The 72,089-nt window shown below is 40.4% G+C and overlaps 3 protein-coding genes across 4 annotated transcripts; all 3 read right to left on the bottom strand.

Moving 5' to 3' along the window:
- Positions 1-16,961: 16,961 nt before the first annotated feature.
- On the bottom strand, positions 16,962-39,487 carry LOC103705624 (putative F-box/LRR-repeat protein 9). 2 transcript variants are annotated; one of them, XR_005507192.3, is made up of 3 exons: positions 38,847-39,480; positions 17,360-18,067; positions 16,962-17,267 (listed from the first exon to the last, which is right to left on the bottom strand). XR_005507192.3 is itself a non-coding variant. In XM_039116689.3 (2 exons), exons 1-2 carry the CDS (start codon positions 39,233-39,235, stop codon positions 17,458-17,460), a joined length of 999 nt encoding a protein of 332 aa, XP_038972617.2. In that variant the 5' UTR covers positions 39,236-39,487; the 3' UTR covers positions 16,962-17,457. The 2 variants fall into 2 exon arrangements, 1 of the variants encoding a protein (XP_038972617.2); XM_039116689.3 differs by having other exon boundaries at positions 16,962-18,067; positions 38,847-39,487.
- A 2,251-nt stretch (positions 39,488-41,738) lies between these two features.
- On the bottom strand, positions 41,739-42,196 carry LOC149752987 (non-specific lipid-transfer protein 1-like). Its single transcript, XM_089924925.1, has 2 exons — positions 41,851-42,196; positions 41,739-41,748 (listed from the first exon to the last, which is right to left on the bottom strand). The coding sequence occupies exons 1-2, from the start codon at positions 42,189-42,191 to the stop codon at positions 41,739-41,741; spliced, it is 351 nt and encodes a 116-aa protein (XP_089781051.1). The 5' UTR covers positions 42,192-42,196.
- Positions 42,197-68,376: 26,180 nt separating this feature from the next.
- On the bottom strand, positions 68,377-71,660 carry LOC103705668 (pentatricopeptide repeat-containing protein At1g53600, mitochondrial). The gene is given in 3 exon segments (XM_039116690.3): positions 68,377-69,269; positions 69,272-71,281; positions 71,549-71,660. Coding segments are annotated over 3 exon segments (2,106 nt in total). The 5' UTR covers positions 71,592-71,660; the 3' UTR covers positions 68,377-69,216.
- Between the last annotated feature and the right edge of the window lie 429 nt (positions 71,661-72,089).

The raw sequence follows: 72,089 nt of genomic DNA, 5'->3' as shown, positions 1-72,089 counted from the left end.
GTTAGCTAAACCACATGAAATTTTAAATTAGCGTGCGAGAAAATCACTCGATGTGGAGATGACTAGGCAGAGTCCTCCAAACTTGGACAAAACCTCATAAAATGGTATTCACTGATTCGTATCTTTTTGGTCAATTCATCCGTATCAAACTAATGTCAACTCCATCAAGAATCATAAAATTAACAATATAAACGGAGTTTGTAATACTAGATGAAGATTTGTTATGCAAGTGTTTCATGAGCAACATGATTTAAGACCAATATGCAAGTCGATGCGAGACAGGCAAGCTAGAACAATAGGATCAGACAACAAGAAAGAGGAGAAATATAGTCAGGTCAATGTGGGTTTACTGTCTCTGAAGCACAGGACTTAAGTTAACGTTAGCAGTAATTAATAAAGAATCAAACATCAGATGTAAGAAAACAAGTATGTGACTGAAGGAATGAATGACTAATTGAAATATCAAGTATGTGCTTGAAGATAAAGCACAACCTATAGCGAATACAACTAAAACTACAATATCTCAAAATGATATGATTATATGTGTGGCATAGGTCAATTTAGGAGAAATAACAAATTGTATAATTCTCGCTTGTGTGTGTTTTTTCCTTTTTGCGTGTAAAGACTCTTTTTACAAAATAATTGCATATAAAGACCCCTCTTTTTAAAGGTTTGCAATTTATGATATTTCTTAACCTAGGAATTCCCTCAATTGAATCCCAAATTCACTTTGTATTAACTATAATGAAATATGTCTTGCACTTCTTTTTTTCTTCTTTCACTCATCCCCTTGGAGCTTCCGCACAAGTGAAATTAACTGCTCTTTAATATTGTATCTTCAGATTTGAGGTACAATCGAGATCTCAAGTTCATCAATAGTGGTGGTGCGGGGTCTCAACTTGACCATAATTATGTTAAGAAGCTTGTGTGGCTCACCAATTAGAAGCTCCAAAGAACAAAGTGATGGGAGAACTGAGAAGATATACATTAAATATGTCATTATGGTTGATAGCAAGTTATTTAGAGATTTGTTTGAGAATTTATGGAATAAGAGAGGTTGTCATCTGCAAATATATAGAAGATAAAATTAATCTATAAAAAGAGGGATCACACACACACACACACACACATACATCCTCTTTTTACACCAGTTCTATCTCACTTTTCAGAAGAATGGGGAGACAACTCGAGTAATAAGCTGAAGCATGAACGAACTGATGTAACCAAAGCAAATGACTCAGCACTGACAACAGATTCTTTTCTTTGCAGAACCTTGGCCTGCCATGAAGCAGACAATGAGGAATGGTCCATCTTGATGTTCCCAAGTTGACAAACACACCATGCAGTGAAAGATGAAAAAAACAAAGGTAAAAGGTGAGCAAAGCATGTCCCCTTAAGTCTCAAACCATAGTTCATGTCACGTTCATTTGCCACCGCTAGCCTCCATTATTCTCGTTAGGAGTGTGTTTGTTTGAGGCATTCAACTGATTAGTGGCCCAATCTCAGTTCTCATATACAGAGAGGCATCTTCTATAATGCAGTACCACTCAAATCTAAACTTGAGTGCATTCAAGACACGTGCGGTCCGGCTGTAAAAGATGTCGATCGGCCTCAAATGAATTCACCTGCCATTTCCTTAGAAAAGAGAATGGAAGTAACTATTGTGTTTTGAGTGAATGCAAGAGCGTGGAAGGTACTAAGAAAACAAAATTAACAAGGGTATGTATACTGTATTCTGTGATGTTACATAGATAATATATCATTGTTCCCACTCACAAAAAGATGCAAATTTGCCAGCCATAGTGTGGAAATAAATTAAGGTCGCAGATACAAACTTCTAGGACAACAGATTCGATCGACTGCAAAAAACCAAGTTAGAAAATCCTTTGGCATGGTTGAGAAGATTTGCGAAGATGGACCAAGTAAGCAGAGAAGTGAAGATGCTGATAAGACCTATCTCAATCACAAACAGAAGAGATCCAGGGGTTGCATGACAACAAGTTTATTATGGACAATGAAAAGATAGCACCATTCTTTCCTCAAGACAGGAAAGCAGCCGACCACAGGAGCCAACATAGAAGCAACTGCTTGTCATGGAATATATCAGTTCACCTCCAACAACAAAAATACAACAGAACTCACTAGTTCATTGCACTGGTTGTATGGAAACCAGTTCAATTCTTTTTTATTCTATTCTCTCTCCACTATGCGGAAGAATGGCTTTTTATTCATCCTGTGTATTATATGCTGCAGTGATATGACCAAAGATTGGCTGAACCAACCCACCCCATGATTGCAGTGAAGACTGCTAAAAGGAAGTATGTGGAAGGCAAAAGATCGATTTAGAACTGGTTGCACATCTGTTTGAGATATCAACATGCTGGAAGGAGGCATACTGGGCTTGGGTCAGGGGCGGCCCAATACATCTGGGGGCCCAAGGCGAATTCAGTAAATGAGGCCTCTTTTTTTTTAAATAATAATTTTTTTAATAAATATAAAATACTTAAAAAAATGTTATGGAAATAAATTGCTGTCAAGTACACTATTTCAACAAAGATGCATGAATCTAATAAAGGTCGACAAAAAGCCTCTTCAGTTTAATATAATTCTTGAATGAAAATATTAAAAAAAAATACTTAAAAAAAAAAGGGCCATGGTACTGTTCTTGGCAATACTGTTTACCATGTGAAGCGAGAGCAGAATAGGAAAAAGGCCATCCCATGGCGCTTCACGGTCAAAAAATTTGTCCAAGAGAAAGTAGGGTCATTATGGAAAATTCACTCCATCTAATTAATAAAAGTCCCATCCCACCATCTTCCCTTCAAGTGAGTACCCAAGCAGCCCCTGCAACATCACGGAACAGCAGCCATTCAACCCCCCCTCCCTCCTTCTCTTTCTCTACCCTCCTTTTCTTTTGCTAAAGACCATCTCTCCTTCAAGTGAGCACCGAAGCTGCAACTGCAACATCACGGCACAGCAGCCATTCAACCCCCTCCCTCCTTTTCTCTCTCTACCACCCAAGAGGGGAGAAGAAACCGAGAGGAGAAAATTAAAAGAATCTCCACCCTCCAAGAAGTCCATCTCCAATCCCCCTATCTTTCTTCCTGATGGCCCAGCTGGATCAGGAGTAATGTGAGGGAAGGAAAACCAAGACCAAAACCAAAAAAGAGAAGGGATGAAAGATAAGAGTGGCTTCAGGTGTGTATGAAGCCAACCAAATCCCTCCTCTCTCTCTCTCTCTCTCTCTCCACCCAAAACAAAACTACTGTCCCCAACTTCCCCGATTGCCCTCTGCAGGCCAGGAAACCCTCCACCTCCCTTCCATCAAGGGGGAAGACTCGTAGCCAGCTTCTGCTCCCGGAGGCCTTCCATTGGCCCGGGGCCTTAGGCGACCGCCTCAGTCGCCTAGGGCTCGGGCCGGCCCTGGCTTGGGTTATGCCTAACCAACCACAAAAACAATGTGCTCTATGGACTAGATAACTTTGTTCTTTTTCAACATTTGACAAATTCTTCAGGACGTATCCATCAAAATATTGCAAATCACTAAGAAATGTATATAAAAAATAAAATAGTCTTAAGGGCTCATGGTTCCAAAATAATGTATAAGAACAAGTCAGCTCATTGAGTGCAAAGTCAACTGAATACCGTGAAAGATAGAAAAGGAATAAAAAGGAAAAATCCTAGTAGCCAATAGTCAGAAAACATCCATGTTTTGAAGTTGTGATCTATTTTTGCAGTACATCGTGAGGAGAAGATGTGCTTCAGAGTCCAGTAGATCTAGAGTTCATTACGTCCCCATGCTAGGATACAGGAGGCTTGAAGGTTATGGCTACAGTTTTAACTTTTAATTCATAGATTGAAAATTTCATGTTTTTAGTTGTCCCTTCAAAAAAAATATTTGTTTTTTTTAATTGTTTTTAACTGTTTCTGATGTCTTGCAATAATGAATTAAAAGTTGGTTGTTGAGGTGGGTGGGATTGGAAGAGTGGTTGCAGTTGTTTGAGGGGGATGCACAGAAAGAAAAGAAAATGATATTTCATACCATAAATACAAGACAGAGCCCCACCTGTCCCACTAGTATTCAAAGGCAGCCACATTGTTCAGTGGTTGAGGAAACAACAACAAAAAAAAAATTCCAGACTTTCAAATGCAACTGACTGCAGAGTTTCTAAGTCGAGGGCCTTGAAAGATGGCCTCAAAAGCTTAAGGACAACTCTGAGAAAACCACTATCCAACTGCCTATTTAGTAGAGCATGTAATCCACCATTAAAATTCCACTTTATGATCTTTAAGATTGTTTCAGATTTGTGCTAATTCCATTACTGAAGCTGGAATTAGCCAAACAATTTTATTTGGGGAAATTTGAACAACTTTAAGATTTCTTAAGTCATTCTGGAAATTTTTAATTCATTATGTTCGATTTTTCAGATATTACAAATCAGAATATGAATTTCTAAACAAATCATTAAAATTTAAGAAAACTGATATTTTTGGATATTATATTAATCATAATCGAAAACAGTCATTTCCAGAAAGTTTAATTGATTACGTTCAATATCCAAATATCAATGAAAAAATATTCAAAATCCTGTCTAAAAGAGTGATAGTTATTGAAATCATCATTCAAATATATGCATGTAGAACTTGTATTTAAAAATAATTCCAAATCCCAGATTTTCCTAATATACTGATCAGAATTTAAATTTCTCAAAAGCAAATATTTCTGGAAATTATTTACCAAATGTTAATAGAATTTTTAATTGAAAAATAGACATAAAATATTCTGAACATCGAGATCCCAAAACTTCCAAATATCACGATTGTGCATATTCTTATGCTGTATGCTAAGGTACATAGTATGCAAGCAATCTTCCCATATAAATATCGGAGAGATCCCTCCACAGCTAATCATACTTCATTTGTTATAATCAGTAAGTTAGATATTTATTTATTTAACTTCATTATGTTTAGATTTCAAATTACTGAAGTAGTTATTTGGTCCGTTGTAGATTAAATGATATGAAGCTCTGTGTAATGGAGGATTGATTTCTGTTTCCAATAAGTACATCACTATATTTCTTTCTTCTCATTAATACGATGTTGGTTATGAACAACTACATGTCACACCATAGACTACAATCCTTTTCATGTTGCATGTGCTATCTATGTAGTCTTTGAAGCAATCTATTAGTCATTTTTGAGCACTTACAACATAGATTGGTATTTCTTACTATAGATCATGCACTATATACTACGATAGGTTGTATACTGAATCGTAGAACTTCCACATTTATCTTCATACTTTAGTTGTATTGCCGTAGGTTGACATGGAAGTTTATTATATTGCTTTCTATGAAATATGAGGTACATTGTTGTTTATAACATGAAAGCACTATATAGGTCTGAAAACTAACTTCTAATAGTTTTTTTTATACATGTCTTAGCCTGAATTTCTAATGTATATGAGTACCTAAAGGGTTCATATCTATATATTTTGAGCATTCCATTTTCCAAAATATATTTGTGACATTTCTTGCAAATTATCACCCAACATCTTATTGAATTTACATATGAAACCTCCCCCTATCACTATTTATGAATTGATTTAGAAAACTATCCTCCTCATTTGCATCAAACACCTTGGACAAAGTTTACTTGATTAATGGAAGGTCATTTTCTCAAGTAATAAGTTGAGAGATAAGTGTTAAAGAGTTTTATTTTCAAAAGAACACCTTCTCTTCTTATTCATTTCCTCTTCTTATCTATATGGAGGAAGTCTGAAACTTTGTCCATAAAGTTTCTTTTATGAAGAGTTGCTTCTTATCAATTCTATATATACAATGCACTCCAGCAGATTTGGATAACTTTTCATTCTCTTTATTATCACAACCATACTCTCTCTCTCTTACAACCATACTCTTCTTATCTTACCACCATACTCTCTCTCTAACAAATTAACAAGTGGGAGTATTGGTGTACTATACTTTGGGGTGTAGCCTAAAGTATAGCAAGTTTGTGGGCTTTATATCCCAAGGATAATTTGCACAAAATCCACCTGCATAGTGGCGAAATAATTATTTTAAGAAAGTACCTTAAGTGGTAAGCCTAGCCCAATTATTATTTTTATTTTTGCAGTTTTTTTTTGAATTTTGGTAAGTGAAGTTCCCCAATAGTTTAAAGATAATTATCTTTATCTACAATGGCTATCCCTGTGACAGTAACACAGCTATTCACTTAAAAAAGAATAAGAGATTCACAAGTAAATCTAAACATATTTCAAGAAAATATCATTATATTAAAAAACTAGTAAAAAAGGATAACATCATGTTAGAATATCAATTGACTGATGAGATGCTAGCTGACCCTCCTACTAAAGCCATATCATAAAAGAAGATACAGAAAACCTTAAGAAAAATGGAATGATTACCAGTTCAGTGGGATTACCATAGTTGTAACCTACTCATACTAGTGATATTAGTTGAATATCTCAAGTTAAGAGTTCAAAGAAAACTTAACGATAGGTGTATCCAATTGGATATGTAACAAAGTTACATTTCCTAAATACATTAAACCTTGGAAATTTGAGATTTTGGAGCAAAATCCATTTCTGTGGTAATGTACTTTCTCTTTTGTATAAATTGGAGAGAGACTTTTAAGTCTTTAATAAGCTTATAGACATATATATGTTGGAGTGAACGAAAGCACTCTTAATAAGCTTGCCTATGTAATTTTGGAAGTCAAAGTCACTTCTTATGGACTTAACTAGTAAAATCTTAGAGCACTTATAAATACAGGATAAAGTGCATTACCTTTAAAAGCACGTCCTTTAAACACTAAGACTTAAATATGATATGAATATAATCTTTCGAACAACTCTATTAATAAGATTAAGGTTAAATCCTCTTGTCCTTCGAGCTTGATAAGATATATTCAAACTATAAGTTAATGGTTCTCTATCTATAGATTTGCATTATTCTAACACTTATCAATTTATTATTATTAATATTTTGTTTATTTTGAAAATAGTGAGGGATTGTAAAATTTTATTTTGAAAATAACACCTTCTCTTCTTATCCATTGCAAGTAGTATTCTTTTGAAACTTTGACAGTTTGGTTACTTGAACAACAGATGCTTCATTCACTTCTTGTCCATTAGGAGGAAGTTTGAAACTTTGATTAGTATGTTTGCTTTATGAAGAGTCACTTCTTATCAATTCTATATATACAATGCACTCCAGCATATTTGGATAACTTTCCCTCTCTTCCTTATTATAATTGTCATACTCCAAATTTGATAAAGATCCCGCGCCGCTATTAATGCTGAAGAACTGGGAACCAATGGACGAAAAAAAATTGGATACACCCCTCTACCATATCTATACTAGGATATAGTATGGCCATATTATCGATGGGTACCACCCACAATAACATGAAGCCAACAATCATAATTTGTATACAAATCCACCTTAAATAAAATATAACAAAATGATGCAAATCTATCATCCATTAAATAAATAAATGAGTGATAGTTCAGAGCGATTAAATTCAAATTTAAATACCAAAACCTATGACCTCAAAATTTAGAAAGTCATCAACTATAAATTTCACAGCCAACTAAAGAACTAAAATTCTGTTACAAAATTGCCAAGCTTGTAAGCGTGAACTCAAAGCCTGGATCGTTTTTCATTCCTAGTAACCCTATTCATTTGGGAAAAAAAAGTAAAATAAAGAGATGTAAGCTATACAACTTAGTAAGTAAAACTTACACTATCTTACTAAATCAAGCATAAATTTTTCTACGAACAATGCATCATTTAAGAAAAATAATAATTATTTTTTAAATAAAGCATTTCGTAGTATAGTATAATAAAACAAATCACAAAGCTAATTATGCATGCATAAATCATCAATATTTTCTAAACATAGTTCCAAATGTATAGCATAAATAAAATAATAAATCATTTGCCATGTAACCATACCGTATATAAAATTATTTTTCTTAGACTAAATGCTAAGATCACTATTATACCCGTGACGGGGCTATAATCGATAAAATACCAACTATTATTATCCATTGGCAGGATCGTATACTAGCTGCTATTACCCATTGGCAAGGTTGTATGTCAACTACTATTATCCACTGGCGGAATTGTATACCAACTACTACTACTTAGCTGGTAGTGTCATATGGAACTAACTTTGGATATCGATCTATCTCATTTTCAGGGGCCATCTATAGCTATCTGAGAGCCTTTGGCATATTTTATAAATTATATTTTCTAAAGTCATATTTCATTGAATCATAGTTTCTTAAATCGTAATTTCTCAAAACATATACTCTTAAATTATATATAAATAAATTGCTTGAAAAGCATTAAATTACATTATTGAGTTCATAATTCATAAATCACTAACAATAAAAATAATAGTCATGGAATCATTATTTCATGATAAATTATGAGTTTCATAATCTCGTATCCTCGATCCTTAATTTTAAGAAAATATAATATCATTAATATTTAATATTATTTTCTTATTTTCATATAAATCACAAGCATTAAAAATATATAAAAATTTGAAAACTAATAAGGAGTGTCATGATTACTTACATCTTCTGACTTAGTCCTTCAAACTTCATTAGGTGAATCTGCTAATCCTTCATTCTGATGGCATTCTCCGGCCTCGATCCAGGGAATGGTTAGTTTGAAGGAAGAAAGAGGGTGAAAGAGGGAGAAAGAAAGGAGGGATAATGCTCATGGTGGAGGGTCACGATGGGAAAGGGCTTCCTATTTATAGAGGAGACATAGGGTTCTAGCAGCCCTAGGTCTCCTATTTCTTCTCAAAGTCGCTGGCTTTGGATGAAAAAGTAGACTTCTATCAGGAGTTTGCTACTGATCATTCATGTACAATGCACGCACGGATCTAATAGTTGGACCAGGATTTAGGTCAGGCTGGTCAAGTGGACTGAGTCCTGACCAGACCGTCACATTCTGCCCCCAAAAGAGTTTTATCCTCGAAAACTTAGCATACCTTTATTCTCAAATAAATGGGGGTACTTAGTCTTCATCTAATACTCCACTATTCTTTCACTATGCAACTCTAATCTAAGTCAGCTCTTCTATACTTGTCCTATGCCTAAAGCTATGAATCAAAAGCCTCCCAGAATAGTACAATTTTGAAGCTACACTTTCAATTGCCTATCCCTATCCCTATCTTTCTAGCCTTGGAATTTGGAGATTTTTTTCTAGATCGTTAAGGGAGGCAATCTTAGAAGAGTTACAAATCAGAGATCTGTTTCATTGTGCTATATTGCCTATCACATATGGTTAGCTAGAAACAAAATACTCTATGAGAATGCCAATGAAAGTCCTCCATTTATTGTTTTGAGAGCTTCACACCATACCTTGGACTTCATGCGGGCTAAGTCATTGAAGGGATTATTAGTGTTAGGGAAATCTAGGATTCTACTCCTGCAAATTTTGCATCCTATATGTATCACTTTACTTTGAAACCCCTACCCCCTATTTTTCTCAAAATTAGGTTTGATGGTAGCATGAAGAACAATGGTCTAGTTGGTGAAGCATGTTTTGTCGTTCGAGACATTAGGTCAACTTTCATTGCAGCAAATGGTTTTTCCCTCTTTAATACAACGGTCCCATTGTTTGAATTAAAGGATGCAAGGGAGGGTCTAGTGTATGCCATTATAGTCTTATAAGCAAATCGTATTATATTGGAAGGGGACTCTAGAACAATCATCTCTAGGATCACTGCAGAAAATTAGGATCAAGGGCCTAATCACCCATCGATCTGAAATTTGGAATACCTTCTTTATTTTCTCAGGTTATCTTTGAGATATTTTGATAGCTGATGTAAGTGATTATATTTTATTCGAGGATTATATTTTATTCGAGGGCTTTGCAAAACAGCCGAGCTAACAAAAAAACTTGTATTTATTACCATCCATTGGTTCTAGGCCAAGTTCGGCCTTATGGGTTTTGGGTTGATAACCACATGTGCAAGTGTTTGCTTGGTTTGGCCGGCCAAGCCATGCATGTGCATGAGCATGCCATAGCACATCATACATTTGTGCAATGCAAATGCACGTGTGGCCAAGTTAGGCCTTATAAGATAGTCGTTTAGGCCATTATGGGCCTCTCCAAGGATTACCTAGACCAAGCATGTATAAAAGCCCTAGATCCAGGGTTTCGGAGATCTCAGACACAACACAGATCAAGCCTTCATGCAAGTTCTATTGCCTTCCTCTCTTTTGAGAGTTCTGCTGCTTTTCTCCTCTTACAACTTTTTCCTTTATTTTCTTTCCTTCTCCTGCCCTCCATTTCTAGGCAATGCAAATGCACACATGGCTAATAATTTTTTTGCCACACACCCATCTTGACTTAATTTGTATTTCGAATATAGTTTCATTCCTTAAATTTAACTTTAAATTTTAATTGGGCTAACTCAAGCACCATACATGAGCGTAACAAAGACTTAGTACACATGTTATTAGGCCTTTATGAGGCACCCATGCGGGAAGGCCCTTTATGACCTATATAAGACAATTATTGTGGGCATTATGGACATCTCCAGAGTTATTTGGCCGAGTTTATATAAAGGACTCATATCCAGGGTCACAAATATAACAAAATCAAGCTTCTATGCAAGTTTTGCTGCTTTTCTTCTCTCTTTTTTTTTTTGCTTTTCTTCTCTTTCAAGTGTTCTGCTAATACCACTAGATACTACACAACAAATTTAGAACAAAACACAATCATGCTACCATGGGGTACCACCTATGATAATACTAGGCCAACTACAAAAACTTGTATAAAAATCCATCTCATATAAGTTATCACAAAGAAAAGGTCCAGACTCTCTCATTAATAAAATAAGGAAATAAGTTACTGGTATAGAGCTTCTGAATCCAAAATTCAAATATTCAAAATTCCATAATTTCAAAAATTCACAAATCGTCAACTATAAGTTTATAATATCATGAATCAACTAATAAGCTATAAATATGCTACAAAAGCCTCCAAGCTTGCTAGCATGAACCCTCAAGCTTGATTACAATATTATAATCAATAGTATGTCACCTATTATAACCCTTTAGTAAGATCATATGCAAACTACTATAACCCGTTGGCAAGGCTATATGCCAACTACTATAACCTACTAATGCGAGTGATATGAAAACTATTATAATTCGCTGGCAGGGGCCACATGGTAATAACTATAACACACTGATGAGGGTCATCTGCCAACTATTATAACCTACTAGCGAGAGTCGTATATTAACTACTACAACCTACTAGAAGGGCCATATGGAACTAGCTCTAGATGTCAATTTGGCCCCCTTCTAGAGGCCATACATAGCTATTTAAGAGCCTTTAAAACATCTATATTTTTCTTAAAACATATAGAAATTAGTAGGTTGAAAGGCATTAAATGACATTATAGAGTTCATAGTTCATAAATGAGTCATTTTCAATAAAGTATTCATAAAACTATTTTTTATGATAAAACATAATTTTTGTAATGTCATATGCTCGATCCTTCATTTAAGAAAAATATATAATCATCAATGTCAAACATCATTTATAGTTTTTACAAAATCATTAGTGTAGAAAATAAATGGTAGTTCGAACACTAGTAAGGAGTGTAAGGATTGTTTACGCTTTTTTGTCTTGAAACCCCCAATTTCAATTAAGCAAGACGATTGAACTTATTCAAAGCTATTCAAAACCCAACTAATTCATATTTAACAACTTTAATAGTGGCAGAATTTCTAAAGAAAGAAAAAGGACATGGTTAGCCAGGTGACGGTGTCAAATCTAAGAAACTCAATTGATGGATCATGAAGGAGAAACTCAATCATAGCAAAGATTGTACAACAAAAATCATCATTCATAGGTTTTAGGTGTGCTCAACAAAGACCAAGGTGGAGGAAGGACAAGGCTGGATAACATCCAACAACTAGCGTTGGTCTGATCTAGGTAATTCAACTAGTCAAACTACCAACCAAGAGTCGGAATAGAGAATAAACAACTTAACAGAAATTGGTGATGATAGAGTCTAGAAGTGCCTAGCAAGGGTTAGGTGGAGGCTAACATGCTGCATGCCCATTAAGATGGTTCAGGACCTCTTTACCAAGGGGTCCACAAAGGAGGCTAAGAGCCTTCACAAGGGTCATTGAAACTTGGAGAGAGAGGAAGCGAAGAGAGAGAAGGAGAGAGAGAGAAGGGAAAGCCCTACATGACTCCATTAGAATAAGGGTGGAGGAGGCCTATAGCTGGAGGGTGGCACTGGACGAAAAGCCATGGTCTACAGTGAATGCGTGCAACGACAAACAACGGGTGAGAAAACAAAGAAAATAGGGATAGAAAAAATAGAGCTAGAAGTAGGATATTTTGGCTTGCATTGATTTGGGCTCTAGCCCACTTGCTGGGCTCCAATATCCGATTGTGCAATGTGCGATGGTGGCATCGACAAGCAGAATGAGACAAAAGAAGCAAAACAGGGGCGAAATAAGAGAGGGGGTTGTTAGCGAATCCGACAATCTCCCATGTAGATTTTGGTCGGTGATCGGGGTCTAGTCAAGAGTAGTTAGAGAGAGAGAGAGAGAGAGAGAGAGAGAATTCATCGATACCTCATCTCAAGTGAGGCCACAACTATGATTTCAATGAAAATAGGGATGGGGGCTCACAACTTCTTTCCTCTATTTCCTTTCCTTCTCCTACTCTCTAGTTTTGAGCAATGAAGCCAGTCATTGGGTTAGACTTTCACATTATCATGCTAGTAGAGGTTTCGAGCTAAGCTAGGTTTGTTATACCTTGGGGATGATTTCGCTAGATACTGTACAAGAGATTGCATTCATTCTTAGGATAGTGTTCCTATACTCCTCATTCTAGACAGGCCTTTCTATTTTTATTGCATAATTTAGTATCAAAATTATTCATTTGCATGATATTTTTCACATTGTTTCAATTTACAAATATCAGCAAGCTTTTTTTCATAATTTTTAGAATAGTTTCGTACACAAATGAGGATAGGTATTGGACGAACTTGACAATTGCTTGAAACTTAGTTATGATATTCAGCTTGAGATCTACATTTGCATGATATGTCTCAACTCTTAGCCACCCTAGTCTCTTTTTGGAGCATCCTAACTTTTGTAACAATCTTGCATGGCCCGTTAACAATAGCCACCAGTTTTTAAACAAAGGAGAGCAAGAAGATACCACTGCTACTGGAGAGGATATGGCCGGCAAAGTGATCCTCATAGGAGGAGGCGTTGGCTCGATAATGTGGTGCTTCCTAACCCACAACAAGTGGAACTCAACTTTGGAAAGCACCGTGGCAGCCATACTAATGATTTGCCTGCTATTCCACGCTGACTAGTAGATCAATAGCGGTTCATCGATGAGGTGTGGAGAATTGAACTCAACATGAAGGACTCATGTTGCAAGAGTGGCATTGATAGGATAGTGAGGGAGGTAATGGAAAGGCAGAGTATTGAAGAATTAAGGAGGTCATCCAGTGAGATGGTAGAGAAGAGACTTGAACTCACCGTTAATCTCTGCCATGATGTTCGAGGACTGGGGTACCAACATGCAATGAAGGCCCTCAACTACAAGTGCCCCAGGCTAGGTCCTTGATGCTAGGCTACTTCCTTGATGAGTGCAAGGTCGCTTGATTTCACCTCGACCACATGTCCCTCGATAGCAGGCTCAAATAACTCATCAAGAATTGCCTTAATTAGGTCAATGTTGGCCTCACCATCATTTTCAGAGGCTATCCAAGCTCGACATTTATGGACACAGTAAGGTCATGGAGATAGAGATCAAGAAGTTGGCTGACATGCTCCGATTCACCCTTGTAGATGTGAGGATCTCCATTAGGAAAGACATCATCAACATGCAAGGACAGGTGGGTAGAGGTGGTAAAGAGAGAGAAACAATACATAGTCTATTCTATATGTTTTGCACCATCACTATCATATCATCCATGTTGGAGATAGACGGCTGTCACTCATCTCAAAAATGGAGTGTCGAACACGACATTGTAAGGATGAACAACAATCGTTAGCCTTTGAGGTAGATGACATGGTGGCTAACCAGGGTTGTACAAGCCTCTATGGTGCAACACATCCACCTCAAAGCATCCCAACATGGGGCCATTGAAGACCCACAAAAAGTCTATTTGTAATTTTAATAGAATTTTTTTCAGATGGATTTGTAAATAGTGATAAGAGAAGATTCAACAGGTAACTTCAATAAAATATTGAGTGCAATATGCAAAAAAATTCTATATTTGGTCCATGTTACTTTCTTCTAACATAACATTAATAATAACAATACATCATCCAAATCTTTAATTTTTGCTAAAATTTCTTGATGTGCGTTGCACATGCCTGACATGCTTCAATATTTAAGATCAACAAGATCAGTAAGAAAGTTTACTTTCACTTCGAATCAATGCTTTAACAATTGGGTCAAGTCTACGAGTATTTGGTTTGTCATTTACTAAAACAACCAGAGCCAAATGGCCTACAATAAAAACCATTCAAACCATTTAAATCTCTTTACCATGCTTTTGTTTAGTCCATTATTATGATTTCTTGCTGTTTAAGTGAGTTTGTTAAGGTTTTGATCTTTAAACCCTAGTGCAAGGTACCATAATCCATAGGCTCAAGCCCAAGTAGAATTAGGTTCATGCATGTTTCGCTTCAAGAACTTTTAAAAGACTCCAAAAACAAGGCACATGGAATTAATGCCTTGACCAGAATAATGGTTTCTCGAAACATCCAGTAAATTATACTGAAAATCTCATAATAATATTTACATTGACTTAGATTCAATAATATCAAATTCGTGTCAAACTAATAGATATCTTGGTTTTCATTTCCTAAAATACCTAGAACCAAATGGCTTACAACAAAAACCATCCAAACTAATAAAATCACATTACTGCGTTTGACTGTGAACCATCCAACACAAACATATAGAGGAAGAAATATGTCCAAACCACCACATTAATGTTCCCAACTTAGATTTGGCATCAACCTAGTTTTCAAAATAATGCTTAATTCATCAACCCATGTACACCAATGTTTCTAATCTTCCATGCCACAAACCTAAACTTGCTCCCATGATGGAAGAATATATGGTTTAGATGGTTGTTTGATGGAAGGATGAAGAGGGATACTAAAATTTTAGGATAGGAAGTAATTGATGAGTCAACTTACTGCTAACGATCAATGGTAGAACCAGAATCGGTGACTTAGCCTTCACATCACTTTGGTCCTAATCATTAGAATGGATCATTGCTTTGGACTAAACATTAGTAAAAGTCAGTATGGCTAGCAATTTATCTAGCATTATTAAATAGCAAAATATTTAGGATCTCATCTTTTTTTCTCAAATACAATAGTACTTCGATCAAACAAGAAAATGTGAGAGATGGCAACATTTTATCAAATATCATAAGGACCAAGATAGTAACTCAAAAATAATTAGTATTTCAGAATATGATTTGCATAATTATCATCTAAAAATTAGTTTAAAATGACGAACAATTTAATAAGAACACCTCAGTAGATATTCTAAAACCATATCAGCATATATATTGAAGCATATTGGTTTATATCAGCTAAGATAAAATGAACCTTAGCCAAAGAACAATGGAGAATTGAGATATTTTTTGGATTGTAAGTGCCCGGTACTAATGCAAATTGAGATCTTGACCATCTCAATTGAGATGAAAATGATTTACCAACCTCATGGAGAAAACCAATTTTATGCAGCCAATTGCCACCAGCCTCAAATGCTTCGATGGGAATACCACTTGCTAGTCCCACTCCACATCAAGGAGAGATTAAAAAGAATAAAAAAATTTATAACAGAGCAACGAATGACATCCAAGTAATGAGGGCATATTTGGCATAGTTGTTATCTTCGTGTTTTTGTTTCACCACAACTAGTGGAATAGCAAATGGAGATTAATGTTAAAGCTAGTATGTGCACAAAATTGCAGCTATTCCTTGTCATTATTATAACTAATTGTAATCAATAAATCTTGCCAGCCCAAAGCTTTAAAAATTTTACAAACAATTTAGAAACAAAAAGGTTTCATCATACATATTGTTTAGTTTATTTTCTTCTTAGCTTGTTTGAAAATAATAATAGAAAAACAAAAGCAATGCTAAACAAGCTCTTAAATAGTCAAAATCAAACAACACAAAATAGAAGCATAATGGAAACACTAATGGCCTTCTATGAAGCAAATGAAACATATGTAGGTGCAACATCCTTTATAATTTATTAAATCAAAAACTTGAGATATTTAAACAAAAGTTTCACCTACCAAAATATAAACCACGCAAACTAACTAATACACGCTTTTAGAAAAACTGCATGATTTCCAAACAAATTTATGTTTATCGATGCAAGAATCATTACAAATACAGAATTTGCAATTAATATTACAACAAATTTGTATTTATCTGCAGCTGTTCACTTGCAATCAATGTTTTCCTTCAAGACAGAAAGGAGAGCAATGAAAGTCAAAGTATACCATAAGTGCCATTTCAGATTTTAGTAAGAATGCGTAAACTTCTTTCAGATGCAAACATAAATCAGTAGTCATACCATTCAAAACTACAAAAGTACTGCACAAGGGTGTTCATGCCTGAAGACAAATAAAATAACAAGTAGAGTGCATTGAGGTTTTCAATCATCTAATATTAGTCATAGGTTTGGATGCCAATACCGAATTATCTATAAGAGGTTCCTTCAATTTTTTTCCCCATAATTTCTGAGTCTGATGCATAGTTTTGCTCTATCTATTTTGACAATAATGCAACTCATGAAATTTTAATCGGAACTTTTCATAACATTTCCATATCATCTACCCTAAAGATCATAAGGCCTAACATAAAAAAAGCATCCCAATGCACGAGGCTCTTTGTATAGTTTGGAAGGATCATATATATGCAACCTTACCCGTCCACATGGAGAGGCTATTTTCATGGTTCAAATCCATGACATACAGATCACAATGGAGCAACTTAACTGTTGCATCAAATTACAAAACTACAAGTTCACGGACATGTAGTCCCCAAGTTATGCCAGTATTTAAGACAATAGGTTAACTACTAGTACCTTCACCACAAATACATGAAAGGGCTTTGCCAGAAAACAAAAGCACATTTTAAAGAGCCCATAATGGTATGAGTAACCAGATTTCCATCTCTTCTTATGTAGCAACACCTGCATAGACCAGTAAATGAACAAAATAAACGACCCTCCAACCATATCTGTATCCCCCTTCCCTGTTCCCATGAAAAGCAGCATTGTCATACCTTAACAACAGCATGTCAACTTCCCTCACATACCAAGCCCACTTTGCCCATGAATGTGCACGTTAAAGTGCAAGGTTAGATCCAGCAAAAGTCTTATTTCAGAGTAGAAAACCTGGATGGTCATCATCGGAACTGCTGATGTGATAGTAATGATAGTAATCATCGAACACATCATCATAAACCAAATCAATCTCAGAATTCCCAGAGGGGTAATCATCAACAGAGTCTTCAACTCCATCAATATCAGCACAGAACTCATAGTCATCCGTAGGGTCACTTGGAAGCCTGAGGTTTTTGATCCTGGCACACTTTGCTCGCAGACTTCCATCCATGTTAATGTGGAAACACTGGCGTATGTCAAGGGACTCAAGGTGGGGACAGTTATCAAGGATGGCCTGCAGTCCATCATTAGTAAGCCTGTTTGCAAAGAGTTGAAGGTGGTGCAGCTCATGCATGTTCTTGGCTATTGCCAGTGCCTCGCTATCATCAAACTCCATGAGAGGAAGGCTGAACCACCTCTTATTCAGTCGCAAACGTTTCAGCTGTGACCATGCTTCACCAAAAGATTCGAATAGTGTTTCAGAGAATTGTGAACATTGTGATATCTCCAGCTCCTCTAGCTGGGGAAATCTCTTGGCCATCTCAATCAACCCTTCATCCGAGATGGCATAGCATGATATCAGACGAAGGCATTTCAAATGACTGGTTCTGGGGAAAGTACAAAAGGTCAAGTTAGAAAAGACTGGCAATATGGATGGTTTTCCAGATAGTAATTGGATCCACCATCATACTAGTACCATTGGTATTCCAAAATTATAAGAGAAAGAGTTATTGACAAATTACAATGTTAGAAACCAATAGCATATAACAGGTAATAATCCACATAAAACTCTGCTGAGCAGACCAAAGAAAGCAAAAAGGCTTCTAAGTTAAAGAAAAAGGAGTTAAAACAATATATGATACACCCTTTTCCTCAATCTCACCAGTTTTGGACAGAATGAAGTCCTACCAATACGAGACAAAAGACAAAGAACAATTAAACAAAAGAGGCTCGATACAGCCTGAACACATTGGGTGTGGTGAGGGAGGGTAGTGAGAGTGTGTGCGTGTGCGTGCGTGCATGAGAGAGAGAGAGGGGAGGGGGCACCTGCCCTAGCTCTGAGAACCCAATTGTTCCTGAAGAATTTTCAGCTAACTTATCAACTCACTCAAATACCACCCCATCCTAGCCAGCTGACACCTACCTCATGTTTTGTTAGCTTCCTGTGAGGGTCACTCATCTGTAGAGGGAAGCCAATCATTGTGCTGATTTGACTCTTCAACAAAGAAGTAAGACTTGAACCTAGGGAGACCTATCATGGATGTCCACCCTCCACTAAGCATTCGATTGCATAGCTTGCCTCCCTCACGATATTTTCCTCCCACAGTTTGTCATCTTTACATAAAATAGGCATAGAGTAGATTATCCCACATCTTACCCCTGGTGAATTCCTCCATTATGTGATTTTAAGTTAATGTACTATGTTGTTTCAAACATCAACTCATACAAGCAATCAGTGTCACAACAGTAATTAAAATCCCTTCAAAGTACGATCAATTTCTCTCCCTAGGAAGAGGTATATCTTAAGGACAATGTTACCTAGATGAGACACAGTGTTGTGTCAAGTGTCCAGTTGTTCCAAAGAGTGACAGAATCGTTTGAAAAATTGGATACATGGACAAGTTGATCTTACATAGATACATTTACAAATATGTACAAATATATGTCTATAATGAATAACTTATTTAACCAAACTGTTTTGTAGCTTTATAGAATTTATAAAACTTTACTACTTATGATGTTAGTCTTGAAAACTACCATGTGTAGACACCAAAAGTTGCATTACAATCATGATGATATAATGGTTTATTGATTTTATGTGACAAGGAACGCCATGAAGTGTCCGACTGTCTAAGTGTTCGGACAGGATAAAAAAAACCCAAATTTCGACATGTCCAGGTAACATTGGTTAAGGATCTTAATGGCCATAGATGCAAGGTGCACCTGATACAAACAATAACAACCAGTATGTTGCAGTGTGAATAGATTATAACCATCAAGAAGGCAATTGCATCCTTACCAAGTTCTAAAACCTCCGTTTTGGTTTTGGTCCTCTAGGTAGAGTTCCGGTTTCGGCTTCAAAGCTTGGGTCACAAAAGTAAGAATAATCAAAAATTAAAAATTAAAAATAGAAAAGTTATTTCACATCATTTTCTTATGTTTTAGGTTATTGAGGATCATAATTTGTGTATTTTGATAGAGTTTCACATCAAAGATAAATTTGTTTAAAGCTTAATGCATACATATAACATACTTTTCTCCAATTTTTATAACTCCCCTATACTTTTTTATTTTTCTAATTTCCCATATCTGCCCTAACTTTTTACACTTAACTAAAATTTTCCCTAAGCATATATCATTCCATTTCATTTCAATAAACCATCTATGTAGAAGAAAATAACTGTCCTAAGCATTTGCAATTCTATTCATTGAACACCTCATCTAAGCAAAAATTCATCTGAACATATTTCAGTGCAATCCATTTTAATAATCCATCTAAGCAAGAATTGATCCATTTAAAAACACTTCTTTTAATTCATTTAAGCACACTTCTTTCTATTTTGTTGAATAACCTATCTAAGCAAGAAAAGATCCATCTAGACAAAAACCTTTATTATTTTTCAATTTTTTTAATATATCACTTTACAAAGAAAAAACTCAATTAAAAAAACTGAATAACTATGAGAAAATATAACTCTTTCAAATTAGTAAGTGCACACATAAAGATTGCAACTTGCCAACTATAATAACAAAGCTTAGCCAAAAATAACATAAATTAGATCATTAGAGCCTAATAACATAAATTAGATCATTAGAGCTTATATAAATGGGATATTCAATAATATTAACAAATTTTAGAAATTCATAAAAAAGAATCTAGTAAACATATACTTGTTGAACAAGGAAAAAGATCAGTTTCAGTCAATTTTGGCCAAACTACCACAACTCAGCCTAATCTAACCAAACATGGTGGAAACTGATTGAAGCCAACGTCAACTTTTGATTGGCCTCTACCTACTGAAACCATTCCGTTTCGACCGAAACATCAAAAAATGATCCTTACAGACTTCAGTTACATTCTTGCTAGTTTTACCTGAATGTTAGCATCTAAAATTTATTCTTGCTCGTTTTACTAAGATGTTAGCATCAGAATCAAAATCCTTGACACATGAGAGTAACCTATTGCTAGTTACTTAATGTTACCATCATAGTTCCTATTGAAACATCAAACCTTGATCCTTAGAAACTTAGGCCCTATTTGGCATTGCTTTTGGAGGGCTAAAAAGCACAATTTAGAGGGCCAGAAACTACTTTGGGCGACTTTGAGGTGTTCAGTAAAACTGTTAAAACAGCTTTCTAGCTTCTCTAAAAATTTGTAAATGGTCTATTAGGAAAAAGCTCCAATTTGAAGCTTTTGGACAAAAGCTCTACTGGTGATGGGTTAGGTAGCTATTTTTTCTTTAGGGCTCACCCAAGAAACCCAGGTTCAAGTCCCAATATTTTTTTCTAAAGATTAATTTATAATACTATTTATTGCCTTAATCATTTAAGTTGGTATCTTTTCATTGTCATAATCATGCAATTAACGATTTTAAGTTTCAACATTATGATGATGAGGATCTACTCCTGATTGTCTAGAGAATGATAAATATTAGGAATAAAGGAGTACGAAACAAATTCAAAAAATTCATGTTGCTATTAGAATCAAGAACTATCCAATTTGCTATTATGATATCCTTTGTTACATGATAATCATCCATAAAAAATAATTATGTTATTTATTATATTATTTAGACTAAAATAAAAAATAATATATAAATTAGCAATACTTTATAATAACAGTTCTTGATACTACAAATAGTGTCTTTTATTATCATTTTCTATCCTTTATTATCACTTATTGATATTAAAAGCATTTTCTCAATTTGGTTACCAAATAAATGCTAAAGTTCCACAGAACTTCAGAAATTAGTCATCAAACACCAAACAGCTTTTTATTAAGAACTCTCCTAGCAAAAGCTCTATTGTCTAAAGCTTTATAGACAAAACCTCTACCACCTATAGGAATGCCAAATGGGGCTTCGAGCTACATTCTTGCTAGTTTTACTTGAATGTTAGCATTAGAATCAAAAGGCTTGACATATGAGAGTAACCTGTTCATGACCAAGGTATGCTAAACCGGTACCGAAAGCCGTATCGGTCAGCGACAGGACCGGTTCAGCGTGTTTGGTACCGTTTTGATATCGGCCCGTACCGAGAAAGCCCAGCCGGAGCCGGAGAAGGAGAAGAGAAACAGCAAGCGAGCGGGGGAGGGAGGGAGGAGAGGCCGCGGACTCCTACGGAGGGTTGCGGACTCCCACGGAGGGCCGCGGGGGCGCGGCAGAGGCCGAGGCCGAGGCCGCGTCCCCTGTTTCTTTTGAAACAAGGGACGTGGCCGCCGAAACAGGGGACGCGGCCGCAGAAAAAAATTTGAAAATTTTTAAGTCGCTTGCCGACTTCACTTAAAAATTCCAAAATTAAAAAAATTAAGAATTTTTAAGTGAAGTCGGCAAGTGACTTAAAAATCTCCAAATTTTTTTCAGCAGCCCTCCACAAGCGTCCGCGGCGGCTGCTTCTCCCTCCCTCCCCCACTCACTCGTTGTTTCTCTTTTTCTTCCCCGGCTCCGGCGTGAACCAGTTTTCACAGCGGAACCGTACCGATAAGCCACCAAGCTGGTTCAATACAGGCTGAACTGGCCGATACGGGCCAGTTCAGCATACTATGTTCGTGACAATAGTTTTGTTCTCTGTGTCTAAGTAGGAGCACGTAGAAGCATATCAAGATTACTTTAGATTGACCCTAATAACATCTAATTAGGAGATACAAATGGATTTCGCGGACTTCAAAAGTGCCACATTTTCGAGTCCCCAATCGAAACTTCTAACCAGCATTTTGTGCCTATCTATTACACTAAGCATCTCAATCGGAGAGGTAATTATCATACTAGTACATGTATACTTCATTCTAGAATTAAAGATCCCCTGTAGGGGTCTCTACTAATGCTATAGACCAATTGGATTATCTTCATATATTAAATGAGTACAGAGTACATAAACATTGATTTCCTTAATCTTTTCTTTTTGAAGCTTTACAAGTCAAAGAAGTGACAAAGCAAGTAAATCATGGACTCATAATAGCTCCTCAAAGAAGACAATGGATTATATCATGCAAATTATGGTGAATGGTTCGATGAAATAACCAGAGAGTTGCTTTCATAGTTTTCATTTTACAAAGTTCTCAAAAGGAAAAAAACAGCAGTACTACAAATATAAAACAACTTTTGCAGCCATGAAAGAGATGTGATAGAAGTTATAGAAATTCAAACAGAAAGAAAGTACCTCCTTAGTTGTTAATGCTCTAGGTCTCCGAAAAATCCTCCTTTCCCTAATTTATGAAGGGTTAAACTTTGTTTTCTAAATTCTCGATCTAAAGAGGGAAGAGAACTCACCAATTTGGTGACAATTAATTTTTGCATAGAAGAGAAGGATAGCAATTAATGCTTTAAATCCCAAAAGACAACCTAAAATACCCACCTAACAAATGTTGCAAGTAGGCTTGAGGCAGAAGCTTGCCCCATGGTTATCTTTTTAGGTGATTTGGGAAGTCTCCCAAAGATAGCAGCCAACACTCCTCTCTCACCCATGATCTCCTATTTTTATTCCCCACAATTTGGTTAGGAGGCAGTCCAATAGAATTAGCTGTCCTTCCTACAAAAGAGGTCTTTCTATTTAAGACTCTAGCTTAGTTGATAAACTAGCAAGTACAATGAAGGGCTTGCATGGCTGTAACAACCCAAGACCTCCCCAACAAAAAAAAAAAAATCCAAGACCTCATCCAAAAGAGCTAACTAAGGAGTTATTTGGGTTCCTTGGTCATGTATAAGCACCCATAATCTATAGAGTGTATAGCCGATGTGGGACTAAACACACGCCAGCACAGGTTCTCACATACTTCCCCCAATTTAAACCATGTTGTCCTTGCTAGGCTAAGGGTCCATATTCATTCAAATCCAATCACAAGTATCAAAAATCCAATTATAAACACTAAGATGAGCTCGTGGTCAACCCAAATGAGCCTGTGTTGAAATATCTTCTACTCCACAAGAGCTATGGGCTGGATTCTTTCTGATACCATTTGTAACAACTTAGGACCTCTCCTAAAAAGGCTAGCTAAGAAAGTATTATTTTGGTTCCTTGGCCCTGTATAAGTCCCCAAGATCTAGCAAGTGATGTGAGAATAAACATACGCCCGTGTAGGTCCTCACAACAAAATAATGGAAAAGAAGGCAAGGAGGGGTCATACACAAGAATAGAGGGGAGCCATACATGAGAGTTAGAGGAGGCCATGCCTCGCCACACATAGGATTACACTAAAGTTTCTAGATCCAAGCGGGTCTTTGGCCCCTAGCCTTTACCTAGCTCTACCCCTATTTCCAGGTGAAATATTCTCTTGAGCACTGATTGTCAAAACTTATAAAAGATGTACAAGTGACATGTTTCATACATGGTCTAACCAACAAAATTATAATCAAAGTGTGTGCCTCATCAAAACAATAGGTCTAAGAAAATTTGTGCGTAACTTTCATATGTGATAAATAAGTTCATAATGCTACTACTCTTCTTATATGTCGAAGCATGAAGGACAGTAGAGTGATCTTTTATTTCTTTTTCCTTTCATCCCTATAACTTTGTGCCTTCTTCCTGATTTAGTAAAGTCACATAAAAAACCGAGCATCTATCCCACTTGCAACATTTTACTGACTTCTTGAATAACATTAAAGAACTTCAAAATGGTTTCTACCCAAAAGAAAAAGAAAGAGGAAAAAGGAAAAAGGGAACTTCAAAACAAACAGAATGCAATGACAACTAAATATATTCAAGTGGTCATATTGATTCATTCATTCACCTTCTTTGGCATACGCAACTTTGAACATTGACTATTTAATTCTCTCTCTCTCTCTCTCTCTCTGAGAATTTAAATTCTTCAGTAGAATGATCCATTGGCTCCATAACCTAAGGCAGCTTGCTAATAAGAATATCATTCTTCATCTACCTTCCAAAAGTGTTTACCTCAACCAAATTCCCTCTCTGCCTTTTCTTACAAAATCCCTCTTACCACCCTCTAATCTCTTGCCTTAAATCATCCAACTTTATAGGCTACTTGCAACATCATTTACTATTCTAGAATGTTATTAAAATGGTGCTTGAATCAATTAATTTTATGAACTAGAAAGTGCCTAACTAACCTGCATCTCATTGTATTGGGATATTTTGCATCTAGGAGAAACCTATAATGTCAACTTAGGTCTTTTAAGTTCAACTTTGCACTAGATGATTGGAAGTAGAAGATAATGTAGACTTAAACACTCCAAATATAGAATCGCTAAATGGTTCAACTACAAAAAACAATATATGTAATAACCCAACCTATGATTAGGAAATGTGTAAATATATACATGAATGTGTGACACTTAAATATTGATCATCCTACTAAGTATTGCTTGGTATCATTTTATATGAGATGCTTTGAAGACCAAAATATCGACTTTTCTTACCGAACCTTTGGTTCTAAGTACTGTCTCGGTAATAATAAAATTTATGAAATCTTAAGATTTGAGAAATACCTTACATTTAAAAGATGATACTTTGATGAATGCCAAAAATCTACAATCTAAACTGAAGTAGGGAAATCAACATTTTATTCTTCAAGAATTTGAATGTTTCAATATTTTTATTGAATTCAAATAGGACATACTTCTTTATTTATATGTGCACATTTACTTAAATGATATTCAAGTAAATAAGTAGATCTCTTGCAATGTGCCCATCTGCCTTTTGCTACTCCGTCCGTTAAGTCACTAGCTTAACCCACCTGACCTATCAACTGATTTAGCTAAATGACCTACTTAGGGGATCTGACCTAATATAGGAGTCGGCCTAGTGAGCTCCACCTTCTAGACCACATTTCTCCATCTATACATAGGGGCATGGGTTAAGATAAGGGGAGGAAAGGAAAAGGTGAATATAATGATGATGATAATGATGATGTACGAAGCTTGGATAAAGAGTCATGGTTTCATCTACAGTAACTTTCTCCATGCCACTGGATCTAAGTATTCATATCAGTAGCATTTCTTTTGAACTGTAAGGTAGGCCTTGGCGTAATGACAAAGTTGATCCAATATGACCCAAGCCTCACGGGTTCAAAACATGGAAACAACCATCCCGCTTGCAGGGTTAAGGTTGCATACCCCTAACCCCCCTCAGACCACACAACAGCAGGCGCCTCATGCATTGGGATGCACTTTAGTGTTTCTTTTGAACCTCATAACCAGTTTTGAGCTCATGCATGGTTTTGAAATTCCAAACTGAATGGTCCTTTTTAAAATTATGATTTTTCTTGTATTATGTCTTTAAACTCTTAAATCAATCCCAAGACTACATATTTTTGATACTAAACCATAGTCTTTTCCAAAATCATGGATCCCTTGTAAGTCAGTCTCCATGCTTTTAGACATTATGATTTTAAGTTTTGTTTACCATTTCTAACTCACTTCCAAGTTTGTGTTTCAAATTCCAAACCTATTGTCCTCTTGAAAATTGATAATTTACTTGCAAATGATTCTTCCATGTGCTTCGGGACTATGGTCCAACTGTGTTTACAAAACATCTCATTATAAAATTCTAAATATTAGTTTCCAAGTTTACAATAATTGAATTTTCAACTCATTAATTGGCTTCAATTTTAAAGTCAAGGAAAAAGTTATCTATTCCGATTTGAAAAATCTAGACTTAAGTTATGTTTTTCAAATTATTTTTAGTTTCTATGTGAAAATTTCAGAATTATGTGAGTTTTGAACCATGATTTGAGCTCCTACAATCCTCTATATGATAACATGGTCTTCACCAAAATAATCTTGAAATGAAATGCTAATGCTTATTGGAGCTTTTAACATTTTCTTTGAAATTAGTGTATTTTGTTCAATCTGAAAATAATGATATAATTCTAAACTACAATTGGACCCCTAGGCAAGTGGTATATGAGAAAGCCTTGCCCGAATTTCCATGAAAAACCTGTGTCTGGCTAGTAATTGTGGCCTCATCTACAATGCTAATGAGGATCTACATGAACAATGATGTATGAGTTGCCTAACTTGATATAGATGAGGAACCTTTGACTGGGTGGTATTTGCCAACCCTTGACCAAGTGGTATGAGTGGACATCAAGGATACCATTGCTTCATTTGCACTAGCAATGAGGATAATGAGTGGCCTCACCCACATAATAGGTGAGGATATTGGTGGCCATGCTTGCGTTTGCAATGAGGAAATGAGAAGCCTCAAGGGTATAAGTGAAACATTATAAGATAATGTGAAACAAATCGAAATATTGGAATTTGACATAAAATGTGTTCTGATCTTTCATCATTTCTTCCTCATTAGTGGATTTTAATATCTGGAATTTTCATCATCCAAGTGATAAATGAACCTTTGCCTGAACTTTCGAAGAATATATAGCACGCGATCTAATGTGAATTACCTAAACTCTTCTCAAACATCATGTATTTTGACTCTTTTACCACCAATTTTCTTATTGAAACTTTTAACTTCACTCTTTTTCAGTAAATCATACTTGGATTTTTAGTGATAATCTGATTCATAGTAAGATTTAACAGTCATGTTTTTCAGTGAAAACCTAAATCCTTGACCAGGGTAGAAGTTCACTTATTGAACTTTGTAGTTCACCTTATCCTTTATACATCTTTTTCCAGAGCGTTTAATGAGAGCCCTAGTTTATTTGTTTGAAGAAATGGATTGTTTTGGAAGTTGACCTCATTATCTACTGATCATGATCATGTCGGTGATGTCCCAAGACCCAAGTCATACCTTTGAAGGTATGATAATATGTATGATAAGTTATGTTTAAGGTTGTAAATGAATTTTTAATACAGGCATCATCGATAATATATATTTTTAGTCATACTTTGTTTGATCAGGTGGGTATTATAAAGGATGTTAAATGTTTATGGTGTTTTAATCAACCTTTATTGAGGACGATTAAGTTTGAATTTTAAGTTTGTCTGTTTTTCGCGGTCATACCTTGTGGTTCAAGTAACTTGGGATCTCAGGGCATGGCAACATAGACAATTCAACTAAATAAAAATGAAAATAAAAGCCTACAAGAATTACATAATCCCATCAAAGTTAGCATCCAAGTTTTGTTTTCAACCTGTTCTTTTCCTTCATATCTCCTCTATTCTCACCTTTCCTTTCTTCATTGTTCCATTATTCTTCTCCATTTCCTTTTCACCATTCTCTTTTTCCTTAAAAGAGGCCACAGCAGTTCTATTGCTGCTAAAGAGCTTTGCTGCAGCTCCTCTCCTCTTCTTTACTTGCAGCACTGTCCATCATTGGATTCATGTCCATCAAAATTCGACTCTCTTTTATTCTCAATCAGTTTTTTATCTAATTCTTAGGTTGCATGAACAAATCACATGCACATAAGTTTAACATATGGACTGCTGAACCGGGCCGAGCCGCCCGTACAGAGCTGACTCGGTGGGAAACCGGGTTGGTTCGGCCTGCAAATTCGGTTCCGGCCAGTTTCGGGACCAAACCAGCGGAATCGGTCCCGAACTGATTGAAACCAATTGGAAATGGTTTAAACCGAACGTTACCAGTGCGAACCAGCCTAGAACCGGCCGGTTCCGTTCAAACTCAGTGCGGGCCGACCAAGTTTTGAACTAGGCCCCTCCCTTTTCCTTTGTGTGCTATTATAATATTGTTGAGAAGGCGCGAGAAGGCCTTCTCAACAATATTAGTAAGCGGCGGAGCTAATTCCATCGTTCTCTCTTTCCATCAGGTCAAAAATCATACCGATTCAGCACTTTAGAAGAAAAATCCAAGCCTAAATAAGGTATGCTTCCTCTCCCCTATCTTATTCCCTCCTTTTTTGGGGGGGGGGCTTAAAAAATTGCTCGAAAATTGCAAAATAAGGACAGATCGTGCTAAAAATTTTGATTTGGGCTTGATTTTATTCTATATTATAGATCTATGGACGATCTACATGATGACATAAAAATTTTTAATTTTTAAATTATATATAATTTTTAAAAATTAAAAATTAAAAATTAAAAAAACTATAAAATGAGAATCGTATTTAGGGGTATGCAAGCTACTCTCCAGCAAAATTTGGTGTACATTCATATAAGTTTTAATACGATCATGCGCACAGTAGCCTAAGCCTAAATTGAAAAAAACAAAAAATAAATAACCTCTGATGCATGTCCAAGGGCCTAGAAAAATATATATAGCATCCATTGTTGGGTTCTACATAGATTCGAGCTGAAATTAATTTTTTTAATTTTAATATTTAATTTTTTAAAATATTAATATTTAATTTTTTTAAAATTCAAACAAAATAAAAATATATAAATAATACGAAAAAATATGAAAAATAAGTAGTATGTATTAAATAATTCAGAAGTAATTTCTGAAGTAGAAAATATATTTTTCTGAATTTATGATATTCAAACATATGCTTAAATTTAAAAATTATTAAAAATATAAAAATAAATAAATAAATAGTATTATGTATTAGATAAATTAGATGTATTTTTTGATGAAAAATATCTTTATCGCAACAAGATTTTGCTATTTTTAAATAATTGATAAACTAACGTAGTTGATAAAGCTGCAGAATTAGAACCATAAAAAAAAAGAAGCCAGAGCGTAACATTGGTTGGGATCACGGGCAAATGCTCTCGGGTCGGCACCATTGAAAATGCAACTAATACAACACAGAGTTCATGGGAGGAAGGGTAACCAGGTTGAAGCAACACTTAATTGGTAGTTAACCCCGACATATCTATATCGGAAATGCGTACAGGAGGTCGGCAGCTGATAAAGAAATACTTCGCTAATTTCAGAGCAACGAAGGAGAAGATTTCCATCGGTCGAGCGAGTTGGAGGAGGCTCCGCTTCAGATGAGGAGGTACAATTCTAGGTTGCCATGCAAGCGAGCCTGGATGATCAGTAGTAGCAGGATTAGGTGGCCAAACATAGGGCTTGATTTGGGCCCTCGTACTATAAGTCGGGCTCCGATTCTACGAGCAACAAAGCAGATCCTAAGTTTAGGAGGACCTCAGTCAGAGAGGTTGTCAGCATAGGCAGTGGTCGGATTGCATCTATCCTGGAACTTTTGGTAGCAAAAAAAAGTTACCCAGACAGATTCCACCAGGAGCAGCAATCCATGATTTAGATCCACAATCCTTTCCTAGCAGAAATTTGAAGCAGTAAAGAGTTGACTCAATGCTGACGAAGGATAAGAAGAAGGATATGTTGCGAGCTATTCGATCTTGGTTCCACTTTAGCCACAATCCCAACGAATGAGGCAGACAATACGTATTATAAGTCTGCCATTTCTGCCATATAGGCTGTCAGTCCTAGTATAGATCCTCCAGGCCTGAAGGACATCTACGGTATGCTTCTTGACAGTAATAATACGGTATGCCTCATATTTTCTGCACCCCATGTGTTGTACATTGTATCAACATCATGTTGATGGTCATTGCGAAGATTGGTAGGGTGCAGCAGATAGTGGAGACAGCCCAAACCATAATCAGATATATTTATAACCATACGTGGGTCCTTTTACTGATGAGGAGGTATGCAGGGGGAGAGATCTTAAGACCAGAAGTCATACGGTTTGCTACCAACTATGTTGCACCTGATAGCCTTCTTGAGAAGAAAGCAACCCAACGTCAGATGTTTGTTAGTGCCGAATGATAGAAAAGTAGATATGCGAGGGCCGGCACTTAAGAGAGCATTGTCGTGGACTTGGTGACGAGACAAACATTCTGGCAGCAGGCCACTGCAATATTGAAAACTATCAGACCATTGTATCAAGTGCTTCGGGCCGTGAATAGCGAGAGACCTCCAAATGGGCTTCTTATATCACATGATGGAGAGGGCAGAGATTCAGATCATGGAGTAGATCCGATGTATGCCCACGAGTACATCGACATCATTGAGCAGCGATGGGACTACCAGATTGGTAAAAACTTGCATCTAGTAGGTAAGCAAGAATATTGAAAATTAGACTGCTCTTGTACTTGTACAATTTTACTAAAACAATAATGAACTCTATCTGCAGCATAATACCTGAACCTCTGTCTCAGTTCACCATAACTGGAATCGATATGAATGACAAACTTGTAGCCACTCTGCATAATCTGATTTATAGAGCCTGATCCAAAAGTCATTGGCCAATGTCCAGAAGAATTAGCTTAAGTGACATATGTAAGTTAATTGATATCTTTAATTATTGACATATTACAACACGGTTCTTTTTCACAAACCAAAATATCTAGAGAGGGCACCGACAGCTTTGGAGTCTTGACAGCTGTCGCAAGTAAGAAAAATATGAATCCAAGTATGTTATACATCAGGAGGACATTTATCTGGCATTAGATGGTTACTAATATGAACTATCTTATATATAATTTTCTTCAATGTTTTTGCAGCTGAATAGTGGATTCATTTTGGATTGTCCACGAAAAATCTGAAGTGGCTAGCTATTTGGTTCCTCTCCCAGACGGTCTTCTCCCACAGGATAGCCGGTCACCACATGACTCCTTATCCGAAACATCCTCTCAGAGATATGATCGAGAGATGCTTAGACAAGGCCACTACGCTACCCAGTCGACTCGGTCAAGAGAGCGACATATATCCTCCCAATATAGCCAGACAGAGAGGGACACAGAGTAAGAAGGCAGCTATCCAGCACACCAAAAAAGAAAAACAAGAAAAACCCGCAGGCCCAATGAAGATCGAGGAGTCGGTTCAATCAGATTCAGAGGACAAGAGCAGCAATTCTAGTGGTCATGGATCCGCTGGCCAAGAAGAAGAGGACAAAAGACCACCGTTTATGATATAGCCGCAGGGTGGTCTTCGATTCACCGGTGAGTCTCAATTTACGCATACTACAAAAGATAGGGACCATGGTGCACAATCTGGTGGAGCCCGTCAAGATTTGATTATATATAGGAGATGGATTTTTCAGGTCATTCAGGAGGACACAATGCAGCTGCAGATGACTTCGCATGTGGAGTAGGATCCATAGACATATCAGATTCCGAGTCGTATACTGGATCCTATTACCTACAACCACAGGCAGCCTATGACCCATACGGATACAGATATGGTTATAGTGCGTGTGAGGCATCTTCCGATAGCTACTACTCTACGCAGCCTAGAACATCTTATGGGTCGGATTTTGCTGTCGGCTTATTCGGATAGGCACTTCACAGTCGTTTCATCAGCCAGTTTATCAGCTAGAAGACATCTCTCAAAGCTATAGCTTCAGCGAGAGATCTAAGAGTGCTAATAACCCAGAGTGTGTTCATTATGGGATAAACATACAAGACTACATCGTCGCTTGGTTAGAGAAGTGAGCTGATGTATCTCCTGACTATACTAATGATCCGAATATCTACGAAAGGCGTTGCCACTCGACCCGATTTTAGATATCAGTATGTATGTTGTACTTTAAATGTATGTAATTGATTGTATTATTTTATAATTTTCACCACTACTTAATTTGAGGATATTTCATGTTGCTCCTTATAGTATGTAACATCTCACTAATCATTTTATGATTTGTATCATTTTAAAACAATAAGATACATCATTTAGGTTAAACCGGGATCATAGAAACATCAAAAAACATAAAAAAATATTAAATTAGGCTTAAAATTATTAAAAAAGTTCAAAAAAAGTGATTACCAATTAAATCAACTTGAAATACTCTGCAAAAGAAGGGCATGCCAGTACGAAGCCGGCACGCCCTACCGTACCAACACGGTACGGTACTAAACCGTACTGGCTGCTGGCTAGTACAAGTTCTGGCACAGGTTCGGCAGACCTTGGTTTAACATATTATGAAACTGGACAAAAAATACAAAAACCCATTGATTGGTGAAGGCGAACTAACCACCATAAAAATGGAGCCATATTTTTTATATTCATTTAACCTATGTATCTATAAGCAGCTAAATTCGAGACACAAGCTTATCAAAAGAAAACATGATTCAAAATTCTGGCTCAACATTTTTCATCACATTTACAAGTTCCTACGAAAGAGAATAGTGAAAGTAGCAAGTTTTTGGACAGTAATTTTAGTCAATATGTAGGTTGTCTCAGTTGAAAGGACATTGTCTTGAATGGACAAGTTGAGCTTCATCCAGCAACCATAGTTTTACTATTTCACAATGTTTTGATGAGAGTTGGACAGAAAAGTGGCAACCGATGCTAAGCCTATGCAGTTGCATGTTCTTTGTCCAATAACTCAGTATATCAAAGCAGATTCACACCAAATCAACCTTGATTTATCCAGGTTCATTCAAGGTGTGGTTAATTTCTTATTTTATTCACCACATCCATCTATATTAACTATATTAGACAGGCATGATTCATATAGCTATCGTGCCAAAATTTTGACAATAACCAATTTTCTCACAACTTTTTAGGATGAGAGTAGCGGTCCAACTATAGTTAGTCAAGTATGAGCCCACATTACCAATTAACAGCAAGATAACTAACCATACTTCATCTGTCTTTGACAATGTAATGCTATGCATTATATACTTACAATCGTCAAGCCATTGCCGGTGATAAAAACAGCAATGATTATATACAGAGAAGTTACTATGTAGAAAAATGTTGAATAGTAATGTCATAGAGTATCATTAGGTAGCTTATCACATTGATAAACAATGTCAAGTATGGTTCATATTACAATTGACTAGTTATCAACAATACTAAGTCATTCTCAAACATGTAAATTTTCAGTATCATGTAAACTCAAAAGTTTTATCCTCTTAGGTGAATTATAAAGAAGAATAGGAAGTATTACACCTGCACATCTATATATCATCAAGATCACATACATTCAACTTACTTTGGATTTAATGATATTTCGATTTTTATTCTTAAAGAGATTTATAACTTATTAAGATTACAGAAAGCTTCAGCAAAAGTATTGAAAACAATTATGATTTTGGATCAAAACTTATGATTTACAAATTGCAAAACAGTGTCCAAAGAGATTGAGCTTTAATCGAAAATGAATTGAGCATTGACCTAAATTTGGAGCATAACATTGGTACCAATGGATAGAGCTAAACAATCTCAAATTGGAGCATATTTAGTAAATCAGGAAGGATATATTGGCTTGGAGATAACAATTCAAAGTATATGACTATTGCATGGTTTTCTTTTTACTATTTTCTATACAACTAGAAATAGAAATTTAGGAAAAAAAAATAGAAAAAAAAATAGCATGAATGCTGTTGACGTTGGAGGCAAATGGCACAGCATTGAGCATGCAAGAAATTTGTCGAGCTTTCTACAAGGTTCTACAAGGACAAAGGAGACGCATACCTAAATGAGAAGAAATTAACATTTTTCCCAGCAAAAAATGAAACTTGAGTTCAAAGTAACTTAAGAAAGGGGTATCCAACAAAGGATACGTAATTGGGAATTTGTAAATTTGCTGCCTTGAGGTGCAATGTCTGTAAACTTCCAATCAACAGTGATGATAAAAATCTTACCATGAGAAGGGGTATCTGACCTTAATTTCCATGAGAATGTTTATACTTCTGACTTGAAAAGTAAAAATCTAGTATTTCCATCATGGATTATGTGAGATTTGAAAATCATTCCATGCGAAGGAATTAGATGATTGGATCATCAAAACATTGAATTGGATAGAAACCTCATCCTCGTGACATTGACTATTAAAGGAGCCATCAAAAAAAAGAAAAAGGAAAAAAAATATCAAACAGATCGCTGGTTTCAGCCATCAATTGACCTTCCAATCAGGATTGGACATCCCAATGTTCTAAGATTAGTTGATTAGTGGCCAAAAGAACAAATAGACAGCTAGCAGGTGTTCTGGTAGAAAGTTTGAATATCTGAAAGTTTATAAGGGTATAACTCAAATATAGAAAGGTGGTCAGGGAAGAAGTTGGTGGTCATTTAGACCACAGACTTCTCCAGCCAGGAAATTCAGAAAAACAATGTAGTAAGAATCTTGCTCTTAGAAGTAGGAAATTTGAAGTATCCACTTTGGAAACTTCTAGAAATTTGCTAGAAACTTGAAACTGCACCTTTTCTTACTCCAAGTGTTTCTTAAATATCTACTTCCCTAGACATGCATCCACATCTGTCCTCCCCCACACTCCTGATTATGGCAACTAAGGTCCTGCAGTTCTAAAAACAGAAGAAAAACCCAAGGTCACAAACAGCCATTAATTGGAATTCCAAGATAGAATCCCAGGCAAAACAATGTTGTTTACTGATATTCGGTCAAAGTTACTACAGGGATCAAGAAATCTAGTCAATACTGATAACCCATTGCTACCGGGTATCTTTAAAAAGATCACTTGTATGGAGTTATGCCCCTCCAGAGCCTCTCTTTTGTTATGTTCAACAATGACAGAAAAAGTAGAGGTTGGCTACTTTGGGGAACCCACAAGCCACAGGCAACTATTAAACCACAGCTGCACATGAGTCATAACTTTAAGTGGTGAGGGCTCATCATTAGCTTCATTTCTTAGTCTAACCACTTTTTCTTACATAGAAGCAGTCATATACTCCTACCATGTATAAACTGGATTTGTTTTTTCTTTGACAAAAGAAAAACACTAACAAGTCATTAGTTATAAAAAATAAAATACTAGTTTCTTTTCACTTGCATCGCAATACCATACAATAAGCAAAGCTTGCAACTTTAGGTGCGAGACCTAGGCTCATGATGGTTTAATATCACAAATGGCATACTTATTAACTCCACTCAGATTTCTCTTCCATATTATCTTGCTTGACTTTTCACTGTCTTACAAGTTAAAAACCATAAATTTTCTTATTCTGTCGGAGCTCTAGACCAGCACCCTACTCTACTAATAATCAGCAGGGCAACTAAAGTTCTTACTAAACTTGAAACTTCAACACCAAACTTTGACCGCTGCAATAAAGTTTAGCAACCCATACTTACTTTTATAAAGATTGAAGATCAGGTCTTAAAAGCCATTTTATGCCCCAAATCCCGAAACTTAAATTTGTCACAACTTATTCCTTTTCTGTTGTCTTTAGAACCATCACTTCACTAGTTCACTTTTATTGGAAATTTCAATCTGGAAGTACAGCAAGCTACTGGATCAACCCTAATCTTATTCTAATTCCATTTACCTTGTAGGCCCATTCTGTGATGTTGTTCTACACTCCTATATTAGCTAAACATGAGGGACAAAATAGAAATGCGAAAAATGCTGTTCAAGAGACTACATGTGACATAGGACTGATCTAATGGGAACTCTATATGCTCACCTAGAATGACGCTAATGCAAGATGAAAGAGCTAATGACAATCATATGAAAAAATGATGCAACACTAACAAGTATAAAAGGAAAGAAGACTACTTACGGGAATAAACAATCAGAAAGCAGAAGCAATTCAATCAACCTTTCTAATCCGATATGAAGACAACATATGATTTAAGGTGAGTTCAGACAAATCATTATTAAGAAAAACAAAACACAAGACTTCTTGCAAATCCAGCAAGAAACAAAAATTCAAACAAAGTTCAACCTGGGATAGCTCCTTAGGATGCATGAAGGTCCTCCCAACCAATCTTGCAAAGCCACAAGCAGAACTTCAGCAAGCAGCGAAAGGCTTTTGCAAAGGGCTGTTTTAAACAGATTTTTTAAAGAATAACAGCTAGTCATAGGAGGCCAGAAAGAAGGTAATCTTGGGACTGTACAGGCTGATAAGTGTTTCAGGTTTAGCTAGAATGAAGGAGGCTTTTGGAAATCAATGAAAAGGCTAAATTCTAAGAAAAACCAAGTCTGTAGATTGGTTAGTTCTGGCTGTTGCTGGGCCAGATCAGGTCTGCAGGCAGGCCGGCAGCAACCTGGTGAAGACCGGCTGCTGTTAACAACACAGCTGATGGCTGATCACAACAGGTGGCATCAACAACTTGAGGGTTACTGGATGGCCAGGTGAAACAGGAAGCAAAAAAAAAAAAAATAGAGAGAAAGGCTCAAAGAAACAGGAAGAAGGGAAAGCAAACCAGAAAGAGTTTACAGAAGACTCAAGTTTCCCAGTCTTGCTCGGACGGCCAACTTCATCTCACATGAAGGAAGAGAAAATAGTGAAGAAGAAAAGCAGGTTCTTTTATTAATCATGACATCATTAGAACAAACCCTAGAGCTCGCCACTTTTTCTAAGAATAAGTGGAAAATTTAATTAAAGGCCCCAATTATAAATTACGTGTACATCGCTATGCCTAAGAAATTAAAATGAAGTCCCAAGCCCCACTGAATTATAACATAAAAGGGGCTCAACTAAAAGAAAACAATAAATGAACTAATCAAAGCACCAAAATTGACAAATACAAGACTGAACATCTTCTAAAAACTAGCATTTTCCATCTTCAAACTAGTATCCCTTCATCGGCACCTTTCATAAGTTTTAAACATTCATCAATCTCCATCAATATGATCAGTCAAATTCAAGAAAATGACATTCAAAATTTACAAATTAGCTAAAACAGAGGAGATAATATAAAGATGTACAGCAAACCAAATGCATTAAGAGTTAGGATGATATTTTATTAATTGTATCTTGTAAGATCCACATAATGTTATTGTTCCAAAAGAAATAATTGTATGGGGACTAAGATGATAAAATTCAGCGAACCATGATTAGGGAGTGAATTTGTGATGTCATCAAATCTTGATGAAGCAAAGGAATACTTGTTTTCCTCTTAAAGAAAAAACTTTTGAACTCATAGACTGGTAGGCTAAAACATGAATGATTAAGTACTTTCATCCGTTCATAGATTGTTCCCAATCCATCCACAAATTTATAACCAGATAGAAGACTACAGATAATGCCAGTATAGCTTTTAGAATTTCTAAACATAATTTAGAATTAGATGATTCCTTAAAGAATATGTGAGATAGGATGAGACAGAACGATGAAGATTGATTTGTGACTCTTTAATGTCTAATGTTCCAAAGGTGTTGAACACCAACAAGCATAGATTGAGATGTCTTAGTGAATGCGACAGAAATGCAACAATCAGTTGCCTGCACTATCACTTGCTGTTTTTGCTGCATGACAATTCATTGACAAGTTTCATAAAGATACATATTTCCACTCTTTTTTTATTTTATTTAATCTGTTGATATTGACTTGAGGTAAGTCTCACTCTACTGAGAAAAACCTGATTAAAATATTGATTAAAATACCTCACTATAAAAAAGGCTACTACTATTAGATCAAGAATATAAATATTTATTTCAGATATTGCAGGTGTGGATCGAATCCATGCTTTAAAAATTTATTGGTGCTTACTTCATCATTATCTCTCTCTCTCTCTCTCTCTCTCTCTCTCTCTCTCTCTCTCTCTATCTATCTATCTATCTCTGTGTGTGTGTGTGTGTATGTTTGTATGTACGCATGCCCGTGCAAATTTCAGAAATTAAACAGGCTTTATTGCTTATCAACCACATTATCATGTTCATCCCTTAAGTACCCAGTAGAAGTCATAAATCCCACTTAACAGTTAAGTTCGAACTACCAATCAATAATATATACATAATTAACAAGCAGAAGATCACCATTTTCATCCTAGGACATCAGATTCTCCAACGCAAATGCTGTCTTAAACCCTCGAAAAAGAAAACTGCAAAGAAAAATATCACTAAAACAACCAAACCAGTCGATTATTTTTTTCATGCATTTATTCCCTATTGCACGCATCAATAGGGCTAAAAAGGACACTGCAGATGACTCCAATGATATGATTATTAGATCCTAAGAAAGTTGAGATGGTACGAGGAACAAAAATACTAACTTTTAATTCTTGGTTCTACCAAAGTTATTATTTACCAACAGTATTGAATCTACATATATTCAAGACAGTAACTAGGGTAGTGACAACAGGATCTTCAGAACCAATGAAATTGGCGATTGAAAGGAGAAGTTCTTTCAAAATGTTACAAAACTATTTGATTTATTTAGTACCGCATATAAGAATAAGTTAAAAATGTTGCCCGCAACAACAATCTAATATGATCAAGGTTAATAGATTGTGAGAACACGATTTGACTTCCTGATAAAACCCAACAAATCATCATCAAATGTATTCAATCAGAACATATGTAGCAGGATTAGATAAATGAAATATACAAAAATTTAACCCAACAGAATAAACAATCAAATCATATAAAAGAGATACAATCGAGATGTATATCAAATGGCAAACGATCCGAGATAAACCTGTCAGCAATGTATTGCAAGAGTGCATCACTCCCAACGTACTCGCCATAGAATTCCTCAACCTGCCCGTTGCTCCGATCCACGGCTTCCCTCGCCATCGACTCCATATCGATCTCATTGAACAATTCGGAGTGGTCCAGCATGTCGATGCACCGCCACAGCTGGGGCTCGTGGGAGAGCTGTCTCCATGGCCGACACACCCACTGGGCCGCCATCAAGATCTCGATCGCCCCGATTTTCTGGAAGATCAGCAACAGCACATCGCGGGGCAGCTCCGCCCAGTTCCGCTCCTCCGCCGGCTCCGGCGCCTCCTGCGACAGCGGCGGCGATAGAGGGGGCGACGGCGGCGGTTCCTGGCTCACGGCCGGCTTTTGGTTCGAAGGGTCCATGGCCTCCAGAGGGAGTCTAGGGGTTTCTTCTCGGCGAAATATCGAAACTTTATCGGGAAACCTAGGGTTTGGGGGAGGTTCTGACAGCGAGAAATTGGGATTGCTAGAGTTTGATTAGGGTTTGCAGAGGATTAGAGTTTGGAAATGGAGGACGACTGAGGTGCATCTTTTCGGGGATTTTTTTAGGGAAATCCGGTTGTCGTTCTCCGGACGAGTGTAAACGGGATCTCGTTAAAGGAAATTTTTAAAAATAAGTTATTTTTTCGTAAAAATCCTTCTAAATATCGGATCCTGTATGTATATGCTTTCAAAATTAATATTTACATATATATATATATATATATATATATATATATATATATATATATATATATATATATATATATATATATATATATATATATACCCTCGTAAAATTCTGTTATTATATAAATATTTCTAATATAACGGTTATTCTAATGCTGTTAAGAAAAATACTATTGAAATTAATTAAAAATAAAATAAAATTTTAAAATTATACTATTGTTTCTGTCTTCATCTTTTGCTATTTGGATCGTGATCTATTTGCACGTCTACCCATTAAGGATAATTTAGTCATTTTAATTTGAAACCGTTAATTTTTTTAATACTGTTAGATAGCATGGTACATATGCAAAAATAAGAATAAAAATAAAGGTAGAATAGCAAAACAAGTGTTTTATGAGGGTATACGTGTAAATATCAATTTTGGAAGGGTATTCATATAAAATCTGATATTTAGGAGGGTATTCATGCAAAAAATCTAAAAAAATATTAAAGAAAGGCTATTTTTTATAATTATTACTTTAAATAAAAATGAGAGTTCATTCTCATGTGAGACCCATTTTTTTTAATTACAGTTTGATCCCTTCATTTTGTCTGAGTTTTAGGTAGCCTTGTCAAGTTCAAAAAAAAATTTATTGGATTCTGAAATTACACTTCAAATGCAATGCAGTTCTTCGGACCATCTCTATTTTCCGAATATTAAGTATAACCCACAAAACAATATAATTCTCATATGTATAAAAAAAGATAACCCACAAATATGAAAATCAAAAAATATATATTTTTATACTAGATTTGATATACATACTGTTGTGGTTCAAATTTAGGCCGAGGGTGACCACGCCGGGGGAGTTGAGAGAGCTGTTGGAATGTTGAGGAAGAAGGTGAGCCACCTCCCGTGTGACGGCATACCTGCACAAAGCCTCACTGGTGGTTCCAGTGAGGGCCCTCCGACGCTCAAGTTAGGATGGATCTCAGATGGATCAAAAGTCCCCCCTAGGCGTTACCTGATGAGCTATTTATCGTCTTTATAGGAGCGCCCAGGTGGCGGAGATATGGCCCGTTCTCATCATGAGAGGAGATAGCTTCAAGCCAGATGGCGTGTAGCTAGAGTTTGCTTGAGGCGCACGGTACAGTCCATTCTGGTGAATAGTAAGGCGTCGACAGTTGTAGCAGGGTATGGCTGAATCAGCATGGCGTTGTTCTTGACTGTCGTTGGCCGGCAAGCGAAGCATGGTGCGGAGGCGTTGCAATGTACGTCCACGTAGGTAGGGGTCAGTACGCTTGTGGATGCGGCCGTAGGCGGGGCCGAGCTCAGTAAGAGGTTGCATCATATATTTGGCGAGGTCGGCCTAGCTTCTTTGATTCCGAGGTATGCTCGGCAGAGCGCTCCGAGCCCGAGGGTCGGGGCGCGTCGGCAAATATAAGGGCGCCCCGGGCTCGGCCGGGGCGCATCGGCGAATATAAGGGCGCCCCGGGATCGGTCATGGCGCGTCGGCGAATATAAAGGGGGCGCTCCAAGCTTGGTCGGGGCACGTCGACGAATATACCCGTGGTCGAAGGAGCTTTTGGGCTCGCGGTTGACACAGCAGGGCGTCTCGAACTCGGGCTAAGCCAGATTGTTATACCTTGGGCATGAGATTATTGCAAACTCGTATATAAAGGACGAATCACATTCTTAAGGCAATGTTCATCACATGCCTCGATCCAGGCGAGACTTTTTCAATCTTCTGATTTTCTTTTAGTAGACTTCTTTATAACAATATTCTAAAAATTATAAAATTAGCAACATAGCAATTTCTAGGTGTCAGCCAGCAAATCTTTCGTACATTTTTTTCCGAAGGTAATCTTTCATATTTTGGATTATAGGAATTTTCCAGTCTCTGTCTAAATTTCACAGCTACTAGGAATGGATTTTAAGAATTCCTGCAACTATATATGGTTGTAGAGTATTTCACACTACTCTGCAGGAGATAGGAAAAGAAACCAGAAGTTTCAAAACCGTATTATATTACTCGATATTGCGTTACAAAATATACCAAGAGGATTCTTTATTACAAACACTTCTAGCAGTAACCGTAAGGCTTGTAAACAGACTCTTCCAAAGAAGAAGTCCGATTATCTTCCTTATTCCTCTCGTTCACTCCAACATTAAAATCCTCTCCAACTTTATTAATTTCCTACAGATGCTCCACCTCAGTTATGGGATCCTGCATGAACCAAAAGCAATAACAAGCTATTAGATTTAAAATGTAAAATCCAACAATAGGAGAAAACCTATCACTTTTTAGAAGAGGAACAAACGCACTAACTTGGAGCAGTCAACCGCCTTGTTGATGGGGAAGGGAAGTGGCGTGCCGCACTTTTTCGGGAGGTTGATGACAGCATCGTCGTCGATGTCCTGGAAGTGTGATGCTGCCTGTTTCATGCAGTTGCATGCGAGCTGGCGGTCGGAAGTGGTGGCTGCCAATGCCTTAAGCTTAGTCACTCCTTGGCAGCATGCCGGCGCTGGTGCTGCTTGCTTCCCAGTTAGATATGCAATGCATGGAGTTAGGCAAAGGTCGACATCGACACAGGTCAGGGCATGACTAGGCTTGGCTACCAGGCAGCTTACTGCAAGGGCAAGGAGTATGGCTGCAGCTACTCCTTTCATTTTTCTTCTCGTATTTGCGTTGGGCTGTGGGTTTTGGTTGGAGTGAAGGCGAGGGGCTATTTATGGGGACGTGGTGAGCCTCATGGGGATCGCAAATGGTTGAGAGTATTTGTTTTCGGTTTTGGGTTGAGCTCAGCATGATGTCTCTCGTTGCATTGGTTTTCTCTATTGGATAAGGTGACGAGCCTGGTATGGGTACCCTTTGCTGTTTCTTCCATGGATGAGGGTGGCCTATCCAACTCAGGCACTTGAAAGCTGCCATGTTACCTCGCACTTGGGGGAAGTTCTTACGATCCAGTAATGGGTAAATTCAAGTCCCACCGGTGGTATAAGAGAAATACGAGAATCTTCCTTCTGTCACCCGCTGACGCTCTTTCCGGGCAGCAATACATGCTTTCTTGGGCAAGGAGTCTAATACCTGAGGCGCCGCATGGATTTAAAATAATCAATTCCAAAAAAGATATCATGCTATTTTCTGATTTGAACTATATTTTAAAAGTACCCAAATCAATTGAATTATTATTTCCATATATTTTAGAGTATTTAGATCAATAAAAATGATTTGTATTGGCAAATTATAGAGTTCATGATATGTTTTTGCTTACTAATTATATCGCTATTGGTCAATTTGCACTCCCTTGATGTATATTCCAAAGAACTTTAGGATATGGAATTTTTTAGATATTTTATATATCATATATCATGACCAATAATATAGATTTTTATTTTAAAATATTCATTACTGATTTTTATTTGGAAGCATTTGAGATTAAATATGCTATCCAAAGATCTTACCCAGTCATTTGTTACCAGGATAACAAGATGAGTAAACTCATGCGATATGGGTAGCCCTCTTAGATATGTTAGTATGAGAATTGACAGTGTTTTAGAGTAACCTTTTGTAAGACTCCATATTCTTCTTTTATTTTAATATGTTTTCTTTGCGTCTCACATGATATAAGAAGAAAGTCCAATAGCCGGCTATGATTGGTCAATGTAGAGTTCTCGTTAATATATAATATAGATATAGCAATAATGACCACATATAAAATAAACTTGGTTTAGCTACCGTAATCTAGGCAATCCATGCAAAAGAAATTGTAAAATTTAAGCCACCCATCCGCTTTAAAATCAATGGCCTAGAATTTCGGCATTTCACCGATTGTATCTACTTTCCAAATCAAATGTGCATGGTAATTGTGCATAATTAACTCTAATTTGAGGTTTCTTTTCTCTTTCGATTATGATCTCTTCCAATCTTTGTCCCTCTTCAAACAAAGTATAGGTGACGGGAGACGAGGCCATCGCATCAATGACGATATTATCTTTATTTCTCCATGTCAACCCTCCTCCTCTTCCATCCGATTCCTCAACCCCAACCCTAATCCTAATCTCCTTCTTAACTTTAATATTGTGCCTCTAACCTTCTCCTCCACCTCATCCCCGCTTGTAGCACTAGTCCCGCTTCCTCCTCAGCACTCGATTACTCTCAAGACCTGATCCTTCGTGCAAAGGTCCAACCTTTCGGCATGTGGTAGCAATAGACTGATGAAAATTTGGTGCAGTAACGGTGTTCAATAGTAGCGATAATGATTGTAAAATAAAATATGTGGTTAGAACAAAGCCTTGGATAGTATGGGGCATTAATTTATGGACTATAAGATAAATCATATTTGAGATCTTTTCCTTCCATAGTCTATTCACTAGTTATTCTATCAATATAAAAAATTACAGTGCTAGAGTTCTATAGATTCCAGATAAAATCTCTTTTTGAATCATGCATGCCTATCTTTTATGCCAGTCTATTCATTCCAGCTATGGTCCTAGTAGTTCTATTTTACTGAACCAAATCTAAACTTCTATATTTTTCTATGTTAGGGATAAAAAGTATATGTCGTTTGGCCCTAATTTTAGGTGGAGCTACATTGTGTTGTGGAAGCATGGCAATCAAAGTGGATGTTGTAGTGTACTTGAAATTTCAGGTAGCATTTGGTATAGTGTAGTTGAATTTTATTTGTTATCCAGCCATCTATTATTGTTGAGTTTGAGTGAATGAATGCTGGAAATTTTAGCATTTGAAGGTTTTTATTTGTTTGCAATTAAATGATCGAGAGAAGTTGATATTTATTCCGACAATGTCTATCTGCCATGCTTATATATATCACAGATTGTTTTTTCAACATGGACACAATTAAATCTTTTTTCAAAGGACAAAGAACTTTACTTTTGTTTAAATATATTGAATATTAAAATGCTTGATTTTTAACTTGTAACTATAGATTTGACAATAGCTTATGTTTGATTTATGCCTGATTCATAAAACTAGAGTGACTTTTCAAAGGACCCTTGTCATGAAAATTTCAATCAGGTTTTAACAAAAAGAAAAATTCTTGCTTTCATTCATTTATATGGATCCAAAACCAACTCCCCAACTAAATTGAGGGTCAACTTTACAGCCACTAACCTAAAAATTGAAAAATGAAATAAGACAAATCTCATGTTGGTGGCCAAAATATAGTGTAAGAGAGAGGAGAGAATTTAAAGGGTAAAGGGTTGAATATTAGTAGGATTAAATGATTGGTAAAAGAAGGGATTAATTTGAATAAACCCTCAAAAAGTTTATATCTATTGGACTAGACAAGGATAAGGATAAGGGCCCATGATCTAGTCGGATAAGGATGCTGTTGTATTCTGTTGCATTCAGCAACCATAAGACCGAGTCTTACGAGATTCCTTTGTTGTATGTGAACCGTGAATATACACATATTGCATAGCCATGATATCTATCTGTTGTAAAGATATACTTCAAATATCAATGAATACCAAGCTCTAATCAAGCATTGTCAAGAGGGCCATTAATCTAAATATCTTAGGCTTCACAATATCTAATAAGACTAAAAACATGGTATCTAGAGTTAGGCTTCCACATACAACATGGGAGGGAGAAAGAATCTAGGACCATAATCTGGGAGCTTGTTTAACATCTTAGGTGGGTCAAATTTGGATCAAATCAAGTTGGAAGGATAAAATATGGAACCTTGATATCATACCAAACCATACTCATTTATTTCCCAATATATCAATTATATCTCTGACCCATTTAACACTTAACATGCAAGATAGATTGAGTCTTACTTGAGTTAGGCTACCATGGCATACAATACTCTAAGCTTGGTTTCAGACAAAGTTTTCTATGCATTCTAAAGGTTTATATCCACATACTTCCCAAATAACATAATCAAGACCCGTTAAATTCCATGTTTCTGGTACAAAATACTGTAGCAGGATTGTCACAAAGATCCATAGACCCAAGCCATATTAGACCCACTTCAAATTTGTATGCCTATGGGTCATATGTGTCCCTAAGATAGACTCACACAAATTTTCAAGTTCTCTCCAATAAATTGGCTCTCTTTATGTACTATCTATACAGTTGTATACACTTGTATGCAATTGTATACAAAACTTACATAATTGTATATGAAAATATGGATAACCACATGTAAAACATTGGCCCATTACATATAGCGACTCCACCAAAAATTCTAACTAAGCAAGAGCTAAAGATATATTGGTTGTATTTGTACAATGTATAGTTTACTTATACAAACTATGCACTTTTATGCAAAATATACGATCCTTTACTCTTTTTTCGAACAAGAATAGAGAATCTTTTTTCGCTAAAAGATGTAATTGCATATAAGTCATTAGCTAAACACTATACAGGGACCAAATGTAAAATTCTAACTATATAACGGCTAAAGGTAAATTTTCAATGTTTGTGCAATGCCTAATGTAGATTGTACCCATGCACAAGATTTTATTAAGTATTACATTTCCTCAATTCTGGGTTTTAATATTTCGTTATGACTTTTTAAGTGAAAAATGATGATTGATGACCTTGTGTGCTTTAATCTTGGTAAAGAGCCAAGAAGGTTCATCACTGCATATCTTGCCCATTACATAGGATAGATAACATTGAGGGTCTGCTTTGGTAATGAGGTCATACCTAGAGTATTTTGAGAGATGCAATTTTGGTTTGAGAAGTGTCACTCTTCCATATTCAAGATTGGTGGCTTAAAGCACCCTATCTCATAAAGAATACAAAGTAAGAAAATCTAAATGCTCCTCATTAGACCAAACAAAACATAATTACCTTTGTAACATACAACATAAATCTTTTTTTTAAGTATTAAAAAGTAAACATCCAAAGAGTCAGCATGCAGCAAATCTTTTTATCTCAAAATTAGCCATCCTAGAAAAAAATCTCTCTAGAAGCAATGACTTTATTAGCTAACCAATCAACAATCCTAAGTTCCTCTTTGTAATATGAGAAAAGCTGAAAATAATTACCTAAGAGGAGTTTTATATCTTGCTAAATGGGACGATATATGTTGCCGCCAGAATTCGATCTAATGATCTAAAGGGCGTTGATGGATTTGCACGGTAGATTAAAAGGTACTGATTTGCCCACAGAAAGAAGACAAATGGTCACCAGAGCTGATCTGGCTACAGGCTTGCATAAGTCAGAGATAGGGCTCTAGGAAATAGTGGAGAAGAAAAAAGGAGGACTTGAAAAGAAAGTAGAGAGTATTGTATGTATGTGACGGTGCCTACCTAGTACCTTGAGCTTCTTTTTATAAATGAGAAAGTCTTATCCCACTAGGGTTGGACTCTAGAGTCTAGAGTCAAGTGAAATGCTAACTCTCAGCTTTCTTTATCCAGATCATCTCAACATTACAAGTCAAATTGAAACATGTCTCCCTTGATGCAACATGTCAACCCATGATTGATGGATCGAATTTGGGCCACATCACATGCCCCAGTATCTGAGCTAGTCCTACAGCTCGGGGTAAGGAAGTAGATAGATTAACCAACATTTGGTCATATTGGGTCTGCCTTATCCCACCTATTTATTGGTCATAGCCTATATACTTTTTTCATAGGAATTTTGGGCAGAATTCTTGAATTTCAGCGGGCTATTTGGGCAGGCCATTTTAAAATTCAAAAGGACTAGATAATAGCCAATTTGCATGACTACTCAGTAGTCAATAACAGTGTGATGCATGTCACCTTGTCAGGTCGGGAACTTGATTAGATATAGCTCAGCTAATATGAGTTGTTGAAGAATCCATATAGGGGAGGCTAGGACTCAATGTCTTTGCCTCATTTCTAAGAGTCCCAAGTTTTTTTAGGTCGGTTTGTCCTAGGCCCATACTAGCTCAGCTCAGCTTTCCTTGTTCAACTCTTCAAGTAGGTATCCCTTTCAACCTTCTTCTTTGCTCTTAGCTTTGATGTTCAACCAATCTACTACATGGTTTTCTTCCTCTTATCTCTCCCAACCCTTCCTCCTCTTTTAGTTCTTCTTCCATGGACAAGGCATCCCACTTGTCCTTCCCATAGGTCCGAGTGCCGAGTAGTGGACCTTAAACCAAGAAGACTTAGATGTTTAGGAGGTTTCATTTTGTTTCTTCTGAAATTTCTATTAAATTACCTTTGTCCGAGAAAAGAGCTTTCAGTTATTTACCAGGTCAGCTTTTTATATGTGAGGAAAGCTTCGTAGCAGGGCTGAGGTTTTCTGTCCATCCTTGTATCTGTCTACTTTTAGATATTATAAGTTAGTTCCTGTCCAGCTAGTCCCCAACATGTGGAGGAATATAGTGGGATTTTTCGTATACACCATCTTACATGGTGTATGATCATTTATCGAGCTCTTCAAAGCTCATCCTTCAAAGCATGGATGGTGGTACTTCTCTACTCGATAAGGATTGAAATCAAGGGCAACCCTTCCACTGTATACAGTTAGAAGGGTCGATTCTTTTTCGTGTTGTCGGAGTAACAATGGCGGTTTAGCATGACTAGGACAACCCAAGAGCTCCTTGAATTGATACCCCAAGTTAAACGGTGATAACCAAAAGGTGCCAGAGGAGTTATGTCGAGCCGAAGTTTTTTTTGTATAGGAACCTTTGGCCAAGTAGACTCTAACGAATGTCGGCCTGAGTTGAGTTAGACTGGATCGTAATTGTTAGCTGCTCTTCAATCCTGAGTGGTCAATCAAGACCACGAACTTGGCCTTCGAAAGCAACCGAGTGGCTCAAAGGCTAGCTCAAGGAGTTCTACTCTTGAGGAACTAAGCTAAGCCAGAGCAATGCACCTCCAACATTTTGTCTATTGTGGCCTTCAAGGATGCTGTTAAGGTACACATACGAGCTGCTACACTTAGCATATTTTACTTGTGATATGATAGTTGATATTTTATTTTGTAGAACATTGACCTCTAGATGGTCATAGTTGGCTAGTACAGTATGCTAGTCAAAGAGCTAGCGAATATACAACTAGAGTGGGATATGCTATGGAGAGAGAGGGGCAAGATCGTTTACGATGCCGACGTGCTTAAGGTTGAGCTAGAAAAGGAGCACGTTGACTCAACCACCCTCTAGGCCGAGCTGCAGGTGGTTGAGCAAAAAGGCTACCGAGGCTCAGGAGAAGGCCGCCGAGGCCTAAGAGAAGGTACTCCAAGCTATGGAGGACTATAGGGCCTCCAAAGCTTTCAAGGTGGAAGTGGCGAATATTGGGGTCGAGTCCTATGAGGAGAGCTTCAAGACCTATAAGGAACAAGTTGGAAAGCTCTTCCCCAGGGCCAACCTGAGTAGTAGGCCTTCAAATCTTATACCCTCTTTTTTTTGTCCTTTTTGAGTTGTAACTAGTCTCTTGGCTAACTTCTTTTTTCTTTTTTATGCTTTTTCTTACCCTTTTGATGTAACTGGCATTTGGGCCAACTTGTAAATGGAACTTCTTTAATGAAAACAAACCATTTTGTTCAACACCTACCATTATTTGGAATGTTTGTGATTAAGTATTTATTGAAGTATTTGAGGTCGTATTGTTAAGTCTCGAAGTCAGCTCATAGTGATCACGATCCACTTGAGATCGGCTTAAGAGCCATCGGTACGTGAGGTTGACCATCGAACTCTTTTCCCTAATTCTTAGCCTTTGGGGCTGGTTAGAGTTTAGCTTTTTAAGTCTTTCTTAGTTTAGCTTTAGGAGCCATTGTTGCTTGAGGTCGAATGTTGGACCTATTAACCTAAAGGTTTGATTTTGATGAATATAAAATATTGGAGTACAAGCCTACTAATTGTATGCTTTTGAAGTACCTAAAGATGTGTACAGGAGACAAAAATAATCCCTAAATAACTTGATTAGTTGGAGAAGCAAGCAACTTAAAGTGCCTAAGTTGGAGAGGATTTACAAGCTTTATTAAAGTTATGGAGTGGAAGAATCGACCCCAAGATAGGTTGAGCCAATGCCTAAATAACAACAGGCTTAGATAGAAAGCCAAGTTTTTGAAGGGCTTCAGAGTCGACCCATCACCACTAAAGAGAAGATCACCTCTTTAGTTAACCGAACGAAAACATAACCCATTAATAGATCATTACTACTAGATCAACACTACCATCTCCCACTTGATCAAATATTAATGAATTATTTGGTTGCTCTAAATTTTATGTCAACCCCAATTTTATTTTGATTCTTTAAAAAAAATAAGTATGTCCATGTTATTCCACCATTACCTTCTTTCGAGCATCCTCGAAAAGCTTCAATGGCCATAGCAGTTTAGTATGTTGTACAATTCGCCTAGGTGTTTATTAATCCTATTTTCTCAACATGCTTTTGGAATTTTTCCAATGACAGCTCTTTCATCATGAGATCTGCTATTTCTTTAAAAGGTATATAATCAACTTTGATCTTCCTCTTCTCTACCATATCTCATATAAAATGGTAGCTTACATGAATGTATTTTTCTTTAAAACTTGTGTTTTCCTTTGAAACTCATTACACCATTCCTTATTAGTAATATTGGAGCCTTATTATCGCAAAACATATTCGGGGCCCAATTGATTCTTTAGTTCTCAAATTTTGAATAAATCACTTAAATAAAACTGCTTGAGTGGCTGCCAGGCAACATATTCAGCCTCCATTGTATGTCTGGTAGTATAAGTTAGCTAAGTTTTACTTAACCATATGATTGCACCTCTTCCAAATAAATATACATTACCATTAGTGGATTTTCGATTATTATGATCACCAGCAAAATCCATATATGAATAAGTATAAATTTCCAAACCACCTTGTCCAAAACACAACTTTATTTTTCTAATACTTTGGATATATCTAAAAATTCTTTTAACTAATTGCAGTTGTCTTTAGCTAGCTTGGTAGTAGTTAACTAATGTAATAGCATAGAATATATTTGGCTTGGTACTAATGTGAGCGCACATTAAGATGCCTATAACTTGTGCATAAGGAACCTTTTTCATATCCTTAATTTCACTTTCAATTTTAGGACACTTATTTTTTAAGTATCAAACCTTTACAAAATATTGGTTTGCAATTATTCATGTAGCATTTTCCCAATATCTCTCCCAAATATTTTTCTTGATCCAAATATAATAGTTTGGATTTTCGATCCTTGGTTATTCTAATACCTAGCACGTATGGTGCTGGACATATATCTTTCATTTCAAATTTTTCTCTAGGACATGGCTGAATTGAGTTCAAATATCCTATTACGAGCAAAGAAATAGGCCAGTTAAATTCTTTTTCTATCAATCAAGGCAAGCTTAGGCCTAATTTGGCATTGATGTAAGTAGTAAAGGTTTTGACTACAAAGCTTTGAGCAATATAGTTTTAGTTAGTAGAACTTTTAATAAGAAAACTATTTGCTATTTGGTAACTATATCTAAAGTGCTATAAAACCTTAAAATATATTTGGTAACAAAACTGAGAACATACTTTTAGTATCAGAAAATGGCAATAAAGAATCTTGCATAGTACTTTCCATAATCTAAATGTTTGTACCATCACAAGCCATTACTATAATTTGTTCTTAATTTATAAATTATTTATTATGGGACAATGTTATAATGTTATAATTATAGCATAATAATGTTGTCACATTATAATATTATAACATTATAATTATAACATTATTATAGTATATAACATTTCATATTAATATTAATATTTAAATATATTATAATATTATAATATAATATAGTGCATTATATTATATTATGCTAACTTTATTATGTTATGTTATTTTGATCTTGATATATCATATCATATTATATTATATTATTTTACAATACATTATAATATATTATATTATATTTAAAATATCATATTAAATTATATTGATCCAATCATGAAGGAGGTAATTCCTTAATCCCACCCAACTTGAATCTCCTAAAAAAATAAATAAAAATAGAAAAAATGGTGAAAGTAGGGTCTAGTTTCCGTTTTCTAAATTATATATTATTGTTGCACAAGATGACAGGTGAATTGGGTTTTCAAAACTTTTTATAAACTTGAATAAAACTTATGCAAAACTAATCTAAGCTTAAGTTTGCATGGCAGATCGAATGAGAGATAAGTAAATGTACAAGATAAAAATAACCACAAACAACACAAATATCAAGATTTTATAGTAGTTTAGAGTTGAACTTAGCTCCTACATCTACTCTCCAAAGCTTCCTCCTTGAAAATTTTACTATAATCTATCAACAAGATTATAGTTTAGTTATTTTCTAGGCTCACAACCAAATATAGTTGATTTTCTCTAGCAATCAACTAAAACTAATTTATTTTGCTAGTATAGCTAAACCAATCTCGAGTTCCAATACTTAGCAACTCCTTGCTGATTTCTAGGCCCAACAAAACTAGGTCAATTTTCCAAGGCAATCGATTACAACCAAGTTGTTTCACGGGTACAATCCAAGCTTACAAAACAGCTGATTTTTCATGGTGTTAGTAACACCAAAAAGCCCACATGAGATTTTCTCGTGCACAAAAAAAAAGATAAAAAATATATACACCACGTCAAATTACAATAGAGAACAATTGTCTATTCAGAAGCAATCAAACTCCAAAAAAGCTGCCTATGAAACATTCTCTTTCCTGAGATTTGGAGGGACTAATTGTCACCCTTTACCCTATTACTTGCCTCAACCCATCAAGGGCTAACTCCTACCAAATCAAACTCCTAACCTCTTACCCACGTGGCACAAGATGATACCATCCATGCAAGCACTCAATGGTTGGTGGAACATTCTAATTGTTGATCTTTGGACCTGTTCTCATATTGTTGCATGGTTCCATCAACGCTATCAATTTTCCAACTTAAGTTACTCTAGAAATCTTGTGCATGATACACAACTTCTCCATGCTCATCTTACAAAATTGAGTCCCCAAGCATAAACGTTCACCTTGTAGTCCCTAGCCACGAACTTGCCCTACCCTTGTTTTCCCAAAAAAGAAAGTTTCATGATCAACACTAAGAAGTTTGCAGGAAGGCACCCACTAGACTTGCTTCGACATTGCCTTCGTTAAATGCTTCGAATACTCTTAATATTGTGGACATGGAGCTGGTGAAATTGAATACAACATCGCTCAAATTTGGATGGAGTAGCCTGCGAAGGACGTTTATAAAAGTTTCTCTGCAGCCCATGAGTACATCTGAGATCGATGGAAGAACGTCCACCAAGAAAATAAACTAATGCAACAATCCAAAATGCAGTTCTAGTTGTTCTCTTTAGTGAAGTCTCATTTCCATAATCAGGCCCAAATACAAATAACCCTGACATAGAACTCAAGTTTAGCTAATTAAATCTTCTACACTCTGTGCTAATTTTATCCATCCACAAAGATCAAATTCCAAAATACCATGTCTTCCTAAAATTGTGGCTTCCTTGTGTCACAATCCAACATGTTTGTGCTCTATGCAAAAGGTGCATCTGATGCTTTGTACCAGTTTAAACTGCATGCTAAACAAATGTGAAATGAAAACTTTTGTATGCACTACAGTAGGAAGAAAAAGATATAGTCAAATTTGGTTGGTAATACAATGTGGGATTTTATTTAACAGACCCTAGACCCCCATTGGGCCTAATACAATAGCTGCTCATTAACACAGCTCGAGCAAGCAAATAAACAGTATATGAGGTGTCTGGAGGGGTCTCGTTACTGCCACCAGGGAGAAATTATTAGGTAGATTAGGTCTACCATGGATCCAGAGTGAAATGAATTCTTTTTCCTTTTTTTTTCTTTTTTCTTTCTCTTTCTTTTTATATATAATATCAACCCGTATTGAAATAATTTCATTCTAGATCCATGGTGGACTTGGTCCACCTAATAAATTTTGGCAACCAGGGGTTTGGCCTTTGGCATGGTCATCCCACAGACCTCTTGATTTCCCCATCATCCATATAGTCCTTCCTGTTGGGGGAAGAACCCCAGGCCATACATTCACGGAGGCGCTCGGCCGAAGAGCGCCAGCCGGAAAGTTGCTCGGCCAAAGAATGCCGAACGAAGAGCTGCTCGGCCAAAGATCGCCGACCAGAAAGCTGCTCGGCCAAAGGATGCCGACCAAGAAGGCGCTTGACTAGAAGGCGCCGACCAGAGTGCGCGCCAAGAGGTGCCCAACCAAAATAAGCTGCTCGGTTAGAAAGTGCCGACCAAAGACGGCGCCGAGGCGCTCTGCTAGAAGGTGCTCGCCTAAAGGGCGCCGACCAGGAGTGCTCAAAGCAGCCCCGCCACAGGGCGCCCCATTAGGCGACCAGCTCGGCTCCGCACCCTTGCCGAGCCGATGCCTTAACCAAATGTTCAACCTCCGCCTAAAGTCCAAGGGACTTGACAACTCCTACGGCTTGCGACCTGCCACCATCTCCAAGCCATCAAGGCATAAGATCTCCGCAGGCGTTCGGCACGACCTGCCATTAATGCATGAGACTCCCTCAAGTCTCCGATGCACTCAGGCATTTAATGAACACGGCCCGAGACGATCTCCGGATCACTGAACCATCAGAGCGCATGGCTCTACCTGACCGCCGGTTCATTCGGTAATAAATGCACTTACCATCCACAGACCCCAGGCCCGCTACGGCCGGCGGTTCAACCACTCCAACAGGTCCGATCGACCGTGACAACTCCCTGGTTCCGGTCTGATTCGGCCCCGTTCTCCACTATGCCATAAATGGGCCAAATCGTGCCCAATTATGACAGACAGGGACAAATCCCCCGGTTACCTCCCAGGTAACGTAATCCCCTCCTATAAAAGGGAATCTGGGAGAACCAAGAGGGGGGAGGAGAACGGAAACAGATCCCCGGGATTGAACCCGCCGGGAAGCACAGACACAATTGAGGACATCATCCTCTTCGTCTTCTTTATCTTATCCAAATGTTCTTGCTGTCTTCTCCATATACTCTCTTCCCTGCTCTCTCCACATACTTGCCCCCTCTGACTTAGGCATCGGAGGGCCGGCGCCGGGGAGCCCGGCCACCGGTTTTTCTTGCAGGACTTGCACACCCCCCCGCAGCGGAGGACGCAGCCGGCCGGCGCACCGCCGTCCGCCCCCTGCAGCAGCGGAGCTCCTCCTTCTCCGGCTTCGCGGCGGCCCCCGGGTCCAATTTCCAGCAACAGTTGGCGCTAGAGGAAGGGCCCGAGTTCGCTACCATGAAGCTAAGAAGCAAAGGGGCTTCCAATGCCTCTCGACGTCCTCCACCAAGCCCAGAATGTTCCGTTCGGAACTCACCACCCCCGGTTGAGCCAGCACCTCAAGTTCAACCGGAACAGTTTGATGCCCTGGTGCAGCAAGTGCAGGCGTTGGCTACCGCCGTCCAAAGCTTGCAACCCAGGGGCATCCCAGCAGCACCGCCTTCCCCGGCTCCAGTTCAACCGGAGCCCCCTACAAGCGGGCTTCCTCTTCGAGGTCAGGACTCTCAAGTCCAGGCCTCCCTCTGGAGAGAGCACCCAGTCAGAGATCACGGAGGCTGGCCACAGCCTTCAGAAGCTGAGTCGGTTCCAGGGCAACCTGCACCCGGAGGAACCGCTGTAGCGATCCTCCAGAATGATGAACTCGACAAGAAGGTCGAAAAGCTGGAGCGCCAAATCCAGGCACTCCACGGGAGAAAATCGGGACGTAACGGCGACTTCGAGTTCAATACGAAGTCGCCCTTCTCCCAGGAGATTGAAGATGAACCGGTTCCCCTCCGGTTCAAGATGCCCCAGGTGGAGCCTTACAACGGCAAGGCTGATCCCTTTGACCACCTGGAGAGTTACCGGGTCTTAATGGCCCTACAAGGAGCCTCGGAAGCCATGATGTGCAAAGCTTTCCCGGCGACACTCCGAGGACCAGCCCGGCTTTGGTTCACCGGGCTGAAGCCAAGTACTGTCTCCTCCTTTGAGCAGCTTGGCAGACAGTTTGCCGGCAACTTCGCCGCTAGCCAGCCCCAGCGGCGGACATCCGACTCCCTCCTCGACATCAAACAAAAGGAGGGAGAGTCCTTAAGGGAATATCTGGACCGGTTCACCGCCGCAACATGGGAAGTCCGGGAGCTTGACCAGTCAATCGCCATGTCGGCACTGAAGACTGGAGCCCGGTCCTACAGATTCCTCTTCTCGATTGAGAAGAATTTCCCAGCGGACCTTACAGAAATGTTCGCTCGGGCCCGGAAGTATGCCAAGGCTGAGGAAGCCGTGGCCGTCAGGCGGGGCGGGATCGAGCAGAACCCCAAGAAGAGGCGCCGCGAGGAACGCGGCCGACCCAGAAGCCCGTCTCCACGACGAGCTAAGAATCCGCCCCGCCCGAAGAGTCCACCCTGGTTGAGAGGACCGCCGCAGCAGAGGTCACTCCGCCCGAGGTTCCCACTGCAGGCCCGTGCACCTGAAGGGAGGTATGAAAAGTATACTCCCCTCAATGCTCCTCGGGCTGAAATCCTCATGGAGATTGAGAATTGGGATTGCATCCGGCTCCCCCCTCCAAAGCCAGACACCAGAATCCGGCGTGATCTCCGGAAGTATTGCCGTTTTCACCGGGATCACGGCCATGATACCGAGGATTGTTATCAGCTCCGAAATGAGATCGAAGCACTCATTCGCCGAGGGGTGCTCGATCGGTTTGTGCAAAGCCGGCGTGAAGGGAAGAAGCCAGCCGAAGGAGCAGCACAGCCTGAAGGTTCCAATGCCAACAGGCCCATCGCCGGCGTCATCAACACTATCCGAGGAGGGACCTCGGCTGGGGAAGCCTCAGGGGAAGGAGCCTCCTCGAAGCGCCCGCGCACATCTGAAGCTATCTCCTTCTCAGATGACGATCTAGAAGGAGTCGAAACTCCCCATGATGATGCCATGGTCATCTCCATGATCATAAATAAATTTGATGTAAAACGCATCCTGGTTGATAATGGAAGCTCGGCGAATATTTTGTATTTTGATGCTTATTGCAAAATGGGGATGACAAAAGAACAGCTACGGAGGATGAATGCTCCGCTAGTTGGATTCACTGGGGATTCAGTCCCAGTAGAGGGCGAGATCGACCTTCTGGTCACAGCCGGGCTCGCCCCTCGTGAAAGTACCGTGGGTATGAGCTTCCTTGTGATACGCCTGCCCTCGGTTTACAACGCCATCCTTGGAAGGCCAGGACTCAACGCCCTCCGAGCAGCGGTCTCAACTCACCACGTGCTGATGCGATTCCCCACCAGCCAGAGAGTCGGTGAAGTCCGAGGGGACCAAATGGTGGCAAGGCGATGCTACCTAGTGACCCACGAGGCAAGACGACCAGCCGAGGTGCCCGCCCCAACGACTGACCAGCCCTCAACTGAAGCTATGGAAGCGCGGGTCAACCCCCAGAAAGAGCGGGTAGAGCCTGGTGAGTTGTTAATTCAAGTTTCCTTACGAGAGAACTTTCCCGAGCTAACCGTGCAGATCGGCTCCGGCCTTGGCGAAAACGAGAGGAGTCGCCTCGTCGACTTCCTACGGAACAATATGGATGTCTTCGCCTGGTCGCCTGTAGACATGCCGGGGATAAACCCGGAGGTCATGGTCCACCGGCTTCAGGTGAAGCCGACCTGCAAGCCCGTGCGACAAAAGAAGCGAGGCGCCGCCCCTGAACGACAACGAGCAGCAGCCGAGGAGGTCGGTAAGCTCCTTGAAGCTGGCTTCATCCGGGAGATATCCTACCCGGAATGGCTCGCCAATGTGGTCCTCGTCAAAAAAGCTAGCGGAAAGTGGCGTATGTGCGTGGACTACACCGACCTGAATAAAGCCTGCCCGAAGGACAGCTTTCCACTTCCCAGCATAGACCAGCTCGTGGACTCCACCTCGGGTCACGAGCTGCTGGCATTCATGGACGCCTTTTCCGGATATAACCAGATCCGCATGGCGCCAGAAGACGAGGAAAAGACAGCCTTCATCACCGACGGGGGAACCTACTGCTACAAAGTGATGCCATTCGGTCTAAAAAATGCCGGGGCGACTTATCAAAGGCTGGTCAGCCGGATCTTCAAAGACCAAATAGGCCGAAACATGGAGGTCTACGTGGATGACATGCTGGTGAAAAGCAAGGCGGCGCAAGACCACATAGCCGACCTCAATGAAGCATTCTCCACACTCCGAAAGTACCAGATGAAGCTCAACCCAGCTAAATGTGCATTCGGGGTCACCTCCGGCAAATTCCTCGGCTTCATCATTACACAACGAGGAATCGAGGCCAATCCAGAGAAGATCCGAGCCCTCCAAAGGATGACGCCTCCCAGGACGGTCAAGGAGGTACAGCGGCTCATGGGCCGAGTGGCAGCCCTCGGGAGGTTTATCTCCCGCTCGGCCGAGCGCTGCCTTCCATTCTTTGCAGCCCTCAAGAAGCCGAAGAACTTTTTGTGGTCGGACGAGTGCCAGCAATCTTTTGAAGAGCTCAAGCACCTGCTGGCTTCCCCTCCCCTACTCACGAAGCCTCAACAGGGTGAGCTCCTCTACTTGTATTTAGCTGTCTCCCCTGTAGCAGTGAGCTCGGTCCTGGTCCGAGAGGAGGGGAAACTTCAGAAACTGGTGTATTACACCAGCCGGGTCTTAAGGGATGCTGAGACCCGATACTCCAAGCTTGAGAAGACCGCCTATGCTTTGGTCACCTCAGCTCGGAGGCTCCGACCCTACTTCCAAGCTCACACAGTGGCTGTGCTGACTGACCAGCCGATCAAGCAGATCCTGCAAAGATCAGATCGTGCGGGTCGGATCACTAAATGGGCCATTGAGCTCGGAGAATTCGACATTGAGTACCGGCCCAGACAGGCGATCAAAGCACAAGCACTCGCAGACTTTATGGCCGAGTGCACCATACCAGATGAGGTCAAGCCTGAACCTGAGCCACCGCTGGAGCGGACCCCGAGTTTTACATGGGCTCTATATGTCGATGGCTCTTCAAACTCGGGGGGTAGTGGAGCAGGATTTATTCTCACCAGCCCGGAGGGGGTGGTCGCCGAGCAGGCCCTGCGCCTCGAGTTTCCTGCTTCCAATAACATGGCGGAGTATGAAGCGCTCGTCGCCGGGCTTAAGCTAGCCAAAGAGCTAGGAGTGAAGGACTTGAAGGCCTTCAGTGATTCTCAGCTCGTCGTCAACCAAATTGTGGGCGACTTCAAAGCCAGAGACCCGACCATGCAGAAGTATCTCCAGAAGGTACGGGATCTCGCCTCGACCTTGGACTCTTTCCACATTCAACATATTGCCAGGTCGGAGAATCTCAGGGCCGACCAGCTATCAAAGCTGGCGTCCTCTCGCATGAGCGAGCTTCCCAAAGAGGCAGTCCTGGAATATCTCCAAAAGCCCAGCATAGACGAGCCCGAGCAGACCCTCTGCACCGAGCTCGAGCCAAGCTGGATGGATGGACTCATCAGCTATCTGCAAGACGAAACCCTCCCTGCCGATGTACGAGAGGCCCGCCGAATCAAGCGCCTTGCCACCCGATACATACTATGCGAGGGAAAGCTCTATCGGAAATCCTTCACCTCTCCCCTTCCAGATGCCTTCGCCCAACGGAAGCTAATTATGCCCTGCGCGAAGTCCACGAAGGAATTTGTGGAAACCATCTGGGAGGACGAGCCTTGGCCCATAAAATTCTGCGCCAAGGATATTATTGGCCGACACTCCAGAAGGATGCTATGAATTTCGTCCAAAGATGCGACCGGTGCCAAAGGAACGCCAATGTTCAGCGCCGGCCCTCGGCTCCTTTGACTTCTATCAGCTCCCCTTGGCCTTTTGCCCAGTGGGGAATTGACATCCTCGGGCCATTTCCTCTGGCCACCGGGCAAAGGAAGTTCCTGGTCGTCTCCATCGACTACTTCACTAAGTGGGTGGAAGCTGAGCCCCTCGCCCGGATCACCGAGCAGAAGATGCGGGATTTCGTTTGGAAGTCCATCATTTGCAGATTTGGGCTCCCCCGCATCCTTATCTCTGACAACGGTCGCCAGTTCGACAACATCCATTTCAGAGAGTTCTGCTCCGAGCTTGGCATTGACCACCGCTTCACCTCGGTCGCGCATCCTCAGACAAACGGAGAAACCGAGATAACAAATCGTACTATTTTGCAGGGTCTCAAAACCAGGCTCGACAAATCCAAAGGACAATGGGTCGAAGACCTATACAATGTCCTGTGGGCTTACCGGACTACGTTCCGCGTCCCCACCGGCGAGACTCCCTTCAACCTGACATATGGGACGGAGGCCGTCATTCCACTAGAGATTGGGCTCCCCTCTTCGAGAGTCGAGCACCACGATGCTAGCTCCAACTCTTCGCAGCTCAGAGGCAACCTCGACCTGATCGAGGAAACAAGGGAGGTCGCCCGAGTGCGTATGGCAAGGTACCAACAAAAGACAGCTCAGTACTACAACGCCAGGGTCAAAGTCAAATCTTTCAGACCAGGGGACCTTGTCCTAAGAAGAGCTGAAACCTCCCGACCAACTGAGTGAGGGAAGCTGGCCCCGAATTGGGAGGGACCATACCGAGTCACGCGCATTCGCCGACCCGGAGCTTATCAATTGGAGTCTCTAGATGGGACTCCCATTCCGCGGAGCTGGAGCTCTGAAAATCTCCGCGTGTACCACCAGTAGAACCCTAAGGGGTCCCTTATTATTCAACCATTAAATTTCATTCTATGAATTTCACTCTATGAATTTCATTTCACGATAAACTGATGGTTTGCGAACTTATTCCGAGCTCACCAATTTTCTTGATTATCTCATGGCATCAGGTTTATTCTTCTTCCCTAACCACGGTTGGGATGCCCTGATACCTCGGGATGATGGAGTACCTGCGTGGACTCCCTGAAGATGTCCATGAGTTTATGGTGCGCCCTCCATCAACGAGCTCGGCTCGTTCTCCTATCCTGGCCACGGTCAGGATGCCCCGAGACGTCGGGATGCCCCGGTTACCGGGAAGCTCGAGGCGTCGAGACATGAGTAGCAGTCCTCTCTGACCGGACGAGCTCGGCTCGTGCTCCATCGACTATTGAGTAGCGGTCCTCTCTGACCAGACGAGCTCGGCTCGTACTCCATCGATTATTGAGTAGCGGTCCTCTCTGACCGGACGAGCTCGGCTCGTGCTCCATCGATTATTGAGTAGCGGTCCTCTCTGACCGGACGAGCTCGGCTCGTGCTCCATCGATTATTGAGTAGCGGTCCTCTCTGATCGGACGAGCTCGGCTCGTGCTCCATCGATTATTGAGTAGTGGTCCTCTCTGACCGGACGAGCTCGGCTCGTGCCCCATTGATTATTGAGTAGCGGTCCTCTCTGACCGGACGAGCTCGGCTCGTGCTCCATCGATTGTTGAATAGCGGTCCTCTGACCTTACGAGCTCGGCTCGTGCTCCTACCCTGACCTCGGCCGGGATGCCTCGAGACGTCGAGATGCCCCGGTTCATCGGGATGCCCCGATACGTTGGGATGTTGTCTTTATTGGCCAAACGAGCTCGGCTCATTCTTTACCAGCTTCAACCAACGAGCTCGGCTCGTTCCTTCATCGATGGATCTCTGTCGACGCCCTCCAAGAATGGAGTCCGAGCAGAGAAGCGTCTTCAGTCGCCTCGGCGCCAGGACGCACACGGTACAAGGTACCTATTTATTTAATGTCTTTACATTACCTATTGTTGGATTTCTCTGTCGACGCCCTCCAAGAACGGAGTCCGAGCAGAGAAGCGTCTTCAGTCGCCTCGGCGCCAGGACGCACATGGTACAAGGTACCTATTTATTTAATGCCTTTACATTATCTATTGTTGGATTTCTCTGTCGACGCCCTCCAAGAACGGAGTCCGAGCAGAGAAGCGTCTTCAGTCGCCTCGGCGCCAGGACGCACACGGTACAAGGTACCCATTTATTTAATGTTTTTACATTACCTATTGTTGGATTTCTCTGTCGACGCCCTCCAAGAACGGAGTCCGAGCAGAGAAGCGTCTTCAGTCGCCTCGGCGCCAGGACGCACACGGTACAAGGTACCTATTTATTTAATGTCTTTACATTACCTATTGTTGGATTTCTCTGTCGACGCCCTCCAAGAACGGAGTCCGAGCAGAGAAGCGTCTTCAGTCGCCTCGGCGCCAGGATGCACACGGTACAAGGTACCCATTTATTTAATGTTTTTACATTACCTATTGTTGGATTTCTCTGTCGACGCCCTCCAAGAACGGAGTCTGAGCAGAGAAGCGTCTTCAGTCGCCTCGGCGCCAGGACGCACACGGTACAAGGTACCTATTTATTTAATATCTTTACATTACCTATTGTTGGATTTCTCTGTCGACGCCCTCCAAGAACGGAGTCCGAGCAGAGAAGCGTCTTCAGTCGCCTCGGCGCCAGGACGCACACGGTACAAGGTACCTATTTATTTAATGTCTTTACATTACCTATTGTTGGATTTCTCTGTCGACGCCCTCCAAGAACGGAGTCCGAGCAGAGAAGCGTCTTCAGTCGCCTCGGCGCAAGGACGCACACGGTATAAGGTACCTATTTATTTAATATCTTTACCTATTGTTGGATTTCTCTGTCGACGCCCTCCAAGAACGGAGTCCGAGCAGAGAAGCGTCTTCAGTCGCCTCGGCGCCAGGACGCACACGGTACAAGGTACCTATTTATTAAATGTCTTTACATTACATTACCTATTATTGGATTTCTCTGCCGATGTCCTCAAAAGGCGGACACCGAACAGAGGAGCGTCTTCGATCGCCTCGGCAAAGAAGTGCTCATGACACCGACACATTGTTGCAAGTCCGGTGAATCCCCGTCACGGGCTGACGGGTATGCAGTCCATTTGTAAGAAAAGAATCCGGTTCGCCCCGGCAACCCGAGGCTCGGATTCGAAATTCGCCGCATTAAGAAGTCCCAAGTCCTAACGACCGCCCTAGGGCTTAGTCGAATTCTGGACTAGGCTCGGAAAAACGTTCCGAGCCCAAACCCTTGGTATAAGCACAAGCGTTGCTATACCATTAGTCGAAGAACCAAGCAATGGAGCTCGGCAAGCCAAACTCTAACTCAAAACCCTGCGGCGGGAAAAGCTGAGGCCCTAGAGCCCATATCCTCGGAACCTAAAACAGATCCGAGCAGAAAAACTTAGGCTACGACAGACAGAGTTTTCAAAAAAAGAAATGAATATTCATTTCAAAAAGGCCCGTAGGCTAAGTACAAAATCCGGGTTTGGCCCTCACAAGTATGGGAAGCCATCCCGATTTTACAAGAAATAACAAAAATTACATCGGAGGCTCAAGCTCGACCACCTCGGCCTCGGCAGTACTAGGAGTGGTTGGCTCGGCTGCCGGGACCTCTTCGATGGCCTCGGCGGCAATAGGAGTAGCCTCGGGGGCGACCTCGGGGGCAACCTCGGTCACTTCGGGGATAGCTGCGGCCGCCTCGGCCCCCGAAGTTTCTGCCTCCGCCTCCGGGGTCTCTGCTTCTGCCTCCGCCCTCCCTGCTCCCGGCTGGAGCAGGTTAACATCAAAATCTGGGAGAAGCCGCCGCAACTGATTGCGGAAATCCCGGAAGCCTTGGATCAGCCCGTTCACGCCCTCCTCAGCCATGAGTTCGTGAAACTCTTCCGACTCACGGAAGAGCTTCACTGCGCTTTGGGCGTTCTCCCGGGCCTCTATCTCCCGGGCCTCGTGGTAAGCGGCTCTCCGCTCGAGGCCCCTCAGCTCCTGCTCGAGCTCCGAATGTCGGAGGCGGGCATTTCCCACCTCCTGCTCGCGGGAGGCCAACGCCTGCTCGGCCTTAGCCAATCGAGCCTCCGCGGCGCGCAGCTCGGACCTTGCCAATGCGTGCGCGCCCTTCTCTTCATCGAGCTCGGCGGTCAGAGCTCGAATCCTTTCATCGGATGCTCCGACCTTCTCTTGGAGCACCCGTTGTTCGGCCTCAGAGGCCTGGTACTTCTCTTCGGAGGCTTGGTACTTCGCCTCGGCGGCCATGTACCTTCTCTGGGCCTCCTCATAGCCGCGCTGGCACCTCCGGGCTTTCTCCCGGTATTCTTGAACTAGGTGCATCAGCATCTCCGTCTCGTGCAAATACTGTAAAGAAGACGAAAAGGAAAACATAAGACGCCGCTAGTAAAAAAAAACAATACAGATTACTCAGGCGAAAAATTTTGCTTACCCGGACGGAGTTGCAGCGCGTAGCGTCCATAAAAGCGTTGTAGCTCATGGACTGCATTATGGCCCGGTCGGCCGGGAGCAGCGCGAGCCGAAAAACTTCGCGCGCCACTCGCGGGTTTTCGAGGGCCGAATCGCCCTCGAACACCGACCAGGTGGGTGCGAAGGGCACCCGTTCTTCCGAGCTCAAAGGGCCCGGGAGGCCAGCGCCATCTGGCCTAGGTGGAGCCGACCCCGAGGCTCCTTGACCGCTCCCCGGCTGAGAGCTAAGGGGCTGGGGTCGGGCGAGCGGCTGGTCTAACCGCCGCACAACTACAGCGGGGCGTGCAAGCACGGGACCCGCTGAACTCCTCCCCTGGTCGGCAACTGGAGCGTCCTGCCAACCAGGGACTTGCATCAAGGGCACCGGGCATGGGGGCGCCATCGGGGTTCTAGAGCCCGAGCCCCCGGAGCCCGCGCCCTCTCTCCGATCAGCCTCAGGGCGCGCGGGCTGAGAAGGCCCCGCCTCGGAGATAGCGGGGCGAGAAGGCCCCGCCTCGGAATGTGTAGGGCGGGAAGAGCCCGCCTCGGCCACCACTGCCGCCGAGGGAGTCGAGGTTGCCGAGATTTTCTGCTTCTTCCTCGGCTCCGCAGGCTCCCCCGAGAGCTCAGCTGCCCTCTTCTGGAAGCGGGCGTAAAGGACTTCGCTCTTGGTCACCATTTTTGCGATGTCTGCAAAGATAAGCAAAATTAGAACATTAGAACAATAAGGAAATAAGAAGTTGCTGTAACTATCCTTACCCTGAGGACGTGCCGAGCTCAAGCCCACGTTCACCAGGGCGTCCTCGCTAATGAGGCCATTCAGCAAAATCCCGTCCCCAAGGCTGCGGATGGTGTCAAAGATCTCCTGCTCACGCGGAGAAAGCTGGGGGAGCCTGTTGATGGATTTAAGCTGGGCCGGTCTCCACCTGGGGTCAAACCCCCAGGACTGTGCAGAACCAAGGAAGAAGAATTTCTCCTTCCAGCCATGAATGGACGAAGGAGCACCTTGAAAGAGTGGCCGACCCGCCCGAAGGGCGATGTAGAGCCACTCCCCGTCTCCCGGGTTCGACTTAAAAATAAAAAGTCGCCGGAAGACGTTGACAGAGGTAGGAATCCCCTGCAGTAAACACAGTGACAGGAAACCCATCACTGTCCTCCAAGCGTTTGGAGTGAGTTGCGCCGGAACCAACTGGCATACCGCCAGCAACTCATTCACAAAGCTGTGGAGAGGGAATCGGAGGCCGGCCCAGAGTGACTCCGAGTGCACTCCGATCCGGCCTACCGGAGGATCGGTTACCCGATCCCTTCGCCTGGCGGGTTCCAAACGGAACCCGTGAAGAGGGAAAAACCACTCTTCGGTCATCTCGACCTCCAGGGCACTCATGGTGGACACCACTTCGCTAGGCAAAGAACCCATTGCAAGAGAGAGAAATCAAAAAGAAGAGGGACCTGAGGGAAACGCCGGAGAGAAGGAACTTCGGTCTGAGGAAGACTGGAAGGAAAGCTGGAAGCAGAAGGCAATAGAAAGAGGACAAGGAGCCAGGGAGAGTTTAAATAGACCTCCCCAACGGCCCAGATTAGCGAGAAAAACGCTGTGTCCTGTTTAGATGGCGACGCGTGTCGATCCAAAAGACAGAACGACGCATTTAATTAGGGCTAGCGCTTCGGACACTAAAGCGCCCCATCGGATCGCGCGGAAAGGCGTCCGCAATCGAAGATCGTGCGGCCCCATCATGAGCCCACGACGCGAGGACGCTTCGCAAAAGGTGTCCCAATAATGAGGCTCTTCGGGAAAGAAGAGACGCCGCCTATTAAAGGCACCTCGAAGCGTTCGATAACTCAAAACGCGCAGTAAATCGAAATTTTCGGAATTCGTAATGACCCAATTAAAGCTACTTCCCGCGCTCCAGCTGATGGCCAACTGGAGCTCGGAAGTCGGGGGGTAGTGTTGGGGGAAGAACCCCAGGCCATACATTCACGGAGGCGCTCGGCCGAAGAGCGCCAGCCGGAAAGTTGCTCGGCCAAAGAATGCCGAACGGAGAGCTGCTCGGCCAAAGATCGCCGACCAGAAAGCTGCTCGGCCAAAGGATGCCGACTAAGAAGGCGCTTGACTAGAAGGCGCCGACCAGAGTGCGCGCCAAGAGGTGCCCAACCAAAATAAGCTGCTCGGTTAGAAAGTGCCGACCAAAGACGGCGCCGAGGCGCTCTGCTAGAAGGTGCTCGCCTAAAGGGCGCCGACCAGGAGTGCTCAAAGCAGCCCCGCCACAGGGCGCCCCATTGGGCGACCAGCTCGGCTCGGCACCCTTGCCGAGCCGATGCCTTAACCAAATGTTCAACCTCCGCCTAAAGTCCAAGGGACTTGACAACTCCTACGGCTTGCGACCTGCCACCATCTCCAAGCCATCAAGGCATAAGATCTCCGCAGGCGTTCGGCACGACCTGCCATTAATGCATGAGACTCCCTCAAGTCTCCGATGCACTCAGGCATTTAATGAACACGGCCCGAGACGATCTCCGGATCACTGAACCATCAGAGCGCATGGCTCTACCTGACCGCCGGTTCATTCGGTAATAAATGCACTTACCATCCACAGACCCCAGGCCCGCTACGGCCGGCGGTTCAACCACTCCAACAGGTCCGATCGACCGTGACAACTCCCTGGTTCCGGTCTGATTCGGCCCCGTTCTCCACTATGCCATAAATGGGCCAAATCGTGCCCAATTATGACAGACAAGGACAAATCCCCCGGTTACCTCCCAGGTAACGTAATCCCCTCCTATAAAAGGGAATCTGGGAGAACCAAGAGGGGGGAGGAGAACGGAAACAGATCCCCGGGATTGAACCCGCCGGGAAGCACAGACACAATTGAGGACATCATCCTCTTCGTCTTCTTTATCTTATCCAAATGTTCTTGCTGTCTTCTCCATATACTCTCTTCCCTGCTCTCTCCACATACTTGCCCCCTCTGACTTAGGCATCGGAGGGCCGGCGCCGGGGAGCCCGGCCACCGGTTTTCCTTGCAGGACTTGCACACCCCCCCGCAGCGGAGGACGCAGCCGGCCGGCGCACCGCCGTCCGCCCCCTGCAGCAGCGGAGCTCCTCCTTCCCCGGCTTCGCGGCGGCCCCCGGGTCCAATTTCCAGCAACACTTCCCATCCTCACCAGGCCAGGAAAGGTGACACATCAACGAAGTCCATCTCTCCCCCATCTCCATCTTCGCTGATCTTCTAATGGAACTCTTGTACCTTCTTCTCTACCTTCCTCATCTTCTTCTCACATCCAAATGGATCAAACCATCTCCAAACCGGTTGGCAATCGCCAATATACAGAAACCAGGACAACTCATTGTTAATGTGCATAAACTCGATCGCCTCGTTAGGATACTACTTCCCTAGTAGCATTCTTGTCACATTGGAGATGGGCCCCAGGACCTGCCAGAGATTCACAGGGTCCTCACCCTTTTAGCCAAAGCATCTTGAACAAGGTGATGGGCCTCATGGGGTCATTGGTGGTGGTGGCATCAAATGTTCTACATGGAGAAGTAGGGACATGCAGGCCTAAGATGACACGACAATTATCCATTGGTGTGTATTGCTGCGCAAGCCAGGAGATGATTTATGGATTAGAAATTGATACTAGCGAGATGATGTTTTTTTAATGATTCATGTAAAACTTTCGTTGCTATTCATAACCATCTGGCTCTCATTGATTTAGCAGAGATTGATGGTTTTTTCTCAAAAGAAAAAAAAATTAATGGCATATTTATTGGAATATATCTTCACCACTAGTAGCATCATAATCCAATAAACATGTTTTCTTGTTTATATAGAAATAAATATTATTTGCTAGTTATCTTTTTTTGCTTCTTTTTTTTTTTTGGTTTTTGTTTGAAGCAAAGAATAGGCAAAACATCACTGCTTTCATTCAGTAAATGAATACAATTAGAAGAAAGAATGGAGGAGGAACAAAATAAAAGATAGTGAAATCAACTGGGAGAAAGAATAACAGAAGGAAAGAAGACTCTGAGATTTATGTGCCGGTTATCATCGCTCCCATGTTTTCAGTTTTCTCCAGATGCAGACAAAGCTGGTGAACAAATGATTTTTGACCAGATATACGTCAGGATCAAATCCAAGACCCATCCAACTTGGTGACAATCTCATGTTGGTCTACCACCTAGGATGCAAGAGGAGGCCTCCGGAGGTGGTCTTTCTAGGTCCTCGTAAAAGTTGTTTGCTGAATGGAAGTGAGCAGAGAGTCCTTAGAACATTTTTAGTCCAATAATCTATGGTTCTTTGTTAGCATTAACGACATGGAAGAACTATATGTAATTGCAATGTGCAATGGCTTATATACCAAGATAACAAACAATGTAAGCAGCAATTTAGTTTCTGTCAGAAAAAATAATGCACTGAGAAAGTTATTTGGTTCAAGTCATCAATGAGACTAATGCACGCTACGTGAGCTCTGCAGAACAACCTGAAAACATTTAGACACAGTTAAGCACAGCATCCACTAGATCAAAATAACAGGCCACGCATGATTGATATCTGTGTTCAAGCTGGTGGGAGAATGTTGTTGTCAAATAGTATTTAGTCAGAGTATACCAATATGTTTTGTCAAAGAAATTTTGACTTTAAGTTTTTATGAGCTGTTGATGGAAACAGGAATAGAATTTGATACTGTCCTTATAGTACAACAAGATGCTAGATAACTTATATATAATTTTTTATGCATTCTGCAACAAGACAATACTGGTTGCCTCTTCGTTATGCTCACTAGCATATTTATATTCATCCAAGAGTCCATGAAGTTAAAAAGAATCAAATAATTTTTACATGATAAACAGAATAGTAGCATCATATGAAAATGGAATGCCACAAACTAGATTGTCAGTTGCAGCCAATGAAAGTTAATGTTTGGAGAAGACCAAAAGTGGGAATCTCAAACAGTCCCAGGATTGTTGCAACTCTGGTCATATACCAGACCACCTAGCTCAGCTATAATGACTTCATGACATGAAGAGATACTATCGTGCTTCTTTCCCTGATATATCTTTTCACAATCTCCTTTGGTTTTGCTCATACTTGTTAGTAATGTGGTTATTTCAGTTTCATCTTGCACCCCACAAATCTGAAATATGAATTTCCCCCTTTTGGCAGGACAATCATTTCAAGAAAGAGCAGTCTCAAGGTTAGCGAACCACTTACTCTTGATATACATGCTTTTGCCTTATGCCTGATATGTGTTTCTGATACCAGTATCTGGAAGTTGCATACCATAATATGAAATCAATCACATTTATGGTATATGTTTTTGCATCATAAAAGTCTTCACTGCTTACGACCAAAGAAGCTGACTATCAGATCAAAATGCCTGATCTCAATTTCAAGATCCACATCCATTTGATGTAAATGGATATTTCCTAATATATATGTTCCCAATAAAAACTTAACTGAGACACATCTGTTGATTTGTCTTCCCGAAATTATCTAAGCTGCATTCAAGGGATTCAGATTCTGCTCCACTGATTTGCATTTTTATCAAGTATAATTCGACTATAACCTGGAATCTTCTTCACACCATTGGACTGTTTGACCATTCTCACTTTCTCCTCATCATCCTTCAGCCCTGCCACAGAATACAAGCTGGATAGGACTGCATAAGCTGTCGCATTATTGGGTTCTAGCTCAAAAAGTTGCTGGGCTGCTAGCTCTGCAAATTCAAGATTGAAGTGGATCCTGCTAGCACTAAGGAGAGCACCCCATGCTGCTGCATAGGGTTTACATGGCATTAAGTTGATTAATTCCATTGCATCTTTCAGCAACCCAGCACGTCCAAGGATATCAACCATGCAGGTGAAGTGATCTGGTCCTGGTTCAACACCATAAGATCTCATGGATTTGAAGTACCTGTACCCTTCTTCGATGAGGCCTGCATGAGCACAAGCAGAAAGAATCCCTAGAAAGGTGATGTGGCTAGGCTTATACCCATCTCTCAGCATCTCTGTGAATAATTTGATAGCCTCCTCTGCCAGACCATGTTGAGCAAATGCTGTTATCATTGAATTCACAGTAACAAGGTTTCGCTCATTGATGCTCGAGAAAATACGATAGGCATCACTTACATTGCCACATTTTGCATACATCGACACTAAAGAGCTCTGAATGGCAACGTCATCCTCAAAATCCATCTTAATGATACAGGAATGAACCTGCATTCCTAGATCTAAAATTGCCAAACCAGCCAAAGCACTCAATACACTACTTAACATGATAGGATTAGGTCTAAACCCCTCTTCTACCATGCGACCAAACCATCGCAACGCACTTTCATGCTCCCCATTTCTGACAAACCCTGAAATAATTGCAGTCCAAGCAATTTCATCTTTTTGGGGCATCTGTTCAAATATACGAACAGATTCTTTAGTCCACCCTCTGTTAGAGAAGCCCACCACCATAGAAGTCCAAGAAACAACATCCTTTTCAGGCATCAACTCAAATAACACATATGCCTCCTCAATTGCATCATGCTGAATGTATCCAGCGATTAAAGAATTCCATGAGACTACATCTTTCTCTTTCATGAAATCAAATGACCTTCTAGCAGCAGTCATCCAGCCAGCTCTAGAGTACATATTTATAATTGAATTACCCAAGAAGACATCACATTCAAATCCCATCGTCAAGACCAGCCCATGAATCTGAACCCCTTCTCTGATCCTATCCTTTTCAGAACAAGCATCAAGCATAACAGAAAATGTTGTCGAGCTTATCCTCACAGCATCCCTTCTCATCTCCACAAACAGTCCAAACCCCTCTTCCCAAAATCCAGCTTTTAAGTACCCACGAATCATAGCAGTCCAGGAAACCACATTCCTTTTGGGCATTGCATCAAAAACATCTCTCGCATCAGAAATTCTCCCATTTTTGCAATATCCATCCACCATCGAGCTCCAAGAAACCACATCCCTCACCCCCATTCTACTGAATACTCGAACAGCGTCGTCAAGCTTGCCAGCTTTCAAATACCCACAAATTAAAGCATTGGAAGCAACTGGATCTCGCCACATCTGTGGCATCTCCTGGTAGATTTCCTCAGCCTCCCTTAGCATTCCATTCTTTGCAAACCCCATGATCATGGCACCATATGAGACGACATTCTTTGTGGGCATTTTCGAAAACAACTCATAAGCCTCTGAAACCTTCAAGGCACGCACGTAAGCTGATATCATAGAATTCCACGATGCGGTGTTTCTCTTCGGCATTTTGTCAAACACCTCCCGGGCTTTTGAGACGTCGCCGTTCTCACCGTACGCCGTGAGCAATGCAGTCCAGGAGACGACGTCTCGGAAGGCCATGTGGTCGAATATGGATTGTGCTTCCTGGAGATTGCCATTCCTTCCATTTTTTGTAATTTGGGAGTTGTAGAGCACCAAGTGACTGTCAGTTTTCGCGTTAGAAAAGGTGGGCTGTCTTGGTTTGGGTATCGAAGGGATGGGAAGTGCAGAGTAGCAGCGGAGTAACAGGTGGGGACTTGAGACGCAGATTTTTTTCTGGAGCAAATAAGCAATTGGTTTTCTCATCATGATTGAGCTCATGCCTGATCGATATCTTGAAGCATCTAGGATAAATAGTAATACTTCAGAGAAAAATCCATGGCTCTAATAAAATCCATGCCAGCTTTCTCAATGCACAACCCAGTTTAGGGCAAATAAAATAATATAGAGTTCTCAATATAACGTCAATTAGGGAAGAAAATAAAGAAAAGGGGACTGCTAAACACGCCCAAATTAGAAAAATAAATCAATAGAACTACAAAGATTATATAACCAAAATAGATCTGGGTCCTTATCAAAGGAAAAAAAAAAACACTTGGGAAAAAACTTACCAAAAAATAGACATCTTGCGATTCGAAAGATCTCTACCTTCATGTATATCGTACTTAATTTAGGGGTAGTGGTTAGACCATCCCGGTTTCCAACCCCAGTGAGGATGACAGTTGTATCTTGTCTCTGCCCACCGAGTCCTAATTCGACTAGGAGCCAATAACAACGTCGAAACCAACTCAAATCGGAAACAAAAGAACCGAAGCGCCTTTATAAACGCGTCCTCCTCTGTCCTTTGGTCATCGTTCAGGGAGTCGGCGACAAAGGAAGGCCAACCCCATGGAGCACCAGAAGAAGGAAGCCATGAAGACCTTGGAGCAAGCCGAAGAATTGTTCAAAGCCAACGATTTACAAGGCGCACTGATGCGGGCATACAAAGCTCGAGGCCTCTTGCCCTCCTTCCCCGGTGTCCTTAACGTGCTAGTCGCCTACCACGTCCATGTCGCTGCCAGGGAAAAAAAGCTACCGTCCGGGGAGACCGACTGGTACTATGTCCTCATCGTCCGACCGTCGTCCCACCCCGAGGTGATCAAGAGGAATTAC

Source organism: Phoenix dactylifera, chromosome 8, assembly GCF_051530095.1.
Source record: "Phoenix dactylifera cultivar Ajwa chromosome 8, Ajwa_hap1_PhDact_Kaust_v1.1, whole genome shotgun sequence".
Taxonomy (NCBI): Eukaryota; Viridiplantae; Streptophyta; class Magnoliopsida; order Arecales; family Arecaceae; genus Phoenix; species Phoenix dactylifera.
The sequence above is the reverse complement of the archived record's forward strand: the minus strand, read 5'-3'. Positions and strand labels throughout refer to the sequence as shown.

Coding starts and splice junctions, on each gene's coding strand:
- LOC103705624 (XM_039116689.3), bottom strand. CDS start 39,235: ATGGACCCTTCGAACCAAAAGCCGGCCGTGAGCCAGGAACCGCCGCCG. Junction 18,068..38,846: donor TTGCAATACATTGCTGACAG/GTTTATCTCGGA, acceptor TACTTTCCCCAG/AACCAGTCATTTGAAATGCC.
- LOC149752987 (XM_089924925.1), bottom strand. CDS start 42,191: ATGAAAGGAGTAGCTGCAGCCATACTCCTTGCCCTTGCAGTAAGCTGC.